This window comes from Ruditapes philippinarum, unplaced genomic scaffold (assembly GCF_026571515.1).
Source record: "Ruditapes philippinarum isolate M1 unplaced genomic scaffold, ASM2657151v2 ctg4503_1_1_1_1, whole genome shotgun sequence".
Classification (NCBI taxonomy): domain Eukaryota; kingdom Metazoa; phylum Mollusca; class Bivalvia; order Venerida; family Veneridae; genus Ruditapes; species Ruditapes philippinarum.
This window is the reverse complement of record NW_026862914.1, coordinates 41,760-113,848: the sequence shown is the minus strand read 5'-3', so window position 1 is coordinate 113,848 and position 72,089 is coordinate 41,760. Positions and strand designations below refer to the sequence as shown.

Below are 72,089 nucleotides of genomic sequence, written 5' to 3'. Positions count from 1 at the left end.
AGAGCAATAAAAGGCTTTTGAGAAATAAAATTAAGTTTATTTCTGGGTGTATTGGACCTTTAAGTATGACTCCTGCGTTTTTAGCTCACCTGTCACAAAGTGACAGGGTGAGCTTTTGTGATCGCTTTTCGTCCGGCGTCCGTCCGTCGTCCGTCCGTAAACTTTTACTTTAAATGACATCTCCTCATAAACCACTAAGCCAATTTCATCCAAACTTCACAGGAATGTTCCTTTGGTGGTCACCTTTAAAAATTGTTCAAAGAATTTAATTCCATGCCTCTGGTTCCCATGGCAACCGAAAGAAAAAACTTTAAATATCTTCTCTTAAAAAACCCAAAGAGCTAGAGCTTAGATATTTGGCATGAAACATGTTCTAGTGAGTGTCTACCAAATTTGTTCAAATAAAAGCCCTGGGGTCAAAATTGGTCCCGCCCCAGGGGGTCATTGATTTTCCCTATATGCATATAGTAAAAACTTAAAAAATCTTCTTTTAAAGAACCCATAGAGCTAGAGCTAAGATATTTAGCATGAAACATCTTCTAATGGGTGTCTACCAAGTTTGTACAAATAAAAGCCCTGTGAACAAAATTGGCCCCGCCCCAGGGGGTCATTGATTTTCCCTATATGCATATATTAAAAACTTAAAAAATCTTCTTTTAAAGAACCCATGGAGCTAGAGCTAAGATATTTAGCATGAAACATCTTCTAATAAGTGTCTACCAAGTTTGTTCAAATAGAAGCCCTGTGATCAAAATTGGCCCCGCCCCAGGGGGTCATTGATTTTCCCTATATGCATATAGTAAAAACTTCTAATGTTCTAATGGGTGTTTACAAAGTTTGTTCAAATAAAAGCCCTGGGTTCAAAATTGGCCCGCCCCGGGGGTCATTGATTTTCCTTATATGTGTATAGCAAAAACATAAAAAATCTTCTTTGAAAAAAACCAAATAGCTAGAGTTTAGATATTAAGCATGAAACATCTTCTAGTGTGTGTCAACAAAGTTTGTTCAAATAAAAGCCTTGGGGTCAAAATTGGCCCAGCCCCGGGGATCATTGATTTTCCTTATATGTGTATGGCAAAAACTTAAAAATCTTCTTTGAAAAAACCCAAATAGCTAGTTTAGATATCAAGCATGAAACATCTTCTAGTAGGTGTCTACAAAGTTTGTTCAAATAAAAGCCCTGGGGTTAAAACTGGCCCAGAAGTGTCATTGTTTTTAACTATATGTGTATAGTAAAATCTTAAAAAATCTTCTTTTAAAAAACCCAATGAGCTAGAGGTTAGATTTTAAGCAGGAAACATCTTTTTGTTGGTGTTTACCAAGTTTGTTCAGATAAAAGCCCTTGGGTTAAAATTGGCCCTGCCAAAGGGGGGGGGGGGCGGAGGTCATTATTTTTCATTATATGTGTGTAGTAAAAACTTAACATCATGAAACATCTTCTAATGGGTGTCTTCCAAGTTTGTTCAAATAAAAGCCCTGGGGTTTAAACTGGCCCTGCTCCGGGGGCCTATATACAGGTGAGCGACCTCAGGCCAATCATGGCCCTCTTGTTTCTATAAAGGTTTATACGACTTGTTTGGGTTAGTTAGTTAATGGCTGCAACCACAGTGGGGTTGACATACTGTGCAATGCCTTTACTTACAGTGATCACAAAACGAAAGTCAAATCTGACAAGCGACACAGACGAACCCAGAGAGACCCAGATTTTTAACACCACTGGATCTACACAGAAGATGAAATATATAATCGTGTCAGATTTCCATTATGTGTCAACAGGCTGTATTCTGCCAAAAACACCCGAAAGGCAACACAAAATAAACGTTTACATCTGCTTGATCGCCTTCAAATGCTAAATTTTCGACGCCAAAAAAGGTCAAGTGTGAAAAGAAAATCGTCTTAATCACGATCTGAAACAGAGAAAAACGCCATCAAAATAGCCTTGTTCCAAAACGAACTAGAAGAACGCTGTATGCGTCGATTGCAATATCCAACCAGAAACTATTAGTGGAGACTACTCTTGTGAAGCTAATTTGGAACTCGAACAGTTTGAGAAAGTTGATACAGAGTTCCTTATCTTCTTTTAACTAGTAAGCAAGAACATGGATATCCTATGATAAACGGTGCCTTACAGTTATGACTAGAAGTGATAGTACGACTGAAATGAGATATTCTGAAAATACAAAAACGTTTTGGAAACTTGGATATCGGTTATTTGGTGGTCAGCTTGTTTACTTCATGTCAGGATAAATAAAGGAAATTTGTGTTGAAACGCCAAGCCGAGAGAGGAATTTATAGCTGTACGACATTAGAGATCAACCTTGCCGTGCCAGGGAATGACAGTCTACTCTCCATATGACATATAAACAGACATTTGAAGCAGGAAGCCTGGGATATTTACAGATATATTGAAAAGCTTTGCAGCCTCGAATTCAAATGCCTCCTACTATCTATCATATATTGTTTGTTTGTTTGTTTTATTTTACGCCTTTTCCCAACAGTATTTCAGTCATATAGGCGGGTAGTTTCCTAACCATCGTTCCTGGAGAGTTACACCAGTACTAGACTACCTTCCTCCGTGCTAAACTACCAAAGCATCTCCCGGGGATCGAACCCACACCAGAGAGGTAACTGGATTAGAAGTCATCGACTCTAACCCCTCGACTACGGAGGCGGTGTCTATCTAACATTTGATAGTATGAAGCTAAAAAGAGGATTAAATGACACATCAGGCGACTTTGATTTACATGGATTCGAGCAGGATCTGTCGCTAAGGAAACGAAATGTATTTTGGAAGTAAGAAAAATGCCAGTTAATAGAGTGGTGCAAGTTCTCTGAAATCAACATCGTTGATAACATATGCACATTATTAACGGATGATGAACGAAAAGAAATATCTGGTACTTAAAGTCAATATAAAATAGTGTTTTTAAACATATGCGTATTTAAGGATTTGAAGACGAAACAAGAATACGCCAAAGAGAAGCTAATTGAAAAGTGAGGAAGGGATGATTGTAAAAAAGGCAAGCTTGTATATGCAAATAAGTGCAACGATAGCGTTCATTCATGATATGGACACATTCAAGTGACATTATGCCCACCCAAGGGTATAAAGTGAGAGAACAGGTGAATATCAAAATAAGTTTTCATTTTACCATAATTCCTTTTAATTTAATAATTTACTTCCCATAAACAATAAATAATGCTCAGATTCAAATAAAATTCTCTAAATATCTAATAGAAATTACCTCTAACGCTCAGTTTATAAAAAGAGTGGGGCAGTCTTTTTATGTTTTAGGCAGATCTATAATTTTATCCTGAACGTTTTCCAATATCAACTCTTGGTCAAACACCATTTTAACAGTCAATCTTTTGAAATATAAAGTCAAATCAGCTCAACTTGACTATGAAAATATGAGCATAATGTAAGAGAGAGTATAGCTTTAATTAATGAACTGCTCATTTGTAGAAGAAAATCACATTATGTGATAACAAAGACGGAAATATACTTGCATAAAAATGAACATTATTGGTAAACGGATAAAAAACAACAATCGGAAAATCCATTAACTCGTCAAATTAAATAAAGATGTGACCAGTGGTTTGAGCGAAAAAAATAACTTAAAAGTACTGGAATCTCGATGTACAATGCACTAGGCTTAGATGGATTAACTAGTCAAAAAGAACACTTTGACGTTAAAGAAGTAAAGATCAAGAAAATGTTACACGGAACTGAAAACGAGATCAGCGTCGTTGCTACCATGGTTGGTCAAGTCTTACCCATGATGTGTCCAGGTCTAAAAATGTACAAAGAAGGGTTCATAGAGCTAGATTCTTATGCACGAAACCATTAATGATTTCATTAGAGGCAGCGTTAGAACCACAGAAAGAGCAGAGTGTACAACGTGTGGAATTGAATTGAAATGTCGAATTTACGATGTTCACACAACACAAATTTCCCGCGAAGGTATTTGTTTCAATGCATAAGTGAAATTGAGAAAATTGAATGTTTAAGAACATCTCAGTCTACTTAAGCTGACGTCCGGAAATTTCAACATGTTTTAGAATAAAAAGAAATGATACTCTATTCCAAAGAGCCCTAAAGGAGGCTGTGGTGTATGATGAATCTAAGCCTATACGACCAACGAATCTGTCAAAGGAAAGGAGACTGTTCGCTGCTGAAAGTCGTTGGGCTTGTAGTTTAGGTGGAGTTTATTGGTGTGTTACAATCTTTAAAACATCAACGTTGAACGAAAACATATGATAAAATGTTATGACAATTTCTATGCAATGCAACAAAAAGCAGCAACGGAGGCAGTAGTGTTCCTGCGCTGCGACCTAGATAGAAAGTGTGAAGAAGACAGAACTCATAGCGAGTTTTTTTCTAAAGGTGGATCTTGAAACTTGAAACTTGAAAACTTGATTTAACGCCTATTTCTACATATAAAATACATATTCAATGGCGTTGTACAGCTATATACCTTATATGTGCTACTCCCAGTGCTACCATACACAATAATCCCAGCAGTGCGACGGTCACAAGGATTGGGTCAATCCCCACCAACATGTAACAATCTACACCCCTGCACATGATAACACATGGGCTAGACTTTATTATATTATTATACAATGAAAATAATAAAAACACTAGAAATATACAAACATGCACAAAACAATTAGGAACAGACAATGCCTTCAGCGTCACTTAAAAAAGTGCAAAAAAGTCCTTGAAGTAAAATGATTTCAGTTGTCTTTGGATCACTAGATACAAGTACAATGAAAACAATTGTCGAATGTGTTAAGAACAGTTGTATAGAAAAAGGCTTGTATGTACCTGCGTTATCGTTCGGTGGCCAGTGACATGGTACTGCAGTGTAAATTAAGCTCCATTGACTATATTTCAAAGAAGTCAAAGCGTGATATCATTACTGAATTTTGCGGCATGAGCAAAGTAGTTATACGCCTAAATGAAGTTTATTCAGAGGACCAGTCGGAATCAAAATTAATTATATCTACAAATAATGTTGTGCGCTTACCTGAAATTTCAGTCAGGATGGAAGCACAAAAAAGAAAAGGAAATGCACAGAAACAAACAACATCTGATAACATGTCAAATGTACTGAATCCGGTACTTATAGGAAAATACATTGAAATAGAAGACAAAGACGAGACAGAATGGACTCATATTGATTGTATGTGAAGTTGCAATTTAACCGTCAATTGAAGAAAAAATAATCTAATTGAATTAAGCAGACAATATTTCTTTGTTGGCATTATTTCGAGTGGATGAACTTCTGAACGCATAACAATCATGGAATAATTTGTCATCAAGAGACATTTCGTTGTATTTCGTTATTGATTAATCTCACAGAAAGATGCGTGACTGCGAATTACGTGTCACAGTACGGTACATTAACAGAATACATAAACTAAAATTGAGAGATAGCGACATAAAAAAGTCGATCGTCGGATTAATATGCAAGTTGTTAGGTTGTTCCGGTTTAAACTCCCCAGTGGTTTAACTACTACTGACCGTTCCAAGGCGGTATCCCTCTGTGTTCCTACACGTGTTTTTCATGTCTGTTTTGTTACTTGTTTTTGAATGTTTACATGTTTGACGAAAACAAAAACACAAAATCAACATAATCGATTATTAGAACTTGCTCTAAAGTAGCTTAATAAATCCTTCACTAAGAAATATTTGAACATTATTTACGCAGAATATATCTTAAAGCCAAATATAAGCAATGGAAACAACAACGAATTGCGCCAAACTGACAATTTCCAGTGGCTGAAAAAGATGGACAATTAAATTAAATTCAGCGGAAGTAGATGTAAGCTTGAGGTTAGTTGTATCGATTCCTCCCATTTACTTACCAGAACAAGACGAAAAAGTTGCAAAAGGGGGTCCAGGTGGATTTAACAGGCTAAAGGGGATTTAGCAAACATGCAAAATAGAAGAAAACGTCGTTATCTATTGGCATTGGGGATTGTATTACTGAACCTATGACGTATATGTGGTCTATACACATCTTAGCGAAGCTGTTGAAAACGAAATACGAACAAAAATGAATAAGTATGTGAAGCAAGGCTTTGTCTGGATATTAGACACTGGTGGCGAGCAGAAGATGAACTGTGTATTTTAGCACGAAATCAAATAAGTATATATACGTACAATACAATACAATACATACATAGTATATACTATGAATAGATAGAGTCGTCCGATTGAATTCTAGGTCATAAATTTCTTTATTCTCTTTTTGCAAAACGTTTTCGTACCGAACTTCAAGAAAAATGTATACAAACTAGTCTAGTAGGACAGCATATTTTAGAACCATCACTTGAAAAGAATCCGAATGATGGCAATACTGACAGCAAAGCTTCTAACGTGCGGTAATAATTAACATATAATTTATTGAAGGTTTCAGCATTACTATAAAAAGGCAGTACAATTGATATCTATTTGACGTACCGAAATTACTTCTTCTGAATTTTGAGGAAATTCCTAAATATAGATATTAGGCAGACGACATTTTCAGCAAACTCCGACGGCATCAATATATTTTCCGACGTTACAGATATGAATATTTTATTATTGATTTACTGTGCAGAGATCACCAATTTGATGACCCTGGAAGGTGGAGTTTAAAATCAAAAGTGAAAGAGACCTAGTATGATGGGAACTAAAATGCGAAACGGAAGGCGGAACGGAAGCATATTACTGCCAACTCAGACTCGATATAAACGATAAAACATTAAAAAAAAGCCTTAACCGTAAAAAGACATGTTATAAAAATTTACATTCAAGTTACAAAGTTATTTTCTTGTTCAATGGATATAGTGCACCATACTTATTCATTTTGAAAATATAATCTAAATATTAAGTTTTTATCTTTGAAAGAAATTCAAGACTGTAGGGACAGTAGAGACATGTATAATTAATACTTTGATTAAAAATAACAGAAAGCATAGTCGTTATATACGAAAATACACATGAAGATAATTTAAGGTATGTTAAAATAATTGTTTGTTGATTCTTTACGTGCATGTTGATTTAGATTCGTATTTTAATATTACTTTTTGAATTGTCTTGTAAATAAAATGTTATATCAAAATTCTACATGAAGTTTATTGTTACAGGCACAGTCTGGCACGTGACATAAAAATGTTATGCTTACTTGGGAAATAGAAACGAATTTTGAGTGCATTGATAAAGAAACAGTGCAAGTTTTAATTTCAAATACGTAGGAATATAATCATGAAGGCCGATATGACTGAGTGATTAATTACAAGCATTTGATTGATAAGTCTGACATTATTATACTATAATGCAAGAGCATCTAATATCTATATCCATTTTAACATGCTTATAAAAATGGATACACAATATGTTGAACTAAATTGAGCGTAGAAGTAATTTCCCCGGCGTCATTTGGTTCATTGAAGTCACATGACGTGCAAGTATTGCTCTTTCTATTACTTATTGCTCCATTGAAATAGTATATGTTTAATGCACAACTAAAATAGTATAAAATTTAATTGCACCAATTAGTTTGTATAATAATTGTATTGCAACATTGATTCACTAAAATATTATAACATACCCATTGTACCATTTTGAATAGTATTCGTACAATAAACATATTGTGTTATTCAAATAGTACAATGTTCTAAATTCATCACTGAAATTTTATCATACCACTTAAATTTAGCATCTAGCACAGTCTCGTGACCATTACACTATAAACCGTAAAGTTGTCTATTAAAGTCCACCGGAACTATATCCAAAGTCGCTGTTAAAAAGTGCATTCACTTCATTAGTTCGTTATTGCTCACATTTATGTTCAAATATTTATATACATGTATATATCAAAGTTGATTCCATACTAGTCATATGTTGACCATATACTAGGAGTGTTCAAATATGAATATAACAGGGTCAATTTTCAGAAGTGCTTAACAAACAGTGCTAAAATAATTATCTCAAACCGTCGAATTACTCACCACTATGTGATATACCAAATTATATTCTTTTAATCCAATTATTAAATGCGTTCTCATAATCTTTTCTAGGTATACTGTTCAGACACTAAAAATTAACCGAACCGAGATTTGTTTGCGTTTGATATTTTCTCACAGCAAGGTGGGGTTTATAGCCTCGTAAATAGGAAACGGTCATAAAGGATAATATCTGGCGAATAAGGAAGGTAAGGAAGCTCGACAAAATGTTTCGGTTTCAGATATTTTCGTTCCATGACCGCTTTGTGTGACGAAGCATTGTCATGCAACAACCTGATAACACGGAGACCAGTTGATGGGCGACGGTCTTGGAGATATGTCTTTAATTGGTAAAGAAAATTACAGTCATGACCTTTTTGACGCTCATGGTTTTGCTTAGCAAGGTCTTTGACTTCATTTGGTTGCCCATAATTTGTTATGTATCTTTCACTTTGGCCATAAAAGTGAACCCACGTCTAATCGAAAGTGATATTTGCGAAAGATCGATTGTTGTATTTAGAGAACAGTTTCATTAATTGTTTGGAGATTCCTACCCGAGCAAGTTTTTGCTCTTTGCAAGGGAATGGGGTATACATCTAGCACTTATCCTTCTCATTTTTAAATCGAGTTTAAGAATTGCATGAGCGGCTTCAACAGAGATACCAACGCATTTAGCTACTAGTATATGCCTGGTTGTAAATTTTGCATCAGCAGCAATCAAATCTTTTACTTTTTCAACCATTTTTGGGGAAGTTGCAGTTTTCAGACGGCGTGCATGAGGTGCATCTTTTACTGAATTTACACCACTTTGAAATATCTTACACCACCATGTGACAGATGAAAAGAAATTTCATATTGTTCCCATAAACACGACATATTTCTCCGAATTTACCTTGGAGATAGGAACCCATGTTTCGCGCCTGACATATCGTCTTATTATTGTGATTATTTGTGCATTGTATTTTTAAAATCCCTTGATCTATAAACAGTTATGGACGGGACACAAAATATACCCTAGAACAGACTACGTAACTTTTTGACCTCTTAGTGTGACCTTGACCTTGGAGGTAGGGACACAGGTGTTACACATGACATATCATCCTATCATTGTGACTATTTGTGCCAAATTATTTTAAAATCCCTTGAAGTATGAAGAAGCTCTAGATCGACACGATATATACCCTATAACAGACTATGTTAGTTTTATACCTCTAAGTGTGACCTTGGCCTTGGAGGTAGGGATGCAGGTGTTACGCATGACACATCGTCTTATTATATTGACTACTTGTGCCAAGTATTTTCAAAATCCTTTGATATATGAAAAAGATATGGACCGGACACAAAATATACCCTATAACAGACTATGTTAATCTTTGACCTCCAAGTGTGACCTTGACCTTGGAGGTAGGTGACAGATTGTTGCGCATGACACATCGTTGTAAACAATTGTGGCAAGTATTTACAAAATCCCTTCAAAGATAAGAAAGTAATAGACCGGACACGACAAATACCCTCAAATAGACAATTATGACCTTATATGAGCAAGTGCGGCCTTGAACCTGGAGGTAGGGGTCTGGTTGTTGCGCATGACACATCGTCTTATCATAATAAACATTTGTGCCAAGTTATTTCAAATTCCTTTGAAACTGACAAAGTTATGGACCGGACACGAAAGTGTGACGGACGGACGGAGCCTATTTCTATATCCCCCTTTTTTCGGGTCAATTATGCCACAGTCTGCTTAACTGTGTTGTCAAAACAACAGCATAAACTTAATTTTACTGCATACTTATATACATGTACTGAAAAAGTAACATTTAATTAATTCATTAAATGCCGGTTTTAATTGATACGGCAAGGGATGCGTATCGCCATATGTGTTATATATAAACACAGTGTATTGTCACGCAATATATAACCATGGCAATGAAGAAAATAACAGTAAGTTTAATGTTCTTTTTTTAGGTATGTGATTTTATATGTTTACAGATTCATCACTATATTTATTGATCGCATGAGATTTGCATAATACATTGTAGTACCAATATGAATAAATTCAGTCAATAAATCTAATATGAAAACTGGACTCAATCAAAATATCTATTCTTACTACAAATCCAATACATTTTGTATATCTTAACCCTAATGTCTTGAACAGCATTGCAGATGTCTTGTTTGAAAACATGTTAGCAGGACTGCCAATAAATCCCGGTACACTTCGACGAAATATTCATTCCCTCATGCATTAGCTGGCCATAATCGTAATTTCAGACCTGCTTCAAATATATCGTATGTAATAATAAGTTTAGTTGACAGTTGGATCTTAGAATATTAAATTAGGAAAGGGAGGGTTACATTTTGCCGTGTTGGGCTTTCTTTAGGGATTATGTTTTTCTGTATTTTACAGTTCTTATATACTGCACTTCTACTCATTGAGATCTAACTACCTACAATGATTCAAATATGATATACAAGATCAACAAGGAAATGCGGCGTTTAAGTTGATACCTTTATAATTCTCAAGATATGTCCCGGACAAAGTTCAAAGTGTAAAAATGAACAAATGGCTATAACTCAAAAATATGTTCTTATGAATTGCACTTCTACTCATATAGATTTATCTACCTATTAAATTTAAAGTTGAAATTTCTTTTACATTCTGAGTTAGGTTCCCGGACAAGAAATCTGCAACGGACCGACAGACCTCCGACTGACTAACCGACCGACTACCAGCTGACTCCAGTATACCCCCTAAAACCTCGTTTGTCGTTATTTTAATAAAGTATTTTACACAAAGGTGTAGTACAACCAAGGAAAACTATTCATCTGGCTTAGCCATGACTGAGGGACATGAAGCTCCAAGAAAAAAAGTAAAGGAACATATCTGATGCAATATTCCATCAAAATTATACCTAGAATTTAACCAAGTCTAATCTGAATAATACTAAAGAAAAGAAGTGAAATTTTCAAATACGCTCAATAAATCCGATATTCATTACCGTAGTTGTCATAAATCTTTTTGTATTTAAAGAGAAATACAACTCATTACAGAAGTTTTATATATCTGCGGTATGGTTTAACAACAACAAATTAATTTCTTAAAAAAGTGATAATACTAGACACAGGCAGTCGGTGCGTGGCTTGGATAGTATACATGTACATGACCACGCCCACTTTTTTATAATTTTTTTTTCACTAATAAAATATTTCTTTCACTCAAAATGTTTTTAAAATATATTATGTTCAATAAACAACAAAGTTTTTTGTTTTATTCAACATAATATATATTTAAAAAAACATTTTGACTGAAAGAAATATTCTATTAGTGAAATAAAAAATATTTGTAAAAAATAAGTGGGCATGGTCATGTACATGTATACTATCCAATATAATAAATTATCAACAAGATCAACAAGAAATGGCGGCGTTTATTGAACGCAAGCCACGCACCGACTGCCCTTGATACTAGACGGGTCTTTCTTGTATGAACAAATGCTTTAGTTAAAGAATAACATCCTTGCTTACATTTGTACATCCTTTTTCAGAAGATTGTCTAGCACACTAGAAACAAAATCACGATTTTCTCCTGATGTTTTATTGTTTTGCATAAAATAGATAAGGAACTATTTTGTAATTTATAGTCTTCAGTAATTAGATTTTCAAAACAAAATAGCATCATTTATTCCCATAATTTCCTATTCTGTCAAATGCTGCTTAAGCGTAGCAATGGGTGTCACAGGCGGCTTTCTAACGAGGAACCGTTACTAAATATAGATTTGGAGGCCAGACCTGCCAAAATTGCACTGCATGTTATATTTTCAGAATTGCCAAGATAACATATATGAAATTTCATAACCAAAATCGGAATTTGAAATTTTGAAAATCAACAAAATACTGAAAAACAGAATCCCTAAAGAAAGTCCAACACAACACAATTGAAAATGTTGCAGGTTCGGTTTGATTGAGCCTGTTCATAGACGGTACAGGAAAGTGCAAGTTACCGCCCATGCCCTCTAGCACCGGCTTTAGTAGAATTCAGCATTTAACACGAAAATGGTGAAATTTTGAATTTAGAAACATCCGCAGATGTAGAACACAAAACAACATAAATTATCTTATAATATTTACTTGTTTTAGCCGTTACGCAAGTGACCTGAACAGCAACAACCAAAACATAAGCTTTGTCTTTGACATCTCCAGCTTTGCCCATTCCTTTGCAAAAAAGATGCAGCTTCAAGGGTCTGTTACTGTTCCTGTGCATGCTGAAGAAACCAATGTTGGAAAGAAACGGAATAAAAAATAACCCTAAGTACGTTTTATTTCTTGGCGCCTTTTGTTTTATTAGAATCTCTCTTCTAAGCTCCTGATTTATACGTTTGAGTCCTTTTAATCTGGTGCCAAAGTATTTATTGCATATTCTAAAACGACTGTCATTCCAAACTCAGAAGAATCGGCCATTTTGATAAGTTTTTGTCTAAACAAAAAAGTAAAATAAAAAAAAAATTCCATACCCTTTGTTAAGCTTGAGTCAAACTTTCTCAAATTGCATTCGGCGTCTTTTTAGCTTAGAGGTAAGTTCGACGGTCATTGCAGCTCATAATCTTGACCTGGTGTGTCAGGTATGAATTATTACCCGGGATTTCCTCCTGAATCTTTGCTTTTTGACTGTCAGCAATTTTTGCTGACATAATACTTTCTATTCTGTTCATAATTTGTTTATAGTTATGTTTTGGAACGGCATGATGAGAGCACTGCTTCTCAGTATCATCCATGATAAATTAATGTATGTAGCCAGTATAGTGTGCTCGCTAGAGCTGATACGACCCAGCAACAGGAACCAGTGGCAAGGAGCCCAGGCGGAACCTAAACAAAAAAAGACAGGGCACATTACAGAGCACGGACAGGTCAATCACTAAAATGATAAATAATTTGTGACTGACAAGGAACCCAAATGATTGAATAATAGGTAATAATTTGTAACTGATATGGAACTCAAAGAAAACAAATAAATGATTAGATAATAGGTCCATAAGGTCAAAGGGCACAGGTGATGTTAACAGGAGACCCGGGGAAGGGGAATAGGTAACCCTATTTTTGCCATTCAGTACCCTACCTACATAAGAACTTTCCATTGCTGCTATTAAATATGAGTACCAATGCGGCTGAATTGACCGTTACATAAAGACAATATTTACCAGCTATATTTCTAAATGTTGTAAAATATTTTTTTCTCTCAGAACCTATCACATCTTATTATAAGATTGAAAAGATCAGTAATGTCATTGGTCCAAACAGTAGTCGGGAGAACAAATTTTGAATCATAATCACTTGGTGTAATATCATATTCACGGGCTGAATTGGCATTTTAATTTCTAAAGAAATCAGATTCATATTCAATGATCAGGTATCGTATCACGCATAAAATTTATTGTTTCATTTTGATCCTTAAGGCATATTTAGCGATTCAATAATCTTAACTTCATTAGAATACTTAAAAGTCGGCCTGTGAAAATGAGGCGAATAAACATTCCTTAAGTTTGTTTACTGTTTCTATAATTGGACTACAATTTTTAAATGAATGCACTAATAATGCTCCTTAATATACACTAGGGCGCTAAAGACAGTATTCTATTGTGGGCACACGCATTCTTTTACTTGGGGGCCATACGCCGTTTTTTATGGAATGGCACTACTACCTCATAAGTAAAAATGATTTCCGATCAATAACTAAAGAACACTTAGGTCTAGGAACTTCAAACTTAGCATGGTGATTGGTCATGACCAGTAGATGAACCCTATTGATTTTGGGGTCAAGGGATCAAAGGTCAAGGTCACATTGACCTTGTAGGTAAAACCGGTTTCCGATCAATAACTAAAGAACGCTTAGGCCTATGAACTTCAAACTTGTTATAGTGATTGGTCATGACCAGTAGATGACACGTATTGATTTTGGGGTCAAAGGTCAAGGTCAAATTGACCTTGTAGATAAAAACGTTTTCCGATCAATAACTAAAGAATGCTTAGGCCCTAGGAACTTCAAACTTTGTATGGTGATTTGTCATGACCAGTAGATGAACCATATTGATTTTGGGGTCAAGGGATCAAAGGTCAAGGTCACATTGACCTTGTAGGTAAAACCGGTAACCGATCAATAACTAAAGAACGCTTAGGCCTATGAACTTCAAACTTGTTATAGTGATTGGTCATGACCAGTAGATGACCCCAATTGATTTTGGGGTCAAAGGTCAAGGTCAAATTGACTTTGTAGATAAAAACGTTTTCCGATCAATAACTAAAGAATGCTTAGTCACTAGGAACTTAAAACTTGGTATGGTGATTGGTCTGTCAGTAGATGACCCTTATTGGTTTAAGGGTCAAGGGGTCAAAGGTCAAGGCCACATTGACCTTGGAGGTAAAAACGGTTTCCGATAAATAACTAAAGAACACTTAGGCCTTAGAACTTCAAACTTGTTATGGTGATTAGTCATGACCAGTAGATGACCCCTATTGATTTTGGGGTCAAGGGGTCAGTGTCCTTGTACTTTAAGATGGTTTCTGACCAATAACTCAACAACTCAAGTTGCCTTGGTTGATACTTTTATATTAAACTAAAAATGCTTTTGGTATACACATTTGAAGGTCTTATGTAATATAAAAACTTGGCTGTCATTAATGAGGCCTACATGATTCATAAAATTTATGCATATTTTTGGGGTAAGATTTGTAATAACTTAAATTGCTGCACACAACCTATGGGGTCACAATAATCATTACCTTGTGACTAGTCATGACCAGTAGATAACCCTTATTAATTTTTTGTTCACTGGGTCAGAAGTCATGCATAATAACCTGATCACATGACTAATTGGCTGCCCATAGGGGGCTTACATGTTTTACAGACATATCTTGTCATAATTACTATTATTATTATCAAAGTGATTATCCTGTACGTGCTCTGCCTTGTGCCCTATTCTGTGTTTGTTTAGGGTGCTCCTGGGCTCCTTTCCGCTGGTCCTTGTTGCTTGGTAGTGCGGGGGTTGCGTTCATTGAACGCCACCATTCATTGTTGATCTTGTTTATAACATTTTAGATATTTAGAATATTGCATTGCCTTGTTGGCCTCTACAAAACTGCACCTTGTGTCAATATTTGGCATATATCATTGCCTAGTGAATAGTTTAATAAATTTATCGTGCGCTAAGGTTAAAATAGAGAAAAATAGAATCCTGAAAGAAACCCCCAACACTTTGGAAAACATATAGTATCATAAGGATAATTAAGATGAAACATTTTTCAAGCAAGATTCTTGATTAGGTTTCTACCCTAACTTAAAGATTATTTTAATTGCTCAGATATATTTACAATCGAAATTTAGTCTTATTTCTTTAATTCCCTCCCCCCCCCCCCTTCTCCGGGTCTCCTGTCCCCTGTGCCCTTTGACTTTGCAGGCTTTTTATTCAATCATTTATTTGTATTCTTTGAATTTCTTATCAGTTACTTATTATTTCCTATTGTTCAATCATTTATTTGTTTTCTTTGAATTTCTTATCAGTTACATAATTATTATTTATCATTTTAGTGATTAACCTGTCCGTGCTTGTGCTATGTACCGTTTTTGTTTTAGGTCCGTCTGGTATCTTTGTCACTAGTTCTTGTTGCTGGGTCGTGTGGGGGTTGCTTTCATTGAACGCCGCCTTTCCTTGTTGATCTTGTTTATCATATTTTGTTCAGCTTGCCTTTGTGGTATTCTTGTTATCCCCCGCCGATAGATCGGGGGATATTGTTTTGGCGTTGTCCGTCCGTCTGTCAGTCCGAGCAAACATTTTGGGTTAAGGGGCTATATAACAGTAAAGAGAACAAAAGAGAACAATAGGTTCATTCCGTGATCAAAGGGTTTAGGGGCTAGTAGCCCTTAAGAAAGCAAAGAAAATAGCCCCTAAAGCCAAAATGTTGGAACGTCCGTCCTTCCGCCCATCTGTCCGTCCGAATTTCGTTTCCGCACTAGTTCTCTGCCACTACTGGCTGGAATTCAATGAAACTTTCTGGGAATCATCAATATCGAGAGGAGATGCGCATATCGTCGGCGTGTTCCAGTCAGACCTTTAAACTCGGAGTTATGGCCCTTGATTATTTTGCATTATGCATAAAAAGCAAAAGGCATTTCCGCACTACTTCCCTGCAACTACTGGCTGGAATTCAATGAAACTTTATGGGAATCTTTAATACAATGAGGAGATGCGCATATCGTCGCCTTGTTCCGGTCAGACACTTTAACTCAGAGTAATGGCCCTTGATTAGTTATGCAGTATGCATATAGTACAACAATCGTTTCCGCGCTACTTCTCTGCAACGACTGACTGAATTTCAACGAAACTGTATTGGAACCTTCAATACCAAAAAGAGTTGCGCATATTTTCAGCTTGTTTTGGTCAGACACTTGAACTAAGAGTTATGGCCCTTGATTAGTTATGTAGTATGCATATAGAGCAAAAATTGTTTCCGCGCTACTTCTCTGCAACTACTGGCTGGAATTCAACGAAACTTTATGGGAACTTTCAATACCAAGAGGAGATGTGCATATTGTTGTCTTGTTCCGGTCAGACACTTTAATTCAGGGTTATGGTCCTTGATTAGTTATGCAGAATGCATATATAGCGATAATTGTTTCCATGTTATTTCTCTGCAACTACTGGCTGGAATTCAACGAAACTTTATGGGAACTATCAATACCAAGAGGAGATGTGCATTTTGTTGCCTTGTTCCGGTCAGACACTTTAATTCAGGGTTATAGTCCTTAATTAGTTATGCAGAATGCATATATAGCAATAATTGTTTCCATGCTATTTATCTGAAACTACTGGCTGAAATTCAACGAAACTTTCCTTGATGATCTTGTTTATCATATTTTATTGGAACTTTCAATACCAAGAGGAGATGTGCATATCGTCGCCTTGTTCCGGTCAGACACTTTAACTCACAGTTATGGTCATTGATTACTTATGCAGAGGGTCCGTTTATAGGTAAGCATTCTTTTACGTTGGGGCAATACGCGGCACTTCAGAATATAACCACCGAATGAAATATAAAGTAAATTTTAAAAAATCACCACGTTTTGTATTTTTAGATTTTGAATTCTGTTAATCTAAAGTCGATGCTAGGGTTGGAAGTTTGCACTTTCGAGTAGCGTCGATGAACATGCTTTATCAAACCGAGTCTGCAAAAATATCAGTCGTGTCGTTTTGAGCCTTCTAAAGGGGTTCTGTTTTTCTATATGTTTTTGTGTTTGATTGCCGATTTATTAGTACCCTACCGGTTTAACCGGAAAGGATTTTTAATTTACCCTCCGTTCGTGTGTCCGTCTGTCCGCAAACTTTGATCCCATTATAACGCTAACAGTACTAAAATTGTTAATACTATATACATGTATAAATGGATAACTGGCAGTCTAGAGATTATGCATGCCTTTTTCTTTTCTTCTTTCTAATCATCATCCACATCTTATGACAAGGTTTACAACATTAACAAACACAAAATTATCTTAATGACCTCTTTTGAACTTTTTCATTTTTTTGTTCATAACTTCTTTATTTCTTATTGTATCTACTTTAATCTTCATATATATGTTTCTTATTATCATTCAAATCATATCTGAAAGGCTTAATACTCTCGCTTGACTATTTCCAGAATTATTTCCCCCCTTAATCTAAGCTTTTTTCTCTAGAAATTAGTATTTTTTGCCCAAATGTCTTCATACTTTTAAGGATTTACTTCAAACTCCAATATCATAATAATCAGGGCTGGGGATCAAAACTGCGCCGTATCCTACAAAATGTAAACAAACACCGCCATCTTGGACGAACAATGTATGTTTTTGTTTAGAACTCTTTTTGTTGTAAATGACTGACATAGTTTTGGATCATTTACTAAACTTTCATTAAAAGAAGATGTTTATTTTTCAAGATAATAATGATTTTTGTGTCGCCTCTACGGAGTAGTGGCGACATATAAGAATCACTTCTCCGTCGTCTGTCTGTCCGTCTGTGTGTCTGTCCGCACTCACAGGAGAGTAATTATGTGGCTAGAGGGACAATAGGTAACTGTTCTTTCTCTTTGATGTCATTCATTCCGTAATGCTTTTATGTGGCTATTTTCTTTTGTGTGGCTAAAAAGAACAATAGAGAGAACAATAGAGTAGCCACATAATTACTGTCCTATGAGAACGTCCGTCCGTATGTCCGTCCGTCACAAAACTTGTCCAGACTACTCTTCATAAACTACGGGTGCAATTTCATCCAAGTTTTACAGGAATTATCAGTACCAAGTCTAGTTGTGCATATTGTCAGCATTTCCGGTTCAATGATTTTTGAGTTATGGCCCTTTAATAATTTTATTTTTAAAGTTTGTCCGGACTAGTTCTCTTATACCACTAATGCAATTTCAATGAAACTTTACAGGATTGATCTGTAGCTCAAGTCCTTGTGCACGGGTTGAATGATTTTTGGCCGAGTTATGGCCCTTCGATAAACAGGTTGTTTTTTTTTCTGTGTGTTGCCAGATACAAAAAAGCTTCTCCGGACTACTCCTCATAAACTACTGGTGCAATTTCAAGACTTTGACCTTGAAAACATGTTGGTGTTTGGGAAACCAATATGGAATGTAAAGTAAAAAGCGCACAAATTTTGTTAATTTAAAATACATTGTTTATAATCAATGCGTTCCAAAGTTGTAAAAAACAAAGAAACAAAATGTGAAAGTCAACAATTATTGTCTTTGAAAGATATTCCGGTTAAAAACTAAGTGTTTTGGAACCTATTTAATTTCAGCCATCGATTCAATCTTCTGGTTTGATGCTGGTCCTCTTTTACTGCAAAAGTAAAGAAATTATCAGTGAAAGATTTTTGTTTTTGTTTCTAAAGTAACATTTCAATATAAAAACTAGGCAGGTATACATTAACGGAGAAGAAAACATGCATTAACGGTTGGATTCTTGTGACTATGATAATGCCCCTTTGCTAAACGTTTTAATATATTTGACTCACGGTGCAATGTAAAAACAGCCTTTTTCAATGACGGTGGCCACGATACTATTTCTGTCAAATGACATCGCACTACCACATGGAAAGCATGGCACAAGCAATGGTGTCTTAATACGAAATACAGATAATGTAACGTGGAAGTTCCGACTTAGACGTAAAGTTTAATGCAAGAATAGCGCTTATGCGCTATTTCGTGCATTTGCAGAAGCGCTAGGACATTTAATGTCTCGCCCTTCTCGTCCGGGCTTAAAATTTGTCCTTGTGCTTCTACAGATGTAAATTCACGAACAAAATCTGCATGCCTCCTATAATGATACACACTTTGCACAAAGTATTTAATATTCTAGAAAGGTAGTAATAAGGACAAAAGAGAATCATTCAACCAAATTACATGATTAAAGTGTTCTTCTTTTCATGACAACCACCTAATCATTTAAAACATACGTGCTCTAAAAAGTAAACTAAACGTGTACCTTAAGTAACACATTACAGCTATAACTGAAAGGACAATGAAGGCAAATGATCCTAAAACTGCCCCTATTATCCACACTGTTCCACTTCCTTCAGTTTTAGTTGGAGATGGGCAATCTGTAATGATTTCGTACAACATAAGTTACACAAGTTACAATATACAAGACATTGTACATTTGAGAGACCATCTCTCGTTGAAGCATAAAAAGGCTTTTGCAAATAAGTACGGACCAATGGCATGCCACAACTCGTGCCCGTAATAGTTAACTTTGAAGCCAAATGTCGTAATCATAATTTACGTCTGTCAAATATCCACAGAAGAAAAGCTGAAAAAATCAATTGTGCGTTGAACTGTCACAATTAAGCGGAAATGATCACCCAAACGTACAGTAACCTGTGAAAATAATGGAGGGGTACGAGTGGCCTTAACAATGGCTGTTCAAACAAAATGCCTGCCTTTCAAGCCATCACTGCAAACAAGAGCCGCATGCATCAGTTTACCATTGCTTGCCGTCCCTGCCTAAATTGTAGTTTTTCCCAATATACTGCATATTTGCTGTGCTTCTAAAGGGGACGAACCGAATAAATGTTACAAAAAGTAATGACTACTTTTTGATGAAACTTCTTAGGACATCAAAATTAAGATAGAAGCAAACAAGTAAGTATATGTATAAAACGTACACAAATCTGCATAATCAGATATCAGCAAATTTGAATACAGGTGACCTTATGCATGCTTTTAAGGAAATTTGTGCCGTGGACATCACTGAGTGTAAGTGGTAATTGCTTTTTTGAAATTAAAATCTGCTATTATTTTCATACTCAAACATTTCTTCAATTTTGAAACATTTAACATCAGTAGCCGCGCAATATTTATCTGTTTATCAGGTAAAAGCGGTACTTTTTACCTGGCCCATTCTCCCAATGTGAATAACCAAAGCTGCTTGTCTTGCAAATCTGACAGCCTACTGTATCGTCGGGATGAAAGCATTCACCACCTTTCATGCAGAATCCAGTCTGAAAAAAAAAACACAAAAAACGATATAACCTGCTGTTTAACTTTAAATAATACACGCATTCAAATATAAAATAGCAAAACTTTATTCGAGATTCAGTAATTCATCTTTTCATTTTGGTTTGGTTTGACGTTGCAACAACACATTGCATGTCATATTGCGACATTCCAGCTTTACCTGTGGTGGAAAATTTCAGGTGACCTTCTTTACAATATTTTACGCACCTGAGTAGAACCATTGACGTTCTGTATGCTAGGTGGATGGCTTCCTCAAACGAATGAATAATAAGTACATATCGGGTTTCGAACTCACGACAAAGAGTGAAAGTGGTTTGAAGAAAACGACCTTAGCCACTCGGCCACGGACGTCGCTTATGTTAACGTAATCCTGTGTGTAATCCTGGATGATCACCAACATTTTAAATTTATATATCTCACAAAAATGTAGCAAAGATATTCCAAGGATCATTTAACAAGTAGAACAACATAAATATATTTCTTTATATAGTAGAACAGTTTGTGATCGTCAAAAGTTTAAAGTACAGATAATTGTAAATTATGTCAGTTCTGGCGTTTGTTGTAAACGCTACGTTGATAAATTACGTGTGTTTTGGTAGGATATTGCAAGATTTAAAACCTATTTTAACGCACTTAATTTGCTTTTAACATTCTAAGTAGCAGTGGTAAAGTTAATCGATAGATCGTAAAGAATTGAGTAACATTCAGCATCTATTTTTATTGCTAACATGCAAATCTGACTATACAAAGCTCCGGTGGAGAGTGTTTCATTATTTGCTGAAGATGTATAAGAAGTATGCTCTGAATTCAAAACAAATTCTGTATAATACGTACTTTAGTAGTGCAGATTATTTTTCCTTTTACTTTAGAACAATCGACGCATTGTGAATCAAATATAACAATACTGTCTTCGTCGCTGTATCCATTGCCGTCATTGCTTACAGATACACGGAACCCTCGAGATACAAAATCATCTGCAAGGTCAGCATTCTTGGAGCGTTTTACTCGTCCATTACTCAGAGGACAATATACCTCAAAGAGTGATTCAAAATACCCAGACGTTTCGACTGTTTCTGCCACTTCCAAGTTGTTGTCTCTGTCAATCTATATTTAATACGATTTATACCTTTACCATTTTATCATAACATTTTTACAATTCTTCTCATGAGAAATGTAATTATAAACCTCATGATACTTTCATTTTAAATTATGAAAGAGGTAGATAAGTTGTATATATTTATATATTTCAAAGGTTGAATATTACAATGACGATAAGGGGCGTCCGTGGTCGAGCGGTTAAGGTCGTTGACTTCAAACCACTTGCCCCTCACCGCTGTGGGTTCGAATCCCGACAGGGACTTTGGATTCTTTCATGTGAGGAAGCTACCCAGCTAGCTTACGGAAGGTCGGTGCTTCTACTCAGGTGCCCGTTCGTGCACTGAAATAATGCACGGACGGACATCTAAGGTCTTCTTCCACAAGTAAAAGCTGCTGGAACCTCGCCATATGACCTATACTGTGTCCGTGTGACATAAAACCCAATCAAACAAACAATGATGATAATGAAAATTGTTAAGGATAAATTAGAAACAGACCTGTATAAAATGACTATTCCATTTCTATTATAAATTGTACATTATAGATTTCTGAAGGAAATTTGTAAATATTTATGTAGGTCTTGGTTGTTCCTATTTATTTATTTATCCAATGAAAAATGACGTTACAAACGTGCAGTATTATAATAATTGATATATATATATATAGCAAATATTGAACAATAGCCGGTCTCGTCGGCTTATAAGTCACCTTTTAAAATCAAAGACACAATACAGCTAATATGATCAAATGCTACGGCATACTGTCAGTTGAACATGTTAAGCATATGATGAAAAAATATATATATTTATATTAATAATTACAAAAACAAATGTGAAATTAATGGATATAACTAATATTTATCGATAGTATAATCGAAGATTCCTCTGAAATGCATTACAAAACAAGCTGTCAAATATCTGGGTGTAGCCTAAATGAATTATCTGTATTCAGTCGTTCGCACTATAAGTATTCGTTAAAACATAAAGAAATTAAAGAAATTAGAAAAATTACCGTGAATGGTATAAGTCTACATTTGAGCGACTTGGTCTCAGCAAAATTGCGGCCAATCACAGAGGTTTCAGCACATTTTCTCTCATTCAAATCACACTTGCCTTTATCCGGGATTCCAAGCATAACTGGTGGTTTTGTACCGTTTATCGAGCAATCAAAACTAGTAAATGGTATATCGCAGAAGCAGGTTCCTGCAGCAAAAACAGAAAGAAAACTTATTATTTGCTATTTCTTTCTTTGCTTATTTCGTAATGTTAATCTCCTAAAAAACATTTTATTAGTTTTTTCCTAAATATTGTAGTAATACATAAAAGAAAATACTAGTATAATATACCATTAACGAACCTTTTTTCTAGCTACATAAATCTTAATGCCGACTTAATTGTAATTTAAGATTAACATAAATTCATAGCTACTGATAAATCCCGAAGCATATACTTTTGATTTCACGACGTATAAAACTCGTATAAGTATTTAGTACCGTTCGTGCATTTTCCGTGCCCAGAACATTCATTCGGGCAGGAACTAGCTTTTATATCGCTAAGTAGTTCTAGTGTTATAGAAAGAAATCCGGAATTGCTAGATGTATTCGGTTGTGTATGTATTGGTACAACTGGGGTAGTGTTAAAGCTACTGTCTGGCTGCGTTGTATTTGTGACATTATCCAACGATGGTAAGAGATCGGCCAATTCCTTTTCAGGTATTGGTTGCATTACATCAACATGATTAATACATTGTGCCTTTATAGCTTCTAGATGCATAAGTGTCCAATTCATAGTATTTGTCAACTACAAAAATAATATATGAAAATGTACATAATTATTCTGAAAATATTTCCACAAGAATAAGCTATAAACAAAGGGAAATACATAGTGATATTTAAGCTTTTTGTTTTTTGTAGTAATACATAGAGGATACTCGCATTCAAGCTTTTTCTAAAATACAGGATTTATTTTCATCGAGTGGTATAAAAATAATAATTTCATGAGCGGCCGCAGCCACGAGTTAATTGTAATAATTTTCATACCACAAGATGAAAATTAATCTTGTATTTAAAAACAGAGTAACTTGAATTTTCTGTTTATTATCTACATTTTTGTTTCACGCAACAACTTGAAAGACTTATTTTTTTGTATATTGACTGAATTTAAAAGAAAGTAGTCCGCCAGACACCAGTGAAAATACGGACAATATGTTTAATAGTAGTGAAAAATAAATTGTAAACAGTGAAATCACGAAAAAAAAATGAAAATACGCATTTTATTTCATCAATATGTCTCAATATTTCATTTACAAGTATTTAATAAAATGATATGTTTTGAACATTCTTCTTTTCATAATTTATCTCATTAAAACGGGATTTAACTCGTATAACATTAAATGTATGAACAGTTTGAAAAAAAGTTTGTTATCCACTAGAACATTGTTCTAAAATAATATAATATCTTTATCAAAATTTCAAAACCTGGAATACTTCAGGGTTTTTTTTTCTTGAATTCTTCTTAGACACCAGCATTATGATTAATTAAGTGTCTGCAATTGTCTTTTAATATTTTGAGCTAGAATCATGATTTACACGATTCATTTTGCGAGTATTAAATTATTGCAAAGATAATAACATTCACATACATATGCTAAACATTTCTGTACCTTTTTGTTTGTTTTTCAATTTATTGCAAAACATTGGTTATCTATATTTTTGCCCATTTTACGATAAATATGTTCTTATCCCCGTAAACAAATAATGGGCTGCTCATCTGGTTGATTTCCTATAATGAGGGAACTTTTTGAAACTTAATAATATGGAACCAGACTTAAAAGCAGAGAAAATGATGACGCGAAGTCAAAACACTACAATCACATTTTCCACTTTTCTGACAAATCATTTCACATTTATCACAACTTTCTTCAGGAAACATTTGACTTTTCCCTTTCTATTTAACTCCTTTATTTCTTCGAAGCCATTATATGCTTGCGTTAAACCTCGCTTGTTCATATTCATATACTTCTATTTATTGTCCCCTCAAGTATATCGTTTATATATAGATGACGGATGCAATTTTAGAATTTACACGGTTATTGAAGACACTTAAATCCGAAAGTTTCCTAGAAGTCTTCATTCTTTTTGAAAATTTGTGCTTCATTAATTTACAAAGATACATGTATGAAACTCATAAGGTTCAAATAGCTTGAACATATAAATAATTATACATGAATGATTTATGAACACTTAACATGAGAGTACCAGAAGGGTTCAGAAATTTTAGATTTGTGTCTTTCGGTATTTTCATGCAAGTTTCCAGAATCGTGATAATTGTTGGTGGTCTCGGGGGGGTTTTTTTTGCCAAACTTTTAAATTGTCAGTTATATCACAGTTTATTCTATTAAAATAAATGAAAATTTAAAATCCTTGTTAACTTTTTTTAATGTTAAATTGGATGTATCACGATTCAGAAATTTGAGAAGAAGCTTTTTAACCAAAACTCTTTAGAAATGTAGACGTAAATACGTTTCATAAATATCCTTTATATTTTTTTACCTATTTTAGAACGGCCAATGAGATACTATGAGTTCAGTTTGTAATTATAAAAAACAGGTAGAAATCCTATATTCAATTCTTCTCTGTGTTTTACAGGAAGTCAAACTGTTTTCAGACAGACTTTGTCCGAAATACAAAATTCTATGACCGAAACGAGCGCTGCGGTAGATAAATGAACCAAAATATTATAAAGTAAACCCAATTGATAAAAAATAATGCTCACTGTTCCTGACAAATTATACTTAAATCTTCATTTTAATATTTCATGGATTTTTCGTGATCATTCGTGTGAATGGCGATCTGACTAGAGTAATGAAGAAGAATTTTGAGCTTTGTTGATATGTTTTTGTACAATAACGCGTAATTTGTATCATCGGTTTTATGTTTGTTATACCTGAGGCATTTTCCGTCATATAACACTGAAATCAGCAGATAAAGTACGACTGAGGCAATTTTTCAGACGCAATGCAAACTCATGAATGATGCATCAAAACGACGCCGGTTACCCCATACAAATGAATGATATTTGATATGCTTCTTTTCTACGGTTTTAGGACAGTAGTAGTTTTGCAAATGTCGAAATTGTAAGGTACACCAAATTTCAAAACAAGAAAGTTTAAAATGCGTAACTGTACTTTTTTTTACATCGACAAAACACGAAAGTTGCCTTTAAGAGGTAGTCAGGTCGTATTTCTAATGAATTATCTCTGAAAATGAATATATATATACCTTTTTACGATACGATTTTTCCATGGTAACGTATGTTGCATTTCTGCGTAGGGCAAACACGAAATAACGACAGCTACAATTTATTACACTTTCAGGCTTTAATAGACGTTATTTCCAGGTATGTCACCAGAAAACAAAAAATAATGAGATGACTTAAAGCGGTAAGTGCTTAAAACGTGAATTGATATTTATAACAGATATAAGAAAATATGTGGGACTACAAATCAATGGTTACAAAGCGCATATAAAAGTTCTGTGTTATCATTAGACGACCTTTCAATTGATACAGCAAGGTGTTAAAGAACCTGTATTACACAATTCTTTTATGTGGATTAGCAAGGCGGTAAGTGTCAAACAGATTACACGTAATTTTTTTACGTTTTACTTTTAACCTATGAGCTTCTACCACAGCGATGCTCTTTTTTGTCCTACGCAGAATGGTCTATACTTATGGAAAGCCATGGCTGTCTGATATTGTTCTTTTTCAATTTATTTAACCATTTGGATAATATATAAGTTCACTTCGACTATACATGATTTGAAAACACCTTCTTATTTAGCCGGAATCCATTATATCAATCCACAGTTACAATATATGAAACCATACTGTCAGTGTATGAAACCAAGGTAGCTATTATGTAAGTTGATTTTATCAATATATGATACCAATTCTTCAATATATTGTACCAAAGTAGCCATGTATTGAACCAGATATCCTTATACGAAACCGAATTATCAATATATTAAGTCATTTTTACAATATATGAAACCATTTTATCAATGTATGGAGCCGAAGTTTCAATATATAAGTTGATTTTCACATTATATGATACCAGATCTTCAATATGGTACCACAGTAGCAATGTATGGAACCTTATATGAAACCGAATTATCAATATATTAATTCATTTTTACAATATATGAAACCATTTAATCAATGTATGGAACCAGAGTAGCAATATATCAGTTGATTATCACATTGTATGATAGCAATTTTTCACTATATGGAACCAAAGTAGCCATGTATGAAGAACCAGATGTCCTTATATAAAACCGAATTATCAATATATTTAATTGTTTTTACAATATATGAAACCATTTGATCAATGTATATGTTGATTTTTACATTTTATCACACACCCGTGCCGATTTTGCGACTCCGTAAATATGGTATGGCACGGCCGTGCATATATTTTGACGTGACGTCATTAGCGTTATGCTAACATAGTGTAAAGACGCGCTAAATGTTAGCGTTATAATATAGGAGCGTCAATGAAAAATGACTCTTATTTCACTTTAAACGGTCTGTATTTTGGGTATGTGATAAATAGAATACTAAATTCGTGTAAGTTCATTACTGAATTTATTGTACTCGTTGAATAAATTAATATTATGCTCGCCAGAGGCTCGCATAATATAATTTTATTCAACTCGTGCAATAAATTCAGTATTGAACTTACACTTATTCAATATCCTCTATATATGACACCAATTCCGAAAATATATTAACATATGTTGCTAGTATATGAATCCACTTTTCCAATATATGGAACCAAATGAGCAATGCGTTGAACCAAAATGTCATTATATTGACGGGACTTTTTTTAAAGGCTGTATTCTATCCTTGCACCGGTAGTACAGTTTCGCGCCAATATTCCTTGTAGAACCGTGCTTTACTTATGACATACTGCACATTTTCTAAAAAAGGAAATATTTTAATTTAACGTACGTCCCATTCACTTATGTTGGCCTTAAAATGGGCTGTGCAGGCAAAACTAATTGTTATATATGTATGTAAAGTTTTAAAGTCATAATTTAAGCTACTGAGTCTAACCGATCATTAACAAAAACATATTTAAAAAATAAGTTCATCTCGAATTTACCTTTGATAAAAAATGAGCATGGCCAGAGGACACATAAAAGATTAATCTACTCACAAAAGTCAAATAATTATTGATTTCATGAAAAAGTGTATGCATTGTAAAAAGAACCCAGTGACCTTGGCCTTTGACTTGTTGAATTGAAAATAGGCTATTTCGGTTCCATATAATGAAAATTGCTATCATAGAATGTAACATCAACTTATACACTGCTACTTTGGTTCCATACATTAATTAAATGGTTTCATATATTGTAAAAATGAAATAATATATTGATAACTCGGTTTCACATAATGGCATCTGGTTCCATATATGGCTACTTTGGTACCATATATTGAATAACTGGTATCATATAATGTGATAATCAAGTCATATATTGCTACTTTGGATCCATACATTGATAAATTGGTGTCATAAATTGTAAAAATGAATTAATATATTGAAAATTCGGTTTCATATCAGGATATCTGATTCCATACATGGCTACTTTGGTACCATATATTGAAGAACTTGAATCATATATTGACAAATCAACTTGTATATTGCTACCTCGGTTTCATACACTGACGGTATGGTTTCATATATTGTAATTGTGGATTAATATAATGGATTCCGGTTAAATAAGAAGGTGTTTTAAATTCATATATAGTCAAAGTGAAGTTATATATAATCCAAATGGTTACATAAATTGAAAAAGAACAATTTTAGACAGCCATGGCTTTCCATATATACTCCTGGAAATATTTGTAATCTTGGTTAAAGTATAATGTCATAGCAGCCTTGTGAGCTCATTATTTTTCTTAATTTGATTTACTATAAAATAGTTTGGTCATTTACTTACCAGATTTGGCGTTACTTTTGCACTTTTCTGCGTTATTTTAATAATTCTGTGTTATTTTATGGTAATTATCCACACCGAAGCTTTGGACTGCAATGCATTTAATTTACTAATTGGTCGAAAATGTATTTTACGTACCATGCAACCGATGATGTGCTTCTTTTTCTGAGGATTGGAACATAACAGAGACAAAATAATCACTTACCACTGCATCGGCAATGCAAATCTCTATAAGATTGTTTAAATCTAGGCCAGGTATTTTCTTGCATGTTCTAAATGTAGAAGTATTCATCATTTTAAGGCAATCCACTCTGGCCGTTTCATTGTTGTAAACAGAACGCCTCCCCCTCTTGAAATGCGATATTGAAACCTAAACACAGGTTAATATTAAGTAGCAAGTTGCCAACAATTATCCGTCTTTTTCAAATATTAATGCATATAAATTAACAAAAAACATCCATACCATACTCAAATTGTGCAAAGAAAAAACACGTTTGTTCAATAATTTGAACATTATTTTTAATAACTATCGTATCATGTTGTTTTTTTTTAAATTATTTTCTGTCACTATCTTAACAGTGTAGACTTGAATTGATTAAAAACAAACAGAAAACATACTTCAGGGTAAGTTTCCTCATTCTTATAGCCTTTCGTTGGAAAATAGCTGGTAGCGGTATTTTCATATTGATCCGATAAAACCTTGTCAGTAGAACGTTTACGCCTCTTTTCTAGGTACAAATCACAGTTATTCTTCACAGTATCGAGTTTTCTGTCTTCCGGACATAAGATCTTTTTAGATTGATCACATATAGCTGCAGCGTTTAGTGGATCACGGAGACTTCTTGACAAATCCCTTTCACAGCTACATAAGAACCTACTTTCTTTCCAATGTTCCAACTTTTGATAATTTTGTTTATCAAATAAATTCTCGAAAGCCGTTTCGTTCACACTAAAATATTTTTTTAAAGAAAAGAAGTTTTTACTTAGTTCTGAAAAATTTATCTTGTCCTTCAGCATAACTTATTTTAAAACTAAACGTTACGGACAATGTTAAATAATGTGCTAGGGGAATGAGAGATAGCGCGTATTTTCATTTTCTTATCTAAATAGAAAAAGTCTGTTATTTTCCATATGGTTATTTTGGTGTGGGGAGGGGTGTTCAACTATCCTTGACTCATTACGTCTTTTCAGATAATAATAGGCGAGATTAAAATATATTGTTTTTCATAAATAATGTAAAAAAATACAACACAGCAAGAAAGTATATAAATACAATTGATGCAGTACTTAGGCTACTTTATCGGTATGTTGTATCATTGTGTTATCACTCAACGATAGCATGCTGAGCATACTACTATATTCAATTTCATATGTAATAACAAATCCCTACCAGCGTATTGCGGATGTATTAGTTTTATTTTTTAAATTTAATCTTGCCTATTATAATCTGAAAAGACGTAATGAGTCAAGAATATATATATAACAACAGAACCCTAACCCTGGGACCATTTTTGAAAAGAATCCTTATTCATCATAACTATACATTTTCCTTAATACCGAGCAACAAAGGTGAATATTTTTAAAGAAAGAATAATTAATGATCTGCACATTTTTAAGATGATTTGAACAATTTCTTAACCGTCATATTGAAGTACATGTGTATGTAAATAAATAAACTATGAAACATTACAAAATAACAATATCATAGCATACATCCAACTCTCAGAACTATCCTTTGCTTTTGAATTTATTCGCACTGCATTATCATTTGCTTTGTTGTCATCGAATGATCCACAGAGACCCTCTGTCTTTCCAAAATCTACCAAAGACGGTTTTATGTGTACATTTATAAAATGTCCATCGTTTTCAAGTTCGACAATACCACCGGAAGGCAGAAATATCTAGAAAAAAATGTAAAAATGATGCAAGATACACTTGGATTAATTCTGACTATCTAGTTTTTTCTATCTGACATTGTGGAATACAGTGGAAAACAGCAGAAGATAAGCTGTATCAAATAATCATTATAAGTTTATTTTGCAGTTTTCATTCAACACTTTGTTGCAACATCCCATCGTCACATATTGCAAACCTCACAAGAGCTATATTTAATTTTTAAAATTACCTTATGTTTGTTCTGCAGTTTTTTCACACTTTGTGACAAAATTCCATCTTCACATATTGCAAACCTTGGCGGAGAAATATTATCGTCTTCGCAGTTGTCAGAGATGAATACATCTTTTCCTGCGCGAACTGCCACGGCACAATTACACCACGGATGCCAGTTTCCATTGTCCCATTTTGTACACCGTTTGGTTTTAGTTTGTACCTAAAATTACAGTGGACTACTTTATATGAGCATATATCATGAATAAAAATACAACAATTTGAAGTGTATGTTAAAAAATACATATAGTATTTATGTAGCTATTCAAAGACTTAAAGTAATCAGACAAATTGAAGCTGTTTTGACTTCTTTATTTCCAAGTATCTTTTAAATGATTCATCCGCTTAATATTTACATCACAAGAAAATTCTTATGAAATACATGAAATCGTATGAAAACGTGAATTCTTTACTAGGAAGTTTGAAGAAAATGCACAAAAATAACAGGATATTTTGGTGGTTGATTTGCTCCAAGTCGTACTTTCGCTCCGCGAGGCGCAATGCGAAAACACGATAATACGACAGTTACCACTTTGTCGTACTTTAACTTTTCACTTTGCGAGGCAAAAACACGAAAATACAACAATGTCGAATCCACGTGTGGCGCATGCTAAAAAGTTCTTCATTTCGTTGTTTTCGTGTTTTCACCAGGCGCTAGATGGAGTGAAAATACGACATGACACAAATCAACCAATATATGATACTTGTTTAATTTATATATTGGTTGTATTAGATCAGTTTTTATAAATGTGATTCCTTTCTTACCTCAACAGCTAGCTCTTTATGCTTGTACATTATAAAAGTACCCGCTCGTTGATTATCATAACGCCTGAAATAAAATATTTGAGCCTCGTCACGACAAAACCAACATAGTTGGTTTGCGACCAGCATGGATCCAGACCAGCCTGCGCATTCGCGCAGTCTGATCAGGATCCATGATGTTCGCTTTCAGTTTCTCCACTTGTAATAGAGTTGGTAAGCGAACAGCACAGGCTGGTCTGGATCCATGATGGTCGCAAACCCACTATGTTGGTTTTGTCGTGACGCGGCTCATTTATTTTTAAATATCCATATAAATAAAGGAATCTGTTGCCATACGTTGACTCAATTATTGTTTCAATTTTGAAAAAAAAAAGGAATAGTTCTAAAATATCGAAGTGATAGAAAATATGTTTGTGTATTTATTTTACGTATGAATGGCACATTGCTAAAAGATTAAAAGTTTTAGAATTAAAACAGAACAATATTTGGTTCTGAAACGTTTTGTTCTGGTTGCTCATAATATTCATGTGTGTAAAATAACAGGAAGACAAGAGGAAAGTCCGACAAAGCTTGCGCTTTGTCCAGTTGTCGCTATCGCAAACAAGACGCACAAATGCGTTCCAAATCAGCCACCATAGTTTACTTCTATAACTGTGTTTAAATAAGATATTATTGACAGTTTAGAAGTTATGCTACGGAAAAGCATTATTTAAATCTTTATATTTTGTAAAAGGGAGATAATTAAAAATAAAATAATATAAAGGAAGAGAATTTAAATGTTGTCTTTGCTTTTTACACTGCACTTTCTTTCTCACGTCTTAACAACTGTGTGAAATTTAAATAAGATATCATTGATAGAAGTTATATTCCGGAAAATCATAATTTAACATTTTTAAGTATCATGAAGGGAGATTATGAGTAAAAAATTTACTTCAAGGAAATAACTTAAATATAAAGTAAGGAAGAGTTATGGTTCTTGGACTTCGCACTTTATCCCAAAGATCTGTATCGCTTTTTGAAATTTAAGACAAACTCTTTCAATATTTTTGTTTCAAGTTATACTGTTTGTACGGAATGAACACGGATATCCCTCTTATAATGTCTTTTGCATTTGTGCAGACCAGGCAGCAACAATATGCACTCCAGTTGGGGAATAAAAATATCCCAAAAGTTCAACTAACCTTCCATCAAATGTTAACATGTGGGGGTCACTTCTCGAGTAGCATTCCTTTCCCTGTAGTTTTGTTTGATTCAAATCCAGTTCAACCTGTAAATGTTTAATCGAAAATGATATGTACGTCATTCAATAAGCTACCATAGTAATCGAAGTATTGGTGTCTGACAAGAAAGGAAAGAGTTGTGTCAATGCATTTGGAATACTTCAACTAGAAGAAAAGACATCTCTGCAAAAGAAATTAAATTCCAATCTATTCTGATTGTTTTTCAACTAGTTTTTGTTCAAAATACCGGTTGATAAAGTGTTCGCGGTATCAGAATTTTGAGGATGCGCCGCAGAAAGGTAGAAAGGTAGTCTAGTACTGGTGTAACTCTCCAGGAACGATGGTTAGGAAACTACCCGCCTATATGACTGAAATACTGTTGGGAAAAGGCGTAAAATGATACATACAAACAAACAAACATCACAACACCACTGCCATAGCTATTTAAACATAACATTATTTCACAACGTCACTACCATAGCTGTAAAAATATCACATTACCTCGCAACACCACTGATATAGCATGATTTCACAACACCGCTACCATAGCTTTAATAATATAGCATTTTCACAACACCACTGCTATAGCTATTAAAGTATAATATTATTTCACAACACCACTACAATAACTATTATAATATAACATTATTTCACAACACCGCTACCATAGCTATTATAATATAACATTATTTCACAACACCATTCACTACCATAGCTATTATAATTTAACATTATTTCACAACACCACTACCATAATTATTATGATATAACATTATTTTATAACACCACTACCATAGCTATTATATTATAACATTTTTTCACAACACCACTACCATAGCTATTATGATATGACATTTTTTTATAGCATCACTACCATAGCTATTATAATAAAACATTATTTCACAACACCACTACCATAGCTATTATGGTATAACATTATTTCACAACACCACAACCATAGCTTTTATAACACCACTACCATAGCTACAATGATATAACATTATTTCACAACACCACTACCATAGCTTTTATGATATATAATTATTTCGCAACACCACTACCATGATAGCTATTGTAAAATAACAATAACAATATTTTACAACACCACTACCATAGTTATTATGATATAACATTATTTCACAACACCACTACCATTGCTATTATGATATAACATTATTTCATAACACCACTACCATAGCTATTATGATTTAGCATTATTTCACAACAACACTGCCATAGCTAAAGTAATATAACATATTTTCACAACAGCACTACCATTGCTATTATAATATAACATTATTTTATAGCATCATTACCTTTGCTATTTTGTAAACCAATAAAGAGAATCTTAATACCGTTATCTTAACTATCGTACGACTAAAATAGGGAGGTAAATACCTCTACTATAGCTTTTGAAGTGAAAGAAATGGCACTCCAGTTAAAGCACTGTGCATGTATATGTATACGATTTAACTCTGTCACATTTTCAACAGAAAGGTCCCCAAACTATGATACAAGTATTAAATATTTTACTACCATGGCTTTCATAATATTTTATTCAATACCTATATTAGTATTTTAATTATAGATTTCACAATAATACTACAACTATCGTGGTTCTACACTTATTGATTTTAATAACTATCATAGTATTTCAATGATAGTTTTCGTTATACCTTAAGCATTCTGTAGTTATTAAAGTTCTCCATAAATAAATTGCATTATATAAAATGTAAAACTATCAAAGTGTATTCAATAATAGATTGCATAATACCACAATCATAGCTACCTAAGTTCTACAATAAAATATTTTAATACACAATTGTCAAAATGCCTCAATAAAAGTTATTATTAAATCAGTGTAATGTTTTTACCATAGAGTCTTGCAATTTAACTAATTATTTGTATCATACTATCTTCGAAAAATAATAATTTTGTCATTATTACGTATGAAAACAGACTTACTCGTACTGAAGCTGCTTGATAATTTTGGAAAAAAGTGTGACTGTGAATTTTAGGTCCGGTTACGAACACAATATCATATATCAAGTCCGATTGAAGCACTTGGCTCTTCCCGAATCTACCTGTTATTGTAAAGGGTTTCAAAGTGCCATTTTTATAATCTTCTTTATGAAATCGGACACCACAGAAAATGCCTTCACTGTGGACACTATGACTAACTCTGTGAATTAGACAGGAATTGTGCGTTTGTGGAATGAATGTATTAACATCTAGAAAACATTCTTCAGCGGGACATCCAAACGGGATGGTCAATCTTAGAAATATTGTTTTCGTCTCACTGTCCTTTAAACGCACTGAGGATATATTAACGACCTGTAATGCACGGTTTAAAAAATGAAGGTATTTTAAATATTCATAAATTATTTCAACATTTTTTCAACTTGAAAGACAACGATGTATATAGAGGTATACATTTATACAAATAAATACGCTTATAACTATATATAGTTATAAAATATCCTTTGATTCCAACTGATTAGAGACGTGTAATTTGGTCTTTAATGCACATGATATATGTAAGTAATAGTAGCATAATTTTGAATTACTTTAATTTTTCTGTAGTTGAAATTTCTGTCTCTGTACTATACAGTAACTTGCACAGGGTTCTCATCCTGTGATGCGTATGCGAAGCCTATTAGAATCAAGCCGCAAGGTTTTTTTGTCTCGAAATAAAATCCACGAATTTGTTTATATAATTTCCAACAAAATTGTATTTGTACAACTATAATGGCGCTGTAATTATAAAGACAACTTACCCTGCTTTCACTTTACAGCTTACTAATTCGATGACGTACAATGTGGAATCATTGTATCAGTTTTTGCGCGTGCTCATTTTCAGCGGACCGATTATGATCCCTGTCCGCAAAATCGGTCACGTGACACTCATATTCAGTTGGAATCATAAATGTGGTAAATATACTATATATAGTAACAAGTGTAAAAATCAAATAAAGATAACTTCATAATTTTTAAACTTACAGTATTCTGGATATTTGGGTAATAAAAATAAAATATTTGTTCATTCCCAGTACGAAATCGATCACAAAGGTCTCAAAAAGCATAGGTATACCGTATGTGAAGACCTAAATCCTGACATATAGAACTCATTTACCTGTGAAACTGGAGTGAACATGTGTTACTTAAAGTCGCAAGTTTAGCTGAGCATTCCTGGCCGTCTTTTCCGGTGCCTTCAGCACTTTGATCTGTTTTGTAGTACAACCTACCATATCATTTTCCCGAAATTCTTAACAAGTTTCTTATAGAATTACAAACGTTCAATAACACACAAAATGACAAAACTACACTTGAATTTGATGTAAATTTCAGAAATAAGTGTGTCTTGCGACATTATCAAGATAGCTGACGGAACGTCGGTGATTCTACACAGTTCAGGTTAGCTAAAATTATTTTAATGAAATGCAATAGAATAATAAAAAAAATTATGATAATTAATAAACATAACTTAAAGTAATTTATAAAATAGTTTACTGGATACGAGGGGTGTTCAAATATAAATGCAACTAGGCCAATATCTCGCTTTTAATCACCTTTTACATGTATCACATAGATGGCTGTGTAAGCTCTCAAATGATACAATACATGTATAAGTCAATTCAGTATAGCTTTAACAATAGCTCGATTAACGCTATCTACTCGTGTATACTAAAGCTAAAATGGTTGTGAAAAGGTCTCCTGTCACTGATCTAATACGGTCCTATATCAAGAACCGCTGTATTCTTGGACATATTTAATGAAACGTGTCGTGTTTATAGGAACAATGAACTTTCTTTTTCATTTGTCACACGATGGTGTAAAAAATTAAAAATTGGTGTTGATTCAGGAAAAGATGTACCTCTTGCATGCCGTCCGAAAACCACAACTTTGCCAAAAATGGTTGAAAACAGTAAAGTATTTGATTGCTACTGATGCAAGATTTTCAACTAGGAATATAGCGCAATGTGTTGGTATCTCTGAAGAAGCCGCTCATTCATAATTCTCAGACGTGATTAAAAATGAGGATAGATACCCCATCTCCTTACAAATGAGAACAAACTTGCTCGGGTAAGAATCTTCAAACAATTATTGAAACAGTTTTCTAAATACAACAATCGATCTTTAGCAAATATCATCATTGGCGACGAGAAATGGGTTCACTTTTATGAGCTCAAGTGAAAGTTACGTAACAAAATATTGGCAACCAAGGAAATTCAAAGACCTTGCATGACAAAAAAACGCACTATGAACGTCAAAAATGTCATGTAAAATCAAGGTCCTGTTATTCGAATTGCCGCTACAAAGGGTAAATCTGTAAATGCCAAGTTTTACAAGGCAATGCCCTTCATAAATAAAAGAAATATTCAAAAACCGTCAGCCTGCAACCGGAATCCGTGTCAAGCCCTCCTTTTTCGCCAAATTTTTCTATTTCAGAGGATCAAAAAACAACTTGCTGTAAGTAAATAATAAACGCGAAAACATCTCGGATCGGCTATTTTCCAATGTTTGAACAGTATACCTCGAAAAGATTGCGAAAACGCATTTAAAATTGGATTAAAAGACTAAAACTTTGTACATCACATGGTGGTGTGTATATTGAAGGATTGAGATAATTTTTATTGCACTATTTGTTAAGCACCTCTAGAATTTGACCCAGTTACATTCATATTTGAACACCCCTTGTATAATATCATATTTTGCAACCAATTATTTTACCTGTATTCCAAAAAAACGTGCGGCGCTGGCTCTTGAATGACTGTACTCGCCGTCAGAACCATTTCTTGCCTTGACTGTACACCCAAGCTAAAAGTCGATAAATCATAATAGCTCTTTTTTATTCTAAAGTAGAATTTTGACATGTCATTAGATACGTAAGAGTTCAGAAAAATGGTCACTAAGTACTATTTGTCCGGATAAAACAGACAGTAAAATACATTAAACCTTACCGTGAATCCTGGTGTATTGATATTGTTTGACTTTAGATGGTGCTCTTTAAGTGATGTCTTGCCTCTGAAATCTGTTTGACCAAAATATCTGACGGAGGCTGTTTTGTAAAGTGACCGGGATAAAGATGTACCGCTAAACAAACTCCACTCGACGACATATTGAAGATCTGTTCCTTTGGGCGGTACAATATCGCAGAAAAATTGTAGAAAGACATTTTTTTTCTTAGCAACCTCGACATTGACTTCTGGATAAACACTAGATATATCAGGAGGACCACTGCCTATAATAACAAGTGACTGCTATGAATGAGTTTTTAAAATGCAGAAAGATAAGATATAAGTGATATTTACTTGCGCTTGATTGTTTTAAGTAAGATAGATATGTTTAAAACATGGTGGTTTTTTTTTGTTGTTGTTGTTGTTGTTTTTTGTGTTTTTTTTGGGGGGGGGGCTACAAATAAACCTTACGACGTGAAAAACAGCGGTTACCTGGTGAAAATGCAGAATATCAAAATTGAATACACAACTTTATTGCATTATTATTGTTTTGATAATAAGAGAGATAGTGTCATGTTTAAATGACTTGTACAAGCGTTAATTGTTTCATAAATAGCAATTTATGTCATTATTAAAGTTAGTCGGAAACATACCTCTTTTCACATTTCCATCAATAGGTTCTGTAAAACAGACAAAAACGTTTTATATATCTAAAGTGCTTAAACTAACATATATGTACAAATGCTGGCAAATATTCGACCTGATAAGCCACATAAGATATGTCACCAGGATCCGGTTGTTCAAAACATTGGTTAGTGTTAACCAGTGGTTAAATTCATTATCCGCTGGTTAAAATTTGTCTGTTGGATAAATTCTGTTGCTCAAAACTTATCCAACGGATAAAATGCGTTATCCAGCGGTTAACTTTAACCAGACCTATGACCACCGGATAACGCCCTTAACCAGTGGTTAGTAACATCATTAAAACAGTAAAAAGCATTAAAACTTGTTTAAAACCAGATTTTTCTTACAAATATATGTTTATATTTCTTAACTAGAACATTTCATATTAAATGCATATGATTAAATTGAAACATTTCTGAAAATGTGCTTTTAGAACCCTTTTTCAATCTAAATTTGTTGTTGTTGTAGTTCAGAAAATTCAGTTAAACAGTCATAACTTTCTAATTCTTTAATAAAACATACAAGTGTCAGTACTCATTTTCTAAGTTAGAACATTACTCATCTAATGGAAGTTATTTCAATTCAAAATTTGAAAAAAAAGTTGTTTTTGAATTTTTTCTTATGTGTGTCTAAAGGAAAAATAAATCTTTCAATACTTTAAGGCCTCTGATATACTTTTTGTTTAATTCCAAAAACAAGAAAGCACAAAACATGCAAAATTATTTTTTGGGAGCTTTTTGATTCTAATAATGTATTATTCATCAAAAAATCGGCCATTTTGTTTCCAGAATCACTAACCAACCCTGTTGCATCGTGGTATTTAACCAGCGGATAAATACGCTATCCACTGGTTAGGTAGCCAGTGTACTAACCAACTGTCGAACAATGAAATTTTATCCACACGATAGCTGACCGCTGGTTAAGGATTTAGCCAGTGGATAAGCTATCCATTGGTTAATTTTAACCAATGTTTTGAACAACCCGGTCCTGATGACTAGATATATCAAGATAAATCCACATAGAACTAATGAAGTTCCTATATATATCGAAGGTTGATCGCAAAACTGTTGTAAGTCCTTCTTTATTTCATAAAAGATATATATTTGATCAGACATAAAATGTCAATTAACATTTTGCTTGCCTTCCCTTAATTTAAGTGCCCCCACTTAGAACCGCGGTTACTTTCTAAGGTACATGTAAATGACCGATTGTTTTGATTTTTTTCTTATCGTAAACCCCATAACGTAAGAGCCAATTAGAAGTAAAGTGGGTGTTCCTGATCGGTTGGATGACCACAGACAGGAAATACATTTCTGTACATAATTGCGACGCGCTAGTAGTACGCTAACCGTGTTTTGGTCAGCATTTGTTTTAATGGCATGCCAAAAGATGGATTTTACATGTATTTAAATGAAACGATTATTTTGTTTCGGGGTCTTGACATGGAAAATATTGCGAGTATATCTACTCATGAGGCAGTGGCTCCTTGCACCAAATTACATTCAAGAAAAAGGATTAAAAGATTTATTAACAAGTACGTTCAAGCCCCAGACAAAACTTTTACTAAACTGACAGCCATATGCCCAGTACCCGGTTATCTTTCCCTAATCTCATATTCGGGTTTTTTTCTAGCCTAAATGTAAGTACCGTCTAATGGTCCTTGTGTACTTGTCTACTGTCACGCTTATACATGAACCAAGTGTACTTAGATAATTGTGCTTAATTTGAAATAACGCACACTTTTTTCTAAAAAAGAATGCTTTATCTGAGATATCGCACTGTGAGTTATTACCAATAAAGCATGTTATTGGCGTATAACAGATAAGGAACATCAAAGACAAATCGCCGCAAAATGCGATAAGTATTGGAATGAGAGACAATTAACACAGGTCCTATACAAGTACCCCCTTGGGTTGAGCGAATGCAGACTTGTGGGTCATGATTAACATATGTTTTGTTTAAGTTCACAAGGCAAAGCTACATATCCAATATTTAGCTCCAGACATTGAAGTTTCATACAAGAAAACTTTAAACATATTTTCCGTATGCTAGAATATAAATCATGATTCCCTTGGGGCGTGAACATTTTTACCAAAGATACATGATTTTGATACATGCATATGTACATTTTGTAGTGGTCCACAAGCAATACAACATGTCACATATTTAAGCTTTAGGTATTTTAGTTTTAGAAAATGAGGCTTAAATGTGTGTTTTCCCTATATAAGTCAAATTGTTCCCTAGATCTACATTAACAACAGACCGGTACCATTTGAAAAAACTTTGAAAGGGGATCACCGAAAGATCAATCCTGTACAGGTCGATTAATTCAGGAGATGTTGTTTAAAGATAAGAATTAGAAAAATCTTAAATCATCAAAACAAGTTTGAAATTGGTAAATGAGAATAAACCAAAACTTTCTAAACATTAAGTGATCTGTTCCTAAAAATGAGTATACCATTTTTTGACTCAGTGAATATATTAGTCTGAAACAAAATTAAAACCGGACCTGTATTTTATAGAGATACATATGTGTACCAAAAAGTATTACCATTTGTTGACTCCTTTAAGAGTTATTGTCTGAAAGCCATTTTTACCAGAATCTGAAGATTAAAGATGACGTGAAAATAGAAGGTTTTTAGCCGCTACGTGAGGTTAAATTTGATTGGCAAAATAAATTTTTGAGTCCAGCTCCGACAGGTGAATCATATAAAAGCTGGAAGCCAAGCTTCAGTTAAAATTTGGATGGATTTGGAGTATTCGTATGTTTCCTCAGTAAAATCAACGTAAAACCTGGGGAGCCAGTATAATGTTAGTGTTTGGCACCAAATAACCCTTGTCAATATGCCGTTAAACACCAACTAATTAACCAAACAAACAACAAACCAACCAAGATGAATATACCTGTAAAACAGTTAAAAACGACCAATTATTAATACTCTATAAACCTGAAAATTCTAAAGGATCCGAAATGTCTCCTCAATTTTTGTTTTACAATGTTCATTGTCATGTAAAAGACCCATTTGCCTTCTCTTTAGTTCTTTGACTTTAAAATATGTATTCCGGGAAAACCTGACCGTCTACAACTACATACACAGTTTTAAGTTCCTTGGTCAATTTAACTTTGATAAAACGATAAGTTTGTTTGATTTTTACAGGTCCAAGTGAAATTGACCTTTCATGTTTGACCTGAAAATGAATATAGTCGAATGTAACAAGGAACCTCTTCATACAAATTATAAAGTTCCTAGGTCTATGCACTTTGATCAAACGGAAATCTTTTTGAAACCGATAATTTGACTAATTGTTTTACACTAAATGATATTATTTATTAATACTATTCATATCATTAACATCATTGGTTTAAGTTGCTTCGAATAACTTGTCGCTCAACAATGTAAGTTCCAAATCTAGCATGAGCTAAACTTTATGTGAGGTAGAGATCTAGCTGGCTTACAAAAGATCGGTGGCTTTATTTTTGCATACGCTTGTCCTAGTAATATTGCACGGAGGTAGTGGTGTTGGTAGTTTTCACTACGGATCACGGTAGTAACCAACATTGAATTTACCAGGGCGCAGTTCAGCCAGCGCATCGTTCCTGGGCAAGCTGGAAGGCGGTTTATAACTAATAGTTGCCTCAACTTTGGCAAAAACTGAAACTTCTGTTCATGACGGAGCAAAAGTATAGTGTCAATGATCGTAGAAGAGATTTCATGTTCAATCAGAACGAAAGTAACCTGCACCGCCCGGGAATCAAATCATGGTCTACCTATTGAGCTAACCGGACGGCTATAGTGTGCAAGGGAAACATAGGATCTTTATATACAAGTAAGCCTGGATAGACGTCATGTGATCTTTACATTGTCCGTATAATTTAAAAGCCAACAACAATTAAAAGACATGCTTACGTATACAATAAGCTTCTGAGCAGGCGTCAGTTGGTGGAAGAAGAAAAACGTAACCTTTGCTACATTTTTTTGCTTGAATTGTTTTCTTCTCTACACAGGTTTTTCCAGGACCTTCGTTCCGGCATAATTCGACATTTTTAGTGCCTTTTATAGGTAAATTATCTGCAAAGAATGGAACAGTTTATTTTTATATTCGCAGTAACACATGAAGATTTATCTTTGTTTAACAATGAATAAGAGTATTTAAAGATTACATTATAGAATAACATAGTTCAGTAACAATATTTTTTCATGTTAAAGGAAAATTATCTGAAAATGATGAAATAATTTATTGCTTTCTTCACAGTATCACATTAAGACATTTTATAATTTATTTGTGTTTCACAATAAACTACAACTATCACTGAAGGTGATTCATACCCTTACCAATCAACTTATTTGAAAATTATGTTGTCTTAAGCCAAATTTAACGGACATACATTTTATGTTTCATTTTTGCACCCATTATTATTACAATTAACTGCCTTTCTAAAAGAGTACAAGAAAAGCATTTATGCAAAGCATCAAAGGCGACGCAAAAAAATTTAATCAAGTGTTGCACCTAAGTTCTTAACAAAAGATGTGTACTTTAAAGCAGTATCATTACATGTGACCTGGAGGCTAGGCCCAGTTTAAGTTTAAACTTAAACCAAAATGAATAGACTCTGTCTTGCCAAGATGCAAAGACAATTTATAGTCAATTAACCAATCTTATAAGACTCATGCCATAAGAGGGAATTTCTTCAGATTTATTTTACCAGATACAAGGATACCTGAGTCATCAGCATATAATAAAAGCTTATTGCTTAGGGTTGCAGACATGTCATTGACATAAAAGAGTACCTATATTGAACCTCAGGGGGACATCATAGGTACTCGGAGCAGTAGTAGAATGAGTACCAGCCACATCCACCAGCTGCTGTCTATCAGAGACAAGACTTGAACCATGTAAGAATGTCATTATATATGGCAGATGCTTGAAGTTTCATGAAGAAGAAGAAGAACTTCTTCATGTTCAGTATAGTGTGATCAACTGTATCAAATGCCTTTTGTAGATCTAAAAGTATCATGCAATACTGCCTTTTTTCCATTTCAATTTTAATACAATCTGTTAAATAAATCAATCATGTGTCAGTTGAAAAACCACTTCTAAGCCCTGACTGAAACTGTCTGACCATGACTCGAACCCATGACTGTCAGAAGACCAACTGAGCTATCCGGCCGGCTTCATGTTTTCCCTTTAATAATGAAACAGTTCTAAACCACAACATATTTCCCCACTTTATTGATTTGTGTCCTTGAATTTCTGATGTTTACAGAGCATAGTGAATTAAAATCATCAGGGTTTTATGCAGTCACAGGATGAAAAAACTTTCAGCTTGACCAGAACTCGAACCTGTGACCCACAGAATATTGTACCGCCACTGTAGCGATTGAGCTTTCTGGCCGCTTACACATTTTCTCCCCTAAATAGTGAACAGTTCTAAACCTTGACATATACTTTTAGATTTTTAAATTTGCAGGTAGATTAATCCTTAATTTAAACAAGTAAGAAAACTAAACCTTACATACTTATTGTCTTAATCAAAATAACAATTTATATATTGTATAATTATTTTTACTAAAAAGGGCTTAGAGAGTTATTGATTGTGTCATTATTTATAACAAGTCAATTTGAAAGTGAACATAACTGTACTAATACATGTACTATATTTTTTGTACAGGTAAAAAAAACTAACTTTTTTTCTTTGATAAGAGAAATTTTATGAAGCCGCTGAATTGTATTTTGCATACAGAGGCACCAGGCGAAAAAACATAAAAATGCAACTAACGAACCACTGAGTGGTAGATTGTATTTTCAATTAGTTTTCATCTGGCGCTCCGGTTACTTTTTGTAATTTGTTTGATGTTTCAGTGGTGCACAAATCATCCCACTATAAAATTTAGTGCAAGTACCAAATCTACTCTATGAAAAGTCTGTTGTCAGATTCACTCTGGAGACCTGGAGGGTTGAGACTGGTGTCCCTCCATTAAAACATAGATATAAACAGAAGCTGTCCTTTTACTCAAACTATGCACATTTAGGAGAAAAAAAATTACTATTCAGATTTATGAATTTTTGAGACTTTATTTAATTAAATTTTGCTAGATCCAAGTTTAAGGACCCATTTTCAATAAATCTGCAAACCCATTTAAAAAATTTTAAATGAAAAGTCTCCCCCTTTTAATAAATAAGGGCATAACTGAAAACTCTTTTTTGGGGCGCCCCGCGGGGCCGAAGCGCGGCCCCCCTTAGGAAATTAAAATCGTTTTGGGTGAATGGGCACAGAAAACTTCCGAGCCTTTTTTTTTATGCCCAATAATAAAAGCCGTTTTAAATTCCGATCGAATGGGGGGCTTGATTAAAAAAATGTTTCGAATGTACAATGAAAAGCGAAGGGAAAAAATTTTCGCAATATAAAAATAACCTTTTCCGTCCTTTTTTTTAAAGGGCACAGTGGAATTTTATGGTTGTAAAATAGATAAGTAATTTTGATGCCCCTAAACATTCCGAAAATTATTTATAGGGGATGTACTGCTATCGGTAATTCCCGGTCTCTCCCGGTCTATTTTGACCGGGATTTACTAGTAACCGGCGAATAGTATCACACGTTTATTGTCCGGTCTCTCACGGTTTTGGAGTAGATGTTTGATATCGTTTACAGAACAGAACAAATATTTTAACAGTAAATAAGCTTTTTTTCCAAAATGAAATGTTTTGTCACTTACTTTAGTTACAATATTTTATAAACACAGAAAACTCATTATTATACATAACATACAATTCGAAAAAAAACCCAACAACAACAACAGAAGCATGTTTCATTTTATCTCTATGAGAATAAAAACAATAAATATGTGCAATAAGTTGAGCAAAAGGTACATTTTTACGTATTAATATGGACACTATCAACTTTGAAACATTTTATTTTAATTTGTTATTCCGTGTTTAGTAAAGATGCCGAGGAATTATTCAAAGTTACAAATTAAATTTTATGAATTATACAATTGATTGATAATTTAAAAAATGATAAAGAAAAATACAAATGTACATGTTCATTGTTTAAGAATAAAAATTATTATATATTGAAAGATTAAGAATAATTTACTGACATTTTTACAGTTAAGTTTTGATTTATACTTGCTAATAGCGATAACATAATAAGAGACAACTCCACAAGTGTTGATCATGCGTTACACATATGAATTATAAATGATGGTATACATGTATATCCGTTGCTATTAACAATCACAATCATAAAGAAATAACAAGTAATATCTCTAAGCTCTAGCATGCCAATCCAAAGTTCAGTAACTGAACAATGTCTTTTCGTCCGTTCATTCTTAAAAAAAACAAATTACCATTGAAAAAGTTTATAAGAATATCTTGTCATCATATGCACTCTACTAGTTCCATCTTCACTTTCTGCATGTTCTTGCTTGGACGCCCTTTGAATTGCCTTGCATCAATGATTTCTTGTACAGAAATATTTATAAGTCGTCATCATAATCAGATATACTAAGATATACATGTATGTTACATAACATGATTATTCCCAGTTTTCTTATTAATAAATATGAAATCCTAACATTAACATTAATTTTGTTACTAATGGATGGAATTCAAAATCTAAGTAGAAAGAAAACTATAATAATGTATAAACTTCAATAATAGATACTATTAATTATCTATAACCTGTAGACTAAATCGATACATGTATTATCATCCATCATAATTGTAAGTCTTTAAATACAGAAATACGCATTATATCCATATAACTAAATATACGTGTATGCCACATTACATTAATAATTTCCCAGTTTCCATTAAAAAAATATAACATCCTATTAACATTGGTACTTGGATGGAATTCATAATCTTGTAGAAAAGAAACAATATAATGTATAGTATAAAAGTAAAATAAAAATAATCCCAATATATTTAACGATTGAGTGTGTGACGTGTCTAAACATTAAATGCAATATCTCTTAAGTTACAAATACTGTCCCTACCTTTAACCTTACCATTAGACTTAAATATATAAACTACACATGCAATATACATGTTTATAGTTAAAGTGTTTAAACTGATATACCTATATGTTATCCTTTCTCTGTTTTTAATTTATGCGACATGAGCACCCTATATGCATAGCTTTAATTTTCTACCTTTCATTTTTACCAAAGGTTATTTTATTAATAATTTATATACAAACACATAGAAAATAATAATTAGTTTTACAAAGTGATTAGAAGATTCCTGTAGCAGAATACCTGTAGGTATGTATCCCGAAACAACCAATTTTCAATCACAACCTAAATTCAAACACATTCTTAATTCTGTGGCACTGATGTCATGTCTGACTAAATTGCATAAGGTGACATGTTGTATTAACTTTAAAACTTGCAGAAATGCCACATTTGATTAATTGTCAGATGTTGTCAGAAAAACAATAAGAAACTATTTGTTTTAAGTGACACAATATAAATTGTCCAACTTTAACTATATCAAAATAGACACTTGTTTAAAATAGTGGTAAAAGTTTTTCCAAGCAAGTTAATTTTTTTATAAATATTGGCTAAAGAGTTTTACCATTTACCTCAGTCCTAGGTGTATTTTTAAACATTTATTTATATGATGTACTACTAAATATTCATCAGACTTTACATGGGGGTCCTTATTAATAAAATCTTATATTGCTATCAAATTTTTTCATGTGATGATTGTAGAATAATTGTTTTGTGAGCGATACCAGCTGGCAGATCTAGACAAGTTTCCATTTTTGCTAATATTATAAAGTGGGGAAGGTAAAATAGCTGTAAAGATTGGGTGCATTTATCATTTTGCGCCCCAAATAATATACTTAGAAGTGACACCTTTAACTGCCTTTTTATACACATTAATAGTAGTCATACCAATGCATTGTACCGTACATATGTTATAACATTTAGTATAAGTTTTTTAAAATCTTGAGAAAAAAACTGTTGAAAATCGCTGAATAGACTGTTGTGAAATTTTCTAAAATTTTAAGTGGCCCTGTCAGATTTATCTTGAACAACTTTTCCACTGTGATTACCCTGCTGTTTGAATTTAGGTTAAAATATTCCTGGGAGTGACCATAGTGGGTCATATCGTTTTTATTGAATTTCTAAGAAAGATCAAGACTCGTTGAAAATGTTCCAACCTTAAAATGAATAACGTGTTGAGTAGATGCATTAATAGCTAAAATAAATTGGCAGTTTAATAGCTAAAACCTCGAATTAACAGTTATCATTTCCCCTTCCATTTATGTACTGGCTAAAACATGCTTAACTGATTGCAATAAGGGGGGGTGGTTGTCCCGGATACTAACTTGAACAAATCTAAGAAAAATCCAGTCTACCAGGTATATAACGCAAGTAAAAAATATATATCAATAGTCACTCGTCAGGGCCTCTATGATTTTGATGACATTACAACTGGTAAATTTTATACAATAAAAATAGTAAGTAATACCTAAGATAGACAGAAAAAAAACAAGTAATTTAGTAAACATGAGTTACTTCCCCTTGTAGACCACAACGATATTCGAAATCCGGGTTTTAGTATTGCCAATAAAGCTGAGGGACAAGCTGTTAAACTGAGCTTGCAATTTCGTGAAAATAATATCACAATGCACATGCTTTTTACATAAAGTTATTAAATATAAATTTAACAACATATTTGTTAACTTGATTTTTACGAATCAAAATAAAACTTATTAACACAACAAGACATTAACTGCTAATAATAACAGAGCGTTCCATAGGCCAAAATAAAAAGCATTCCATAGAGACGACGCCGCTCACCGGCGTCGCCAGTAATCATCCGCTAACCAGTATTTTAGTTAACAGAAGATAGGAGATAACTGAACCAAAAATAATCTTCTGAAGCCAATTTGAATTAAAGGACTAAATCATGTCAAACTACATATCCTAGTTATCAAAATAAAAACACACAGTGCATTGTGATATTGCATTGATATTTCAAGTTCAAGTTAGTTTATCTACGGTTTCTGAGATGTGATGGGACATAAAGTAATAAAGTTGTAGCCAGTGACATCAAAAACTTTAAAAATATCAATAACTGGACCTGGAAATTAAAAGTCATTTATGAATCGAGAATAATGTAAGACTGATCAACTTGAAGGTCTATCCCTGAGGAGTGTTGTGACCATGTATGACGGTATTTCATTCATAAATTACAAAGCCATAGCCACTTTGTAAAAAAGGTAGATATCAAAGTAAAACTAGAAATGTGTCCGTAGGACACAGGTGTCCACACACTCCACTGTTTTGTCAACCTACTGACTCTAAGTCCAATATGTTTTGGGCTACACGCAACACAAGTTGAAAAACTTCACGAATACTGAATAAATCCACAAACAAACCCCAAGGTGCATAACTACACATGTTGACCAACATTCTTTCTTGTAAACTCAGGACTACAGGTCAAATTCATTTTGAGCTATGCATGAAGAAGTTGAAAATTGCAATTTATAAGTCAAGGACAATAACTCTAAAAACTGAGAAAAAAAATCCAAATTTTTTTTTTCTGCATAAATTTTTACAATTTGAGTTGTTGTACATTTTAGGTGACTACATACACTTTCCGTGGTACTACCATAAATGTCATTTAAACCAACTTGTTTTACTAACAATTGTTATTTATTTAAATCTTATGCATTAAATGTCTTTGATATTCATAGAAAATAACATATTCGAAAAAAGTGGCTTTGTAAATAATTAATTTTGAATAAAAGTCCTATTATTTTAAATCGTCCTATCATTTTTTATTTTTTTGTCATCAAACTTTTGGAATATAAACATAATTATAATATCTAGGGAACCGTGTCTCAGATTATTTCTATCTTTCCTAAAAAAAAATATTACGTAACATCAAATATTTTATGCAACTTTTTTCACCATACATATTACGTAATTAAAGATAATTAAGTCACCGATTGAGCTAACAAAAATCCCTGATACGGTTTCCTCCGTAAATGAACTCCCTTTCATGTGCTTTAAACCGCATGTAAATTGCTTGATTATTAAAAAAAACATCAAACGAAGTGTCGGAAGCACATACTTAGACCATTCCACGTCGTTTTTCAATATCACGATCTTTATTTTTTTTAATATTGAACTTTGTTGTTTTTTTTTGACACTTCGAAATTTGTGAAGTTAGCAGCCTAACAGCCTGGCAGCCTGGCAGCCTAAAGAAAACTAAGGAAAATACAAACATTAAAACCGTCGGATATGAATTGGTAGCATACTTAGACCATTCGACGTCTTATTTCAGTATCGCGATCTTTATGTCTATGAATGGTCTAAGTATGTGCTTCCGATTCATATCCGACGGTTTTCATGTTTGTATTATCCTTAGTTTTCTTTAGGCTGCTAGGCTGCCAGGGGCCAGTTTCTCAAAGCTCTGTTAAATTTAACCGTCTGTTAAATTAACAGTCCGTTAAAATAGCTAACCGACTGTTACTTAACAGTCGGTTAAAAACTTGTTGCTCAAAACTTTTTAACAGGAGTGTTAATTAACACCTCTGTTAAATTTTAACCAGCTGTTAACAGGTTCATTCAATCCCATAATTCCCCATTCTGTAGTCTGCAAAATGGCGTCTGAATTACCAGAGTTAAACAAGTTGTCTAAAATAATCATGTTTGAAAGATAAGAGCAACAAATTTCAATAAATATTAACAAAACTCTTCTTCTTAAGGAATTGGTAAATGGAAATTTTGATGTGTTAACTCAAATTCTGACACATTTCACATTATACACATATATATACATTACAGTATGTACACGGCATAAAAAATGGATGCTGACACCCCATATGACATCAGACATGACGTCAATAAACCAAATGATGTCAGGAAAATTACTTAGAACTACGCTATAAATTATGTAGTTTGGTTTATTATTCAAATGCTTTTTAATTTATTACCGATACAGGTCTATCGGCCTTTGTGATTATATGCCTGCGCATTTGAATTCGAACCATGCATTATTCTACAACAACGCAATCAAAATTGATATCTATTTCCTAAATTTATCAGTGACAAATTCATGGAAACCTGAAATTTAGAAAGACACAAGATAAGTAGCTGTAGGATATAATCAACAAACAGAGCAACGTGTATTGAAAAGTGGACCAACCTAAAAGGCTTTTGTGTTAAGGCCCATACATGTTGCTGGAAACTGGTAATTCTATGCTACCTGCTGAGTAATGAAATCAAATTAGATGTATAATTCAAAAAGCATAACCTCTTTTACAATAATAAACATTGAACTTCGAACTGTGATCATTTCCCATGTGAGTTTGATTGAGGATATTATTTTATTTAATCTCTGAGAGATCAGTGTCAGAAGCAAAAATGATTTATATGTTTGAAGATAATCGTAACATAATCGTAACCAATTATCATTACAATTTTTGCTTGGATCGATTATTTTTTACGATATCTCAGAATACCAATTAAAACTAGTTAGAAAATAGTGATGTAGAACTAAATAAATATGGTTACAGAATAACATCCACACAAAATTGTTTTAATGGACACTTAAAATTGAAATTACCTTATTTTATTCATTGTATGTATCATTGTGTGTTTTAAACCTGAGCAAAAACAAAAACCCTAACCCTTACACTATAATTTATGGTAATGATTAGTCTAAATACATTTAAAAAATTTAAACAGCGTCATGTAATATAAGAAATTTCAATTGGAGAAAAATGAACTAGATTCTCTATAAGGAATTTGTTAAATTTGTTTCTTCGTTATATCTATTTTGATTTTTTTGCATACATTTCATTTAAGTACGACTGTCAATGCATAAAAACAGATATCACACATACAGATTCATTTCTAGGATCCCTCCGTTAAATTTTAACGGAGGTTCAAACCTCGATTAACTTAACAGACAGATTCAGCTGTTAAAGTGGCAGTTAAAGTGAGCGTTAATTTTGAGCAACAGAATTTAACACAACGGTTGAATTAAACCGTCCGTTAGTGGATTTAACAGACGGTTAAATTTAACAGAGCTTTGAGAAACTGGCCCCAGGTTGTTAGGCTGTTAGGCTGCTAACTTCACAAATTTCGAAGTGTCAAAAAAGCACAAAAAAACCAACAAACAAAGTTCAATATTTAAAAAAAGAAAGATCGCGATACTGAAATAAGACGTGGAATGGACTAAATATGTGCTTCCGATTCATTTCCGACGGTTTTCATGTTTGTATTATCCTTAGTTTTCTATAGGCTGCTAGGCTGCTAGGCTGCTAACTTCACAAATTTCGAAGTGTCAAAATAAAAAAAAACAAAGTTAGTTATTTAAAAAAAATAAAGAACGCGATACTGAAATAAGACGTGGAATGGTCTAAGTATTTGCTACCGATTCATTTCCGACGGTTTTCATGTTTGTACTTTCCTGCTAGGCTGCTAACTTTACAAATTTCGAAGTGTCAGAATGAAAGAATTATGTTATTGTAAATAAGATAAAGTTCAACATCTTAAAAAATAAAGATCACGATATTGAAAAAGGCGTGGAATGATCTAAAGAAGTGCTACTAATGTATTTCCGACGATTTCATGTTTGTACTATTCTTAGTTTTCTTTAGGCTGCTAGGCTTCCAGGCTGCTAGGTTGCTAGGCTGCCAGGCTGTTAGGCTGCCAGGCTGCTAGGCTGCTAGGCTGCCAACTTCGGGCTGCTAAGCTGCTAAGCTGCCAACTTCATGAACATAATTTTCAGTGATAATTGACTCCGTTGTCACCTTAAAGATGACACTAAACTTATACATGAAATATATATCAGTTGGTTTTAGGTTATGTTTTCTTTTTTGAATCTTAAAAAAGATCAGATCATACAGAATAATTGTATCAAGTAGCTATTTAAAAGGAATATAGACAGAAAACAATAAATTATTTTTTACAATGTAACGTGTGTTAAACAATGTGTTATTGTCATATGACCTCTAATCCCAGAAATAGATATGTACAACATTCTAAACATGTATAAGAGTTATGATTCTTCTGAACAACTTGCTTATTCTAACCGCCTCCGTGGTTTATAGTTAGAGTCGATGACTTCTAATCCAGTTACCTCTCTGGCGTGGGTTCGATCCCGGGAAATGCTTTGGTAGTTTAGCGCGGAGGAAGGTAGTCTGGTACTGGTGTAACTCTCCAGGAACGATGGTTAGGAAACTACCCGCCTATATGACTGAAATACTGTTGGGAAAAGGCGTAAAATGATACAAACAAACAAAGGAAATCTAAAGAATCCATGTAACTACTGCATGTATAATCAACTAGAACATCATAAATAATCGCTCTTGCGCTAAGATATTCTTATCAGAATGGTCCTGACAACAAGTTTAAAATTCAGTATTAGAATGATTGTAAATGATCTTTAAACCTTTTTACATAAAGTTTCATGAAATTTAATTGCATTAGAAATTTGAATTCTTTGAAGCCAGAACAATTATTCCAAAATAATTTAATAAAGTGATATTAAAGTTAGTGTTTAAAGACCATGCAAAGAATGATAATTGTGTTTGAAAATGTTTTTAGTTATGTAAAATGTCATGTATTTCAAGTTGATCATGATAACCTTAATTCAGAAGTAATTAAATAAAAGTGTGCAGTCCTTATACTCAGAATAATCGTGATTAGAAGTAAAAAACATATCTTTATTCATGTTTAGAACGGGGAAAAACAGGAAGATCATTTTTTTATAATTAATGTTAATGCCTGCTCATTTTTTATTGTATCGCATCATTAAGTCCTCGATGTGAAACTGGTAAGCACAAATATCCGTTTCTTTTTGTATCATTCCTATATTGTGCCGTACCATACGGAAGGAATAGAGCCGTATGATAATCACTCTGGTAAAATTCAATAGCAAGACATTTTTTATCGGAGCGAGAAGAGTTAACATAGCGTCTCCAGACCGACCTCAATAGTTATCAACGTGCGACCGATAATAAGTTGACACTTGTTAAAATCCACCCGCTGGTGTTAATGTGGTCTACCACATTCTTTGTTGATTTTACACATTTGAAGAAAAAATGGCCAGTTTCTGGAGCTAAAATGCAAATATTAAGAGGATATTTTTCCGTTTTTCGTGAAATATTGAATATATTTTCACGAAACATGATAAAATGCCACGTATTTACACGAGCCGGGACAACATTTTATCATGTTGAGAGAAAATATATACCATATTTCACGAAAAACGAAAAAAACTTTTTTATTTAATTTTATTTTCAAAGAAGGTTACGAATCCCCTTGCTTGCTACGCAACTGCCATTGTACAGCGCGCTGTAATATATTGATTAATTATAGATGCTTGACGCGGTTCAATACACATATTTATTTTTATGTGTTCATTTTATTTCATTTTATTATTTTTTTAAGCGAAATAGAGTATTTATGGTGAAATAAATGTAATTTTTATTGGTTTTCGGCATTGAAATAGCGGTCTTGTTTTGACTGTTTTTGCACGCGCTGTTTGGCGCTACATTGTGACGTCCCGTAAACAACTCTTTAAACGTCTGGACAGCGTTAATGACTGAGTTAAAGATATCGGTTTCCGGATTAATTTTCTTAGTAAAACCATTTTCTATCATTCTAGATAGTTTTCAAAAAATTTCAACAAAAAGTTGTTTTTTATTTATCAGATACTTCAAACAAAATGTCGACAGAAGTTCCTTAAAAACGATATGAGTTTTGACTCCGCCAATTTTCATATATATATTTCTTTTTTTTTTTAAATATGAACTATATTTGACTGATATATCACCATATATTATTGGTAAAATTAAATGAAATTAAAAACCTATCGCAAATGGCGACAATTGCAACCAACAGCGTTAGTTTGATATGACCTAGACCACCCAATTCACTAGACACTACTGCTTTATGGCCAAGTTCAATTGTATAGAAACCAACAAAAATATCTACTGTTCCTACTATTAAGTGTAGCATTAATGCGGTGGCATAGCATTTTTTGACAAGTGTAATCCTTTTTCTCCCAACATTAAAGTAGTAAAAGGCGCTTAAAACCCAATACCTTTTATTAATGTCTAAAACATAATCAGAAAAAGGATTATCAGTGGACTTTTGAATATTATAGTTTTGACAAAAATTATTTTAAAAGAAACTAGACAACGTTTGGTTACACATGTACTTGAGCTAATCATAAGCGGATTATATTTAACTGTTATCAAAAAATATTGTTTTGCTGCTGATTGGATTGTGAAAACGTGTAGAGTTTGATACATTTTTCTTTAAAAATAGCAAAATATAATTGAAATGACGTCAGCATGGGCGACGCCGTTTTGAAATGGACTTCACGTCAGGTTACATAGGAAAAGATGTAATTTTAACATTTTAACAATATTATTATTGTTGTTGTTGTTGTTTTTTTTGGACAAAAAAAAAAATGAAAAACATGTCTAAAGATAATAACTCTTGACATGAATTTCTATGAGTATATTATTATATTTAATACAAAATGAAATGTTTAGATTTTGTTGGACAGACTGTAATTAAATGGTTATATTTTAACAGATTTGAACAAAAAATATTGTCAGACAGTTGCTGAATTGCAGATTAAATAAACATGGCTAGTTTGAATAAAATGTATTCTTACCTTTTAAGTACCAGTTTGAAATTGTTCCACATTTCCCCGCTGTATTAGCGATAACATACTTTCCCATTAAACCGAACCATTTCTCGTCAATGCCAAGGTATTCATCACAAATAGGTGTTTCACCTTGCGAAAGATTGTATCCAACAATTCGTTGATTTATAAATGGGAGGTCGGTAGCATTGTCACATGGGTCTGTTAATTTAGAAATTAATAAAACATTATTATCTAATGTCATTGTATATGAATTTTTATTTACAATTTCAGATCACTTTAATTTTAATCAGGGATGTTAAATATAATAAATTTTAGTGTATCTCTTTTTGCAAAAAAAGAGTCACTCTTAGTATATCCATAGGTCTAAGGATTTCGGATATATGTGTTCGAGCCGTATTTTCACCGTACACGTTTGTTGACGACAATAGGTCAAAAGTCACTCAACCACCACCGGTTTTTCAAATATTCTTATTTGGAGAAGAAAAGTCGAAAATAAAAATCATTAAGTAACTTCTCGTATCTGACTTGAATAAAAAAGTTTAATAATAATAATAATAATAAATGGCGGCTATCTCTGCAAAATAAACGAACTTACCTGCACTAAAAGACAAAACTGTAGTTACTTGAAATATGGTTAGCAAAATCGTTAAAATAACAGCAATCAACATTGTGCATAGTCGACAAGTCAACTAAGACTGACTACCTACGACGATATACCTGAGGAAAAATAATAAAATTCACATGTGCTTGATTTTTTGAAAAAAATCTCCTTTTATCTCATAAAAATCTTGAAATATACCCCTTCAGAGAATCGGGAGATTAAAAAGTAACCGGACTATGTCACTTTTGTTTATTCTTTGCATTTTATGCACAGATAAAACATTATTCAGAGATCATCTCGAGATTAAAATGTATTTGAAAATACATTTTTCATCGTTGTGCAAACTGTCTTAGATAATTTTAATTCCATATCGACGTTTCTGTTGCACAATATGATTAAATATTAGATAAATTGTAAAAGGCAGATAAAAAACGGACCAAGGTATCGTTTCATTATCAGTATGACAATTATCAAGTACTTCCCGATTTGTAAGCTTGACTTTTAAGCAGATTATTCATGGTTATGCATTGAATTCGAATGTAAGGATGAAACTGAAAATAGTATTATTATTGTGGATAATAAAATATGGTAGGTAAAATTTTAGCTTTACGCATACATTTTGAATTTATCAATCATCGTTGTAATTTCTTAAGAGACTACGATTTCCATACTGAACAGCTGAGTATAATAAGACAAATTTACTTAATATAAATCGGCCGTTTTAAATGATGAAAAAGCACACCAACTACCGACTATAGAAATCTTATCTATTGGTAATATAAGTGCGACTTTTTATGTCTTATTAAGAAAATATTAACTTATCTTTAGAACTATCTTATTTAAATATAATATATCGACATTACGGCAATACGGCTATTTAAACATGGGCTCCTAAGAGGAAATATATTTGCATCTATGCCACTCCAGTACTCAATATTTGGGACATTTTATACTCAAAACTTCCATACATATTTAGGGAAAAAAAATCATTACCAAAACTCTTATTTGGTATTGCATCTTGTTCAGATAAGAAACAAATAAAATGGCATTAATTATGCTTAATTGTCATATTATGTCAATTTGATCTGATATTTATTTGCATATTTCACTTTTGTGAAATAAGATTTATTTTGTAAAACATATCTATACCTCGTTCCAATCAATAACCAATATAATATAATATTATAAAATGACATTAGCTTATGATCTTTTCTATATGTCTTAGAACGTTAAATACAAGGTATGTTTAAGATACTATTCTGGTACTGTAAACAGGGTGCTGGTTCATTAGAACCAACAGAAAGTTTTCGATTCCCTTATATAGTTACCGTCGGATTTACGTCAGAATGAGTTATAATCTAAGCGTATACTTGTTTTTTTTTATAAATATATATTTGCCTATAATTTTCAGGGCTTTCCACTAACAGGTGTTTTAGTGTTTTGCAAATAATAGTCCGTGTTTACCACAATCAAAATTTATAAACGAATCTACTGTATTAGGGTCACACCGACATACTTAGTAACTAAGTCATATAAAATATGAATGGATCATTCTGCATTATGTTTTACTAGTCTTTGCAATGTAAAATGAGTCATACATAGTGGGTAACAAGCTTGGGTTTTATGCAAGTGTAATTGCTGCAAAAGAAATGGTGTAACGCAACAGCTGTGCACTGCATACCTTGAGACGGGCCGAATAAAATGCTACATTGCAATTGACGAATGTGCTTTTGTAAAAATCGAAGTTAAAGAAGAAGCATTACGAAACGAAAATTACATTACCAAATATAAAAGCAATACCGAAGCATACATATTACCGAAGAAACCGGTTAAAACGGCATACAATCAAACAACTAATAATATGAGGGAAAAACAGTATTTGTCATAATAATGAACAGCGGGTGGTCTATAGGGCAACATATATCAATGGCACGACTGTCTTTGTTAAAATAACTTTTCTGAGAAAACGGTATGTATGAGCGAATGTTCTGAACTTGTACACACAAGTTGGTGGTAATGATGTACAATAATTGGTATATAAATATCGCAAACATATTTTCAGTCTCTTTTTTAATTATATTTTAACTGAAATCGGACAACATTATGATACCGTTTTCGGTGAGTTTATTTAAACTAATGAACGTCAATATCGGTATGTCTCATTGATACTGATTTGTTTTATATTTAAGTTCATACCTTGAATCCCTGCTTACCATCCGGACATTCAAAATTTCCTAGAGATAGCATTGGTCTTCGCAATGAAAACTGCACAATACCAGGTTCCCACGAGCAGATTTGTGACAAATACCTCGACTCGCCAACATGGTATATCATAGAGGATGGCAAATTACTGAATCATTGTCCGAGCAAGGGCTCATGTGGAAACGCCTATCCTGCGTGGATGGATGGTATGTTAATATCATACAACACAAAAGTGTTTCATAACTTTGTTAGGTGTGAATAACCGTCTTTTACATTCTTTTAAAAAATTATTTGTAAACGCTTATACTAGCCTAATAAATGAGGTTTTTTCTGGGATTTGTTTGTATTTCTTTGTTCAAAGTAAAAGCTAGAGATGACAAATGTTTCTTTACATGTGTACTATAAAAAATATTTTTAAGACGTTTGGAGGCATTAACAGCCTCCAATACTATAAACAAGCTGTCTAAATAGTCGACGTATGATGAGTATTTGTTTAACATTGTTTATTATATGAATAAAAAATGTTAAAGTTTTAGGGTGACCTTTGGTACAGATCTAAAACTATGTCAAGTTATTGATCTTTTACTTACGCAGGTTCATATCCGACTGAAAAAGATGGCGTTATTGATTTGACGGCGTGTATAAAAAGAGATAATGACTGCTGTAAAGATCACGTGACAATGAGAGTAAAGAATTGCTCGACCTTCCTTGTTTATCATTTAAAACCGTTAAAAGAATGTACAAGTGCATACTGTATTGGTAAGACTATTATAATTACAGCTCAAGAAAGCTAAGTTAAGTCACAAAGTTTCGAAAATGAGCATGTTCTTGAAAGAACAAAATTTCAGAATATCAAGACCCATTTTCTGTTCTTCACGAGGTAATTATATGAAATATGTGGACCGTTCAAATTTTGATGCAGTATTTCGCGTTCATTAACTCGAGATTTGAAGACATATGTTTTGTTAACATTGTATGGTTCCGTCAATCATATATTGTATAATAATGCAATTTATCACATATGCGTTCCGTAAAACGATATATCTTGACGTGACGTCATATGCGCTACACAAAGTGTACTCACTAATGAAATTCTAAAAATGTACAATTTTTCAGTAGATTAATTAAAACATTTATCTAACACGAGGTATAAAACAATAAAACATGCTCCCCAGCAGATCTCAATATATAATCTTATTCATTTCGTTCATTATAAACATCCTCCATCTCTTGCACAGTCTATTCAAAGTAGGAATTGTTAGAATCAAGGGTAACAGTCTGTAATAAGTAAATTAAGAACAGTTCAAAAGTATCACAACATAATGGAAAGTGCTTTGTAGCTCATAGGATATGTCAAAACAATCTTAAAAAGATCACCAATGCCATACTTTATCTAGTTTATACCACGAACACAAAAACTGCAAACAAAATTTATAGATACTAATTAAAGCCGATTTTTAACACAGCAACAATGTGTACATAAAAACTATATCTAAGATAACTAAACTAAAGTTTGTGATAGGAAATATGTATATATCCTTGCTAAGACACCGTACTTATGCTCTAGTGCTACCTTATACACACCAAGTTAGCATCATTAAAATTAACATTATCATCATTATTATCATTTACTATTGTTATTTCTGTTGTTGTAAAAATATCATTAGACTTTTCTTTATTAATTATTTCAGAGTCGGATCTACCATGTAGGCCTCCTACTACTACTACACAGACAACAACAACAACAACAACAACAACAACAATTACAACATTGACAGCAGCAGCAGCAAAGAAGATAAATACAACACAGTCAGGTAAAACGATTACTATATTCTTACCTTTGACATTCCACACAAAATGGAAAGAATAATGGTACATAACATATGTCCAAGTATTCGACATTAAGCATAAAGCTTGTCCGGCTTTCACAGTTCATACTGCTAATGGGATTACAACCACACTTTGCAGGAGTTATCGGTACCATCCCTAGTTGTGCATAACGCCGACATGTTCCGCTTTGCTGCACAAAATGGCAGCCAGAGATAAAAATAGTAAAATCTTGTCCGGCTTCAAAGGTCAAACTACTGGTGGGATTTTAACCAAACTATGCAGGAGTGATCAGTACCATCTGTAGTTGTGCATATTGTAGGCACGCTCAGCTTCGCAACACAAAAGGGCCATCATAGCTAAAAATAAAAATAATCTTCTCCGGCTTTCAAAGGCTAAACTTCTGGCGGAATTGTGACATAACTATACAGGAGTGATCAGTATCATACTTACTTTTGGAAGACATATGTTTTTGTGACAAAAAACCCTTATCTATAACAGTAAGAAAAAACAAACCCATGATTCTCGTGTGAATATATAAAGTATGTAAATCTAACCAATAAAATACTCGCATTGTAAGTAAAAGCAAATTTGTATATACATATTTTTTCAGATTTATTTCAAACATTTGTGTGCACCGTATCATTAAAAATAACAGTTTGTTCATTACCATTTATACATAACTTCATGAAAATATGCTTAAACAGTACTGCATGCACTAGATACATTGGACATAGTAAATCTATAACATTAAGCATTCTATTAAACAATGAAAAAACACAGATGAATTTCTAGAAATGGTTTGTTGTGATAAATGAGTGTGTACCATCCCCCTCGGCCCCGGCTATGATAAAATAACTGTACTCGAAAGTCGTCAAAAACCATTCACTTGATTTAGGGAGCTTACATAATTACGCGTTCTCTGTGCCTTGTCTGCTCAAAATCGGTTGAGTAACAGCAAAGTTGTTAATAAAAAACATACATGAATCGGGTGAAAAATCAACGTGTACCGTACCCTAAAAGTCACATGATATGGCCACATTGGAAATGGTACGTAAAGTAGGTGGAGTTTAAAAATGCTCGAAGATACAGATCCAGACTATTTTTCAAATCGTGTTCATTCTTCTTTTGCTTATTGTGAGGATAGCTCAAGATAAACAGACTCTTCGACCTTATAACGGTTTTTACTACAAATCAGTTATTGTCATAGGAAACTTAATACTTACACTCTGAAACCAAATTAATATTCCTTTAGCGTTTTTCGTTTCTAGCGTGTAGTCACAAACATTCCGAACATCTTTTACAATGATGAACGTAAAGATCAAATAATGCATTCCAGAATTTGTGCTAAATTAAAAAGGTTTTGCATCTGATTTGTTCGATGAAATATAGTTGAGTGTCCGTTATGATTTTTAAAAGTCCGCCATTTCTCTTTAATTTGACATCTACCTTCACATTCTTATATTGATATTTGATCAGGGACACTAAAAAGATTATAATAACGCTTGTAAAGTACTATATTTTATCCTACAGTATTCATAATAGTTCGCGTAATTTTCTACTGACGTATTTTATTAACAAATGAAAGATGTAAATGACTTATTATCATGCATAACACCACTTTACATCCGCATATCTACCCATTTTATACTATTTATCTATTACTGCATATAAAGAAAATATTGTTTTACAGTTTTTATATGCCCGAAAAAAATTGTGTTATACCCCCTGGTGTCCGTCTGTCCGTCCGTCCGTACGTCCGTCCGTCCGTTAGCAATTTGGTTTCCGGAGCATAACTTAAATTCCATTTGGCCCACAGTATTCAAACTTCATAGGATGATTGTCCATATTGCGTCGAAGACCCCTATTGATTTTGGGGTCACAAGGTCAAAGGTCAAAGTCATTATTACTTTAAAACTGAAAACGGTTTACGGAGCATTACTTAAGTTCCATTTGGCCAATAATATTCAAACTTCATAGGATGATTGTCCATATTGGGTAGAAGACCCCTACTGATTTTGGGGTCAAAGGTCAAGGTCACTATTACCGTTAAACTGAAAACAGTTTCCGGAGCATAACTTAAGTTCCATTTGGCCAAAAGTGTTCAAACTTCAAAGGATGATTGTCCATATTGGGTAGAACACCCCTATCGATTTTAGGGTCACAAAGTCAAAAGTCAAGGTCACTATTATTTTAAAACTGAAAATAGTTTCCGGAGCATTACATAAGTTCCATTTTGCCCACAGTGTTCAAACTTCATAGAATGATTGTCCATATTGATTTTGGGGTCACAAGGTCAAAGTTCAAGGTTACTTTTGCCTTAAAACTAAAAACAGTTTCTGGAGCATAATTTAAGTTCCATTTGGCCAACAGTGTTCAAACTTCATAGGATGATTGTCCATATTAGGTAGCAGACCCCTATTGATTTTGGGGTCACCAGGTCAAAGTTCAAGGTCATTATTACCTTAAAATTGAAAAAAAAATTTGGAGCATAATATAAGTTCCATTTTGCCCACAATATTCAAACTTCATAGGAGGATTGGTATTTGAAGGAGGTAAAACTTTATTTCATTCCCATGTCTAACAAATGCTTTATCCTTACTTAAAAAAAAAACACTTTCGGGCATATAATGCTTCGCCTAGCGGTGCTCTTGTTGACAGGATATAGGAAAAAATCTTGTTATAAAAAAGTCATGTTTTATAATCATGAAATTCCTTTGTTACAATGACATATCACCAGCCCAATTTCTTTCTGCATGCTGTGTAAATTAAAAATTATTCATACAGTATATAAGATGAAGAAAATATTTGTTTTTCAAATTGCATAAATTGCATTTAATCTAATGATAGTTCAAATTAACTTAAAGTACATCACAAAACTGGTTTTTTTTTCAGGTTTAAAAGGAAAGGATAAAGCTCTTATAATTTGTGTCAGCATCATTGCAGCTGCTATTGCTGCTTTAGCTGTGGCATTTGCATGTAAAAATAAAAGTAACAGGTATATTGTTTTCTTTTCCAATATTATGACCAATCATGTTTTTAATGATATGATATTATGTTATGTTATGTTATGTTATGTTATGTTGTGTTATATCATATCATTTCATTACAAAAAGCTGCATGTTAGCCAAGCAGGGAAAGGCATTTCAAAGCTATTTATAGTATATATATTATATCATATTATTTTATTTATTTTTGTAGTGTTTTATTACATATTTTTGTATTATTTTATGTTATATTAAAAAAGAATAGTAATGATTCGAGTGCGAACAGCACATTGAACAAACAATAAGATGTTTCGTGAATGCATAACAACAACAGAAGGATACTACGTCATTCCGCACCTGCAAAATGCTTGCAAAAGGACTGTTTGTTTAATGCGCTACATTATTTTTGATATTCTAACAATTTTCTGGAAGGAAAACATATTTTATCTTAGAGGCGACGGGATGTTCACCACCCCCCCCCCCCCCCCCAAAAAAAAAGAAAAGAAAAGAAACAGTCCGATTGGGGGCACTTTCCAGCTACGCGATGGCGTAAAATGAAATCTTTTAAGATATTTTTCTCTGAAGCTAAGTTATTTTGTGTGTGGCATCATCTCATTAAACACTACAAAGTTTTTTCAAAGTAAAGCCCTGGGCTCAATCTTGGCTTCGCCCCAGGGGTCATTGATTTTCCTTAAATAGTAAATACCTCCCTTTTTCTTAATTTTCTCTTTCTTTTTTTTCTTTTTTTTGAAAACTACAAAAGCTATATCTTAGATATTAAGCAGGTAACATTGGCCTGTGGGCCGCTACAAAAATTGTTCAAGTTATAACCCTTCGGTCAAAATTGGCACCGACTCGGGAGAACATAGATTTTATAAATGTATATATAGTAAAAAACATTCTATACTTAAGCATTCTATACTAAAACAACAAGAGCTAAAGCTTACTTTTAACTACTAAACCATTACTAAATGTGTTCAAATGATAGCCTTCGGTCAATATTTGCCCCGTCCCAGGGCGTCTTTGATTTTCCTTATATTGTATATAATAAAAACTTTTTGTCCGGTAACATGTAAATTAATGACATGGACATCAGTGAAAAATGGTCATTTTAATTTGTGCTCGTAGAGCGATTGATTTAATTAGTCCGAGTGCTTAGCAGACGAAATGTACGAAATAAGTGCCCTACTGGGATCCTACATATTACCGGAAAAATATGATGGTTTTTTTTTGCTGTAACTTGTATTTAAAACAATAAAAAAGAATTGTAATTTACCCAAATAATTTTGGGTTCTTAATACAAGTAAATATTACGTAAACATTACTTTAACAAACATGAAATTAAACATTTGACCGTAGAGATGTGTCTTCGAAGTAGGGCATTATAAGAGAGAAAAAATCGTGTAGACAGCTCATTTTAACGGACATTGCGTTTCAAAATTTTTTGAAGTCGTGAATTGAAATTAATTTTTAAAAAATCAACAAGGAAATTACGACAATTTAAAGGCAAGGTCAAGATATTGGAAAAAACCAGTATGTAACTAAAACTAGACACGACAGCCATGCTTGTTATGAAGAGGCCAATATATGGGGTGTAATTGAAATATACACTATTAACTCAATTAACGTATTGATTCTTCATATCTTAAACGTATGAAACAATTTGATATTCAAATGGGATTTTGTTCTTAGACTAACAGTTTCCTTTTGGTCATCATGTAGCATGTTACAAAAGCCATAAAATCTATTTTATATACATTTCACGTAGAGTTTCCTTCCACAGGCGTAACCCGTTTCCTTATATGGCTTTTAATTTGCATTTTTTTTGTAAACGAGATACTGTTTGGACTAAATTTAAAATCAATTTTAATCATTGAAATATGTTACGATTGTCTCCTGAGATAACGTTGTGAATAAATAAAAGTAAAACCTATCTAAAATAACCAATTAATGGCCTCTCAATATTCGGGTATGCGCATAACAGATTATTCCCCTGCATGACCAGGTCATGAAATAGCTAGTAAACAAAAGGGTATGTAAGTAAATAAAGAACCGAATCAACAATATTTTCCTGAGAGTTGTTTTGTTGTTATATAATTTGAAAAAGAAAGTGTGTGTACCATTCAGACCGGGTGATTTTTTAATCGAAGCAAAAAATAAAGCACTATCGACAGGAATAGATATTGCCCGGTAAATATAAAGGATCCCAGTATCGCTTTTTTAGCATAAAAGAAAACGGCTGAAATTTCTAGAACGCGTAATCCTTTCCTATCATGCGAACCTCTTATATAAGAGTCGAGCTTCTTATACGTTCTTAAACTTTCTCATATTTTCTTGGTATATTTAAAGGTTCTATTGAGTTTGTTTTATTTAATAATGTTATGCGTGACATTATCTTAATAACTCAAAACAGTATATAAATTTTAAATTGTATGTTATATGTATAGATAATTCATATTTTGTATTACTCTAATTTAATCACACACACGCGCGCGCACTATCGCACGCACGCACGCACACACACATTCACACGTGAATGTACCGAATTCTCTATTATAATATTCTATTCTATTTAAGCTTTAGGTGCAAAGTGGGAGCAGCAAATGGAGGCCTAACATCCCAAAACTTCAAGCAAGTTGCAGAGGCAGGGCAAAATCAACAGCAAACATAAAAGAACCGCAACAGAAATATTTCAGCTACACTTCTTTTCATGTTTTTGTTTATCTTGTTTTTTCGGTAATGCTAATGTTTTTACGTTTTGCAGATTGCATTTTATTTTTACAAATGATTGTCATTCAGATTCATACAATTGACTCGCAATAACTCATACTCGCTTTACTTAAAATTCCGCGTAAGTCCCGTCAAAGTTCCATCTTATCTTTAAATCTTTACTTTGTCTGAGACAACTTTTGAGTTTCTAGGACTCCGGATGTGTCGAAGGGAATTTTTGGTCCCAACTATTAACTTTTAACATATTTTCTTTTCAATAAGTCCAAGTATGATGAAAGGTTGGCGAAACTGCTTCATATGTCATGATTATTTGTATTTTATAACTGACTTTACACGCTGTTACAAATACTTTTATTAGTATTATATTATATTTAAACGGTCAGATAAATAAAATACAATAAAATAGAAAGAAAAAAAACTTAATACACATTATTACTTATCAAGGCACATGTTATTTGTGTGATATATTTTCCTGTGTTACATGTTAATGCTGACCATGTTCTTATATAGCATTGATAAGTGATTTACATTTTATTACGAGTAGACCTACAACTTCAGACCAGCGTATGCGTAGGACTAGCACCTGACGTTTGTTGTTTCTTGAACATTTTCTTTTCTAATATCTGATATGTTTTTTTTCTTCATTCGTTAAGTTATAAAATATAAAAATATTCGTTTACAATATAAATCAATATATTTTTGTAAAAAATGTTTGAAACAGTTATGATCGTCGTCTCTTTATTTTGTTTTAACTTACTAGTATATTCATTCGTTAAGCTTTAACAAAGACCGATATTCTATTTAGTTTAAAATTATAAAATACCGCTTATTGTACTGCTTTCCTATTTATGTAACAAGACAAATCCGATATGATATTCTTTGCAAGTATAGTACAAATAAACATTCTATGAACTTTGAAGGATTGTAAATATGGCTGTCAAAGACTTGATTTTTATTTGTTGGGTCGTCAGACCAAACAAATAATGGTAGCAAAATTTCAGACCATGATGCTGTTAATTGCAAATGCCGAAAGTAGTCCGCTTTTTTTGAAGCGGTTACTTCCCTTCATATGTACATTAACGCCGAAATTTAAGGGAAGACCACTGCGTTAAGATTGTCAAACGAAAAAAAAGTTCCCAATTGGTAGAAGATTTCTAATATTGCATTATTCTTACAGATATACATGCTTATATTCAGCTCCATGATTATTTACTTCAGTGTTAAGCAACAGGTTTACCGTGAACAAAATACATCGAAATTAATAAGGGTTACAAACTTTTATTAAGAATAATATTGTATTCTTCAGGCTGTTTATCTTATAACTCTCCGTGGTCGAGAGGTTTTAACAATCGATTTAGAAGCGAGTGGTCCGGAGTTCGAATCCCAGTTCAAGCTACTCATGTCTTTTTTTTTTTTTTCTTCTTTTTTTTTTTTTTTTTTTTTTTTTAATTGATTAAGCCAAATAAACATTGAATTGAATATCAGTGTTGCAATTAGTCTTATAGCAACTATAGTTATAACACTGGAAACAGAATTTGGTGACACTTTACAAACAAAGTGGTTAATAGTCTTACAACTTTACCTTTCTGACATTCTGAGACCCAAACAAATCCAGCGCCTTCTGTGCTTTGATTTAGAAGTGTGATAGCTATGTTACAATCAAGGGTTATTGTATATGGATATTGACGGGTTTTGTTTGTTTCAATGTTTCCTCGTTGCAAATATTGTTCAATATATTTTTGTTCCAAGTTTGATACGTGTATATTCAACTTTTCAAATGGCCGAATATATTAACAAATATCATTTTTACACATTTTATATAATTGAAAACAAAATGATTCATTCATCATACAGTTTAAAAGGATCTTGTATTCATTAGCAATGTACAATGCCAAAGGTATGTATTCCATCAATACAAAGCACCCAAGTCACTTGCTGAAAACTTCTATGCTCTTGAAGAAACGCACAGTGACTGTAAGACGTGACGGAGAAAGTGTTTGAATCACTGGTGAAATATATTTCGACGAAATTGCATTAAAACATGAGACCTGTATTACCATGGAAAACATATCTATTGTATTATGCGGTCAAACAAATACTTTTTGTAATAAAACGTTAGTACAGAGATTCTTGACTTTAAGGTTATTCATACTTATGTGTTGATTTTTGCTTAAGCCGGAGCTCTAGTGGGCGAAGACGGTGGCATGCACCTATAACCACCGTCCATGAAAAGGCTCAAGTAAACCGAGCCTGAAACTAATGCAACTTAAGTAAAGTGTGAATTTTGGTCAACAATATGTATAACAATATTTATATATAAAGAAATAAAAAACAACAAAAAAACAACATTGTTTTCATAAAATGAAAATGTCTATACGGAAACACATTGTACATAATTACGAGTGCTGTCCCAATAGTCATAGACAACAGCTTTCACATTAAAAATACTCAAAGGAATTCTTAAAACATTCATTGGTATTTAATACGCCATCGCTGATAAAAACAGCATGATATGTTTAATTTGATTATACGAAACAAATTACATATATCAGACTACCGGGTAACGCAATTCGGCCCACATTCCTACGACATAAATACATTACGTGACATTATGTTGATGTTTTTCCTTTTCAAAATATCACCTCTGTAAGGAATACACTCTTGATGTCAAATCTTTGATGTCCAACCACCTTCTTATACGAGAGATACACATATTGTCTTTTGAAGTTCTCAGCACACTCAATTTTAAACAGTCTAAACTTTCTGAGATACTGAAAGCTGTTTGATGTCTGCCTTCATCAACAATGTTTCAAGTCCCTCACTTTTAATCATCGCTTGACTACGGGCATCCAACATTTGTTTCTTTTGTGTTTATCACCTGTTACATATTTCTTATGTCACTTGTATAACAACGATCGCAAAATATTTCGGTATTTCTTGGCAGTTTTTAACTATTTTTAAGATGATTATAAGAAACATTTAGCACTAAATGCCGAAATCGATAACCATCTGCCGGGCCGCGTTAGCGTCAAGGTTGCCATTTTTGTTGTGTTTATATTAGCACTGTATTAAACAAAAGATACACTGTAAACATGTATGCATTACGATATTCTTGAAATTTTGCCACGTACCTTCAGACATACGTTAAAGGCAACGTCATAACATTAGGCAGTTTTCTAATACGTACCACTGTTTTGTAGATGATCTGTTACGTTTGTAAATGAAGTTTTTTGCCCGCATACACGCCGCCGCATTCACACACCTCAGAAACTGTATTAATATTTCAATATTGAATATATGTAAAGCATTACTTATTTTGTTACAAATTGATGGATATAAACGTGTGCAAAATAATTTTACACGCGGGCGTTATATTTTTGTTTTAAAGCTATTGTCCATGACTTTGTGGGACTGCCCTCGAATATGACAAATATGAATCGACATCTTTTTAATGAAATATTTATGCTTTCGATAATTTACTACGAATGTTTTCTAACGGTGTTAGCATAGTACTAAATGGTTTATTCAATGTTTTTCGTTTAAAACTTTCTGAGTCCGAATGGGAGTATCTCCGAAATCGCGTTCTGCTTGGAGCATTTTCCATGTTTATCAAAAAGAAGAAATCTGACTTTTGAATATAAATATTTCAAACCAATCTCGTAAAATGTGTACAAATTATTCGGTTTATGCCCAGGTATAGACTGGACTGAATTTTGCACTCTATAAGATTGTAGTACAAGTGATATCTTGATTTTTCATAATTAGGGTATACTGATTCCTATTATAGTGGATACCAAGCTAAAAATCTTAATCTTGACCATTGAAATGGCCATTGACAACTAAAATGACCGCCACAATTGTATACAAGAAAAGCATTGATGCAAAGCATCAAAGGGCGTCCAAACAGCAGGTGCAGATGAACTAGTAGATATATGATGACAAGATATTCTTATAAACTTTTCAATGGTTCATTGGGTTTTACCAGAATTGTATATCACTTTTGAATGAACGGACGAAAGACATTGTTCATTATTTATAACTTTGATCGGCATGCTAGAAATTAGAATATTACTTGTTATTTCTTTATGATCGTGGTTATTTATAGCAACAGATATACATGTATACAATCATTTATAATCCATATGTGTAACGCATGATCAACACCATACTTGTGTAATTGTCCCTTATTATGTTATCGCTATTAGCGAGGACCCCCTCTTAAGGTATCTGTTCACACTAAGTAACAATATGACACTTGTTATATTATTACCATGTTGATCATGTTGAGCATAATTGTTTATTATACAATAAATGTAATTTCTATTTTAACTAAAAAAATACAGATTTTATGAACATTGTTTTCTTTTCTTTTTTTGTGTGTGTTTTATGCGCTATTTTAATACTGAGTTTTTACGTTTACTACTATTTTAAGAATTCAATTGTCATAATGATCGACGATTATAAGTCAAAACTTAACTGGCAAAAGTCAGTAAATCATGGTTAATCTTTCAATATATATCAAATCTTCATGTATTATGGAGGATAATAAATAATAATTGAATAATTCATAAAATCTGATTTGTAACTTTGAATAATTCTTCGGTATCTTTACTAAACACGAATAACAAATTAAATAAAATGTTTTAAAGTTGATAGTGTCATATTAATGCCATAAAAATGTACATTTTTTTCTCAATTATTGTACATATTTATTGTTTTTATCTCATATAGATAAAATATAACATGCGACTTGTGTTGTTGGTTTTTTTTTTCGAATTGTATGTTTATGTATAATAATAATCAATCAATTCGAGAGTTGATCTGTGTTTATTTATTATTGTAACCAAACTAAGTGACAAACATTCATTTTGAAAAAAAGCTTATTTATCTGTAAAATATTTGTTCTATTCTGTAACGATATCAAACATCTACTCCAAAACCGGGAGAGACCGGACAATAAACGTGTGGTACTATTCGCCGTTCATTAATAAATCCCGTGAAAGACCGGGAATTACCGATAGGAGTACATCCCTCTATAAATAGATTTTCGGAATATTTAGGTCATCAACTCATCATTCTATTAACAGCTTTCGGAATAACATACCATAATAGCCCACTGTGTACTACAAAATGATAAGCAAAAATACCCCGAAGAGCGCGATTTATTGACGGAAAAGGTTATTTCATTTGAAAATGTTTGCATTGCGAAATTCTCCAGTTCGCCATTTATTGTACATATCGCGACTAATTAATAATCAAGCACCCTCATACCGATCGGAATGATCGGCTTTTATTATTGGCAACTATAAAAGGCTCGAGAAGTTGCTGTCGCCCTTTCACAAAATCTCATTTCATTCCAATAGGCGCCGCGCTTCGGCGCGGACGCCAATCATAATTGATAATATACTTCCAAAATCAGGAAAATCTTAAACTGAAATTTGTCATAAAGCATATTTTTGTGAAAACAAATTAACGAGATCAAAACAGAATGAAAAAAAAAACACAATCCATTCCGGCCGGATATCCAACATGGCGGACAATATTTGTCGATAAGCCTATATAGGGGAAGTAGTATAAATGACTTCTGTATATAAACATGTCAATAAAGAGATCAGAATTCAGGAGACAGGAATTCTAGTCCCTTCTCCTTTTTGAACCATCACTTTATTCGGAGTTTAGGGCAGCGCCCACTACACTCTTCCCTGTCCCATCTACTAAATCAGAGTTTCCTGATGTTTAATCCAATGCAAACATACAGAGTTGCAACTTGGATTGTTACATGTATTTGTAAAGCATTATGTGCCAGTATTTCTTCTAGTAAGATAAACAGAGTTTATTAACAACCTGAGAAGTTTCTTAATAATTTAATGGTACTTCTTAGAGCTGCTCAAAGCAGTCTACTTATTGCTGTGTGGAAATTCACTTCCCAGAGCTGCTCAAAGTAATCTACCTATTGTGGTGTGGAAATCCAAGTGTTAAGTATGATTGTCACATGGGATAACACCAATAATACTTGTAACATAACTTAACCTGACTTACAATCTTACTATTCAAGAAAATGGAAAACCTTACTGAAGCTAAGATTAATTTAATCTGAATCTTTTCTTACCACTATCAAACAGCATACTACTATTCAACAAATGATTCTAGCTTAGGTGTGAGTGTATGAGGCCTGGTCTAGAGACTCCCGTCAAAACCGCCATATATATCAGCTGACTCACGTGAGCATCTAAAGGGTTATATTTCAATCCTAATTCAAAGGCCCTGTCCAGATATATACATATTTTATTTAGTGATCATTTACTGATAATTTGTGTTGCTATGGTGGTAATAATCAAGATCTTTCATGACTATTTTTCAAAATATTGCTATTTTAATAATTGGTCTCAAGCCTTCGGACAGAATGATGCTATTACTGTCTGAAGCCAAATAAAAGGGTCAATATGCTTAAAGCTTATAGGACATTCTCCAGCACACAATTAAAGTGATTAACATTTGATTATAAGCACATTTATTCATAACAAAATAGTCAAAAATCGAACAGTCAACCAGAATGTCCAAATATCATAAATGCCGAGTTTTCTAACCATGATGACGTGGTGAAATCCATATCAGGCCTGAAAGTGTTAACGCGCATAATATTGTTTTAGCCCAAATTATAAA

General features: G+C 33.1%; 2 protein-coding genes across 2 annotated transcripts; one reads left to right on the top strand and one right to left on the bottom strand.

Moving 5' to 3' along the window:
- Positions 1 to 18,724: 18,724 nt before the first annotated feature.
- LOC132720603 (von Willebrand factor D and EGF domain-containing protein-like) lies at positions 18,725 to 55,808 on the bottom strand. Its single transcript, XM_060704761.1, has 19 exons — positions 55,675 to 55,808; positions 55,086 to 55,277; positions 42,332 to 42,493; positions 38,393 to 38,419; positions 37,743 to 38,023; positions 37,513 to 37,599; positions 34,747 to 35,115; positions 32,743 to 32,828; positions 31,565 to 31,628; positions 30,759 to 30,962; positions 30,347 to 30,534; positions 29,252 to 29,582; positions 28,839 to 29,003; positions 23,129 to 23,435; positions 22,648 to 22,838; positions 21,373 to 21,642; positions 20,414 to 20,522; positions 19,508 to 19,622; positions 18,725 to 18,862 (listed from the first exon to the last, which is right to left on the bottom strand). Exons 1-19 carry the CDS (start codon positions 55,745 to 55,747, stop codon positions 18,808 to 18,810), a joined length of 3,276 nt encoding a protein of 1,091 aa, XP_060560744.1. The 5' UTR covers positions 55,748 to 55,808; the 3' UTR covers positions 18,725 to 18,807.
- A 326-nt stretch (positions 55,809 to 56,134) lies between these two features.
- LOC132720602 (von Willebrand factor D and EGF domain-containing protein-like) lies at positions 56,135 to 66,545 on the top strand. Its single transcript, XM_060704760.1, has 6 exons — positions 56,135 to 56,268; positions 57,870 to 58,088; positions 58,477 to 58,641; positions 59,574 to 59,696; positions 62,605 to 62,707; positions 65,274 to 66,545. Exons 1-6 carry the CDS (start codon positions 56,226 to 56,228, stop codon positions 65,365 to 65,367), a joined length of 747 nt encoding a protein of 248 aa, XP_060560743.1. The 5' UTR covers positions 56,135 to 56,225; the 3' UTR covers positions 65,368 to 66,545.
- Positions 66,546 to 72,089: the final 5,544 nt, after the last annotated feature.

Excerpts from the sequence above, each read along its gene's own strand:
- LOC132720603 (XM_060704761.1), bottom strand. The coding sequence starts at position 55,747 with ATGTTGATTGCTGTTATTTTAACGATTTTGCTAACCATATTTCAAGTA. Across the intron at positions 42,494-55,085 it reads TTCAAACTGGTACTTAAAAG|ATAATTTACCTATAAAAGGC; the intron begins GTAAGAATACAT and ends CATTCTTTGCAG. Across the intron at positions 19,623-20,413 it reads ACATTGGGAGAATGGGCCAG|ATTGCCCATCTCCAACTAAA; the intron begins GTAAAAAGTACC and ends AAATCATTACAG.
- LOC132720602 (XM_060704760.1), top strand. The coding sequence starts at position 56,226 with ATGAAACTGAAAATAGTATTATTATTGTGGATAATAAAATATG. Across the intron at positions 58,089-58,476 it reads CTATCCTGCGTGGATGGATG|GTTCATATCCGACTGAAAAA; the intron begins GTATGTTAATAT and ends TTACTTACGCAG. Across the intron at positions 58,642-59,573 it reads TACAAGTGCATACTGTATTG|AGTCGGATCTACCATGTAGG; the intron begins GTAAGACTATTA and ends TAATTATTTCAG.